The sequence below is a fragment of the Adiantum capillus-veneris genome, chromosome 1 (genome assembly GCF_014529385.1).
Source record: "Adiantum capillus-veneris isolate H3 chromosome 1, ASM1452938v2, whole genome shotgun sequence".
NCBI lineage: Eukaryota > Viridiplantae > Streptophyta > Polypodiopsida > Polypodiales > Pteridaceae > Adiantum > Adiantum capillus-veneris.
The window spans coordinates 147,707,868-147,779,956 of NC_140931.1; the positions used below are offsets into that span (position 1 = coordinate 147,707,868).

General features: G+C 40.3%; 4 pseudogenes; all 4 read right to left on the minus strand.

Moving 5' to 3' along the window:
• Positions 1-33,376: 33,376 nt before the first annotated feature.
• Positions 33,377-34,852, minus strand: LOC147465764 (uncharacterized; annotated as a pseudogene).
• A 58-nt stretch (positions 34,853-34,910) lies between these two features.
• Positions 34,911-36,941, minus strand: LOC147465765 (uncharacterized; annotated as a pseudogene).
• Positions 36,942-44,418: 7,477 nt separating this feature from the next.
• Positions 44,419-45,336, minus strand: LOC147465766 (uncharacterized; annotated as a pseudogene).
• Positions 45,337-45,394: 58 nt separating this feature from the next.
• On the minus strand, positions 45,395-47,426 carry LOC147465767 (uncharacterized; annotated as a pseudogene).
• Between the last annotated feature and the right edge of the window lie 24,663 nt (positions 47,427-72,089).

The window sequence follows — 72,089 nt, forward strand, 5'->3', positions numbered from 1 at the left end:
TATCTCAAGAGGGGGCAACAAAGCAAACATCTCAAATTTTTGCAAACCCAAAAAGTCAAATGACTAGAACATGTTAGCCAAAGGTTTACATAGAAATTGCAGCTACATAGTCACCTATCCTATTTGTGTCTTTGACACAACGTTGACCTTATATAGTGTAGGAAAAAAAGTATTAGTTATCCTGAGTTGAGATCATGGGGAGCACATCTATCATTCACAAATTTTAAAACAAGAGCAAGTTTCACAAGTGTGTAAGCATGGCAAACGTTGTTTTTGGGTTGAATTTTGGGTTGAATTAAAGGGAATAAAGGGAGATTCTTCGTTGGGAATGGAGATAAAAGAGAAAGAAAGGAATGTCCTTGGAAGATGTCGCATGGTGGAAGGAAGGAGTTAAAAAAATCTCTCTCTATTTTGAGCCTACAAGCTGAAGTGCAGCAAATAGCCTACAATAGACTTGTCTCACTTGTTGCAGTGCAAGGTAAATGGGCGCAGAGCAGGAAGGTACCATTGCACAGCACGACAACAACAAAGGGGGATGAAGTGAGGTGGGGTTGACTGTTCCATTGAAGAAGAGGACCGACGAAATGGTTCTCTCTCTCTCTCTCTCTCTCTCTCTCTCTCTCTCTGTGCGCGCAGATGGTGCACCTATTGGTCGTCTGAGGAGGCTTGGCCTCTTCCTGAGCCTTGTCCTCTCGGTGTGCTTATAGTGTGCTGGAGGAGGGAAGAGAGTTTGGCGGAGCGGACAAGGGCCGACTCCAGAGATGCAAGGGAGACGAAAGACAGATCCCATGAGGAACTTGGCGAAGGAGACCAAGTGAGGATATGCGGGTGAATGAGAACTTTGTTGAGACACAGAGGGAAAATCTCATGAGCGTCTTGGTGGAGGAGAGCATGGGGAATGGAGGCAGAGGGAGATGGCAAGGCAGAGGGAGTGCAAAGGTTGCGAGACAATGCACCAGAGAGGAGCCATAATCATTGTAGAGGAGACGCCAAGTGGAGGCGAGCTCACGATAGAGGGGCAGAGTCTCTCTCTTTCTCTCCCCTTTCAGCTTGTTTGCAGCCAACGGGGACATGGTGTGTGTGTGTGTGTGCGTGTGTGTCTCGAAGCCTCTCTCTCGTTTTTCCAAGGGTAGAGTATCCTACGGGTGGTTGTGATAAGGGCAAGAGTAGTGTGGGAGGTTCTTCATCACTGTGTTGTAGGGAAAGGCAGGCAAAGCACGGTAGCTGATGACACGACAGGGCAAGGCAGGCTATGAATGGGGGCAAGGCAGCCCGAAGGTCGCTTTGATGCAAGGGATGTAGCATTAGGAGCTCTCTCTCTCTCTCTCTCTCTCGTCTTTGGATTGTGTGGGCGCCAGCTGGTGGTAGTGTGTGTGTGTGTGAGAGAGAGAGAGAGAGAGAGAGAGAGAGAGTCTTTGGATTGTGTGGGCGCCAGCTTGTGGTTGTGTGTGTGTGTGTGTGTGTGAGAGAGAGAGAGAGAGAGAGAGAGAGAGAGAGACCTCGGAGATATGCCATGTTTGATAGCGAGGGCAAAGAAAAACACAGAGGAGCGTATGGGTGCACGTGCATGAAGCGAGCAGAGCTGAGCTAGAAAAGGGGCTGATGGCGACAAGGGCACTGACTTTGTTTTAGAATTGACAGATTCCATGAAATTTGCATGGAATCTCGAGCATGAATTAGTCAAACATTTTGAAGTAGAGCCACTAGTAGCAATCAATTCTTCCTTGATCTCTACAAGGAATACATCCATATCATTCTTCTCTTATATAATCTTGGTTCTATATCTTCATGCAAGTAAACAATTTTTGCCTCGCTGGAATGTGCATACAAAGAGCTTTTTCTAGATGAATGTGTGGAGTGATGGAACACTTAATAGAGATTGCCAATGAATAATAAGTTTGTGCATCTTTTCCACCAAATGTTCTTACTAAGTAGGGGGAAAACAAGTCTAGCGACAAAATTTCTAGAGTCTACACCATCCTTAGCAAACCTTGCATTCACAAAAGCCAGTCATACATCATGATCTTTTGCAAAATATTTCGTACACCAGTTAAAATGAGAAAATGTTGCATCATATAAGCGCACATTGATAAGAAAACAATAAGGGAAAAATATAATTGATATGAGCCATGGCCAATGACTATGCGTGGTGTGAAATTTGTATGTAGAGTAGAAAATCTACACAAATACAAGGTACAAAGATTATTGATATCCTAGGGCTCTGAGTGAAAAAATCTCCTAGAGAAATACAAACCTGTCATGATGGTCCTAATTGGGTCTCCACAACTTGCTACCATATTATCTATTTAAATAGTGTATGTATGGTCTATCCTACCTATAGAATTATTGATTTCATGTAACTTGATCGAAGTACCATGAGCAATTTGTATGCCTTGAATCCATATCCCACATTGGAATTGTGGAAGATGGCATATGGATTCAAGGCATGCATATAGCTATAGTGAAGAAAAAAACCTTTACTTTTAGATCTCATGTCAATACTAATTTCAACCAACAAAGAGTCTAAGATCAATTGACAATGTAGAAGAAAGTAGATTTAACTACAGATCAAGGACAACAAGTACACGGCTAAGTATTTTTGTAGGAGAGAAAGAATCCCCAAATAAAGATCATCAATACACTTAACCTTACAAGCCATATCATCAGTGAAACAAACAAGATTTTGAACGTGTAAAGTGTGATAGTTGTGTAAGCATTGGGTGTCTTGCTTGGAGGAGAAACACCACCAAGGGGGGATCTTGTTGAGAAGTTGCTTGTTGAGCAAGGTGCTTCTGCTGCCTCTTCTGCCAATTAGTGCTAGTCTAGGGTGTCTTGCTTGGAGGAGAAACACCACCAAGGGGGGATCTTGTTGAGAAGTTGCTTGTTGAGCAAGGTGCTTCTGCTGCCTCTTCTGCCAATTAGTGCTAGAACGTGTAAAGTGTGATAGTTGTGCAAGCATTGTGGTTGATGAGTCATATTTTTGGTTGCTCCAAAATCCATACTAAATGATGCACCATCTTTAACAAAAAGAACTCTAACATAGTTGTGATTAGCCACATTTTCATTTGTTAACCCTCACGGCACACGAACACCCCATCACCTACGACGGACGTGTATTATGTATTTGGTAGAGTCAGGTACCGGGCTTGTCGGTCCAATAAGGAAAGGTAGAGTGATCGTCGATGAGAGGCGCACTTTAACTGGAACATTCAAGGGATTAGTTGGCTAAGCATGGGCGCCCAAGTGTGAATGGGGTGAGCTCCTATAAAAGCCAACTAAACCTAATTTTTACTCATTCTCTCATTTGTGCAATTGAAGAGTGCTCTTGTTCCATCTCCATCTTCTTCTTCTTCACCTCCTTGTGTGTGTGTGTGTGAGAGAGAGAGAGAGAGAGGGAGAGTGTGTGTGCGATCGAGCATTACGAAGGCACGACGGCGGCGAAGCGGTTGAGCGCGGCACGACTGCAGCTTCTTCTTCATCGTGGCGAGGAATCCACCACGAAGGCGAACGTAGAGCGGTGAGTGACACACCCTTTGTTTTCTTGAGCTTGCTAGTTTAGGCTTGTTGTGTGCTTGGAGCCGTTTGTGGCTCGCACACGGTGTATTGGCAAGTCCCTTGCTTCGACAGTGCGGCAAGGAGTGCACATTTTTGGCGCCGTTGCCGGGGATATGCCCTACACTAAGCTCGGTTAGCACTTTACGCTTTCTTCTGGTGCAATTTCTATCATAGGAAAGGCAGGGAAGGAGTGTGTGGAGATTTCTGTTTTTTGCGTTTTCTGCATTTGCTGTCAAGTTTCAATTTCTGATGTTGTCTGCGTTTTTTCAATTTCTGCAATTTTTGCATTTTCAAGTTCGGCGTTTTCAATTTCTGCAATTTTCTGCATTTCTGCGTTTTTTTAATTTTCTGCAATTCTGCGTTTTTCAATTTTTTGCATATCTGCGTTTTCTGCAATTTTTGCATTTTCAAGTTCGGCGTTTTCAATTTCTGCAATTTTCTGCATTTCTGCGTTTTTTTAATTTTCTGCAATTCTGCGTTTTTCAATTTTCTGCATATCTGCGTTTTCTGCAATTTTTGCATTTCTGCGTTTTCAATTTCTGTATTTTCTGCACCAAAAAGAACAAAAATCTATTTTTTTTTTCACAGACGGGTTGGTTTGTATAAAAGATAGATCGGGATCGGCATCATTTTCCCAAGCCCAAGCCCAAGCCCAAGCCCAAGCCCAAGCCCAGGCCTCAGTCCTCAGTCTTATGATATATACTAGACTCACTCTTATATATATACCCTACTCCCTCAAGAGAGAATGAGAGCATGTCGGACAAGTCCTCCACTCTCCTCCTTTCTCTTCCCACTTGCACCCTTAGACTTTCTAGTTTGGGCCTAGTTCCCTACTTGAAATTGATAGTTTTAGGGATTCCGAGGGCATAGAGTGACCAAACGGAGGGTTGTAAAGCACGGCACGACCCTCTGACCGATACGCTCTTTTCGAGCTATCACACGGCCCATTCCACGACACGCTCTAAAAAATCTAGCAAAAAAACAAACAAAAAACACGCTAAAAACTAGTCACAAGGCCTCCTAGAGCAGCTTTTTGACACCTTAGGGTATCAAAAGCACATGCACTTACGCTCTGGGCGGGTGCTAGAACACGAGCATATTGAGGGTGCCTCTGTTCATACGGACACCCATTACCCATCCACGATAAGCTCTAGACCCTCAGCGGGGACACAAGGTAGCACCACCCAAGACCCTAAAATAGCCGCTAGTGATTCCTCCTCCGACTCAGAAATCATGGAAGCATACCCTACCCAAAACACTGAGAGAGAAGGCCATGCACCTCCCGAAGCTCCACAGCCTAGTACTAGTATGTTTAGCCGTTTCATGGAAACATTAGGTAGAGCTACTCGCTCGGAACCTGATGCAAATGAAGCACACGAAGGGGGTGGGGAAGTGGAATCTCCTTTCACATCGCACGTGGACCCCACACCCCCAAAGAGTGTCCATGTGGATATCCTGCCAACTTCTTACCAAGAAGGCCCTGTTGAGCTGCCTCCTTCAGAAGTTCCCTCTAGAGTACCGTTGGTGACAAGTAAAACCACGGGGAGCAACATTGCTTCTACCTCACAAGAAACCGTTAACACGTCGACTCTAGAAGGATTGTTCATTAATGATCATTGGACATACGACCTCCACACTGAGGTGTTGACGGTTCTACACTCTGGCCACGCCTACCATGTAGGATGGATAGAGATTGTACAATCCACCTCTAGTGCCACGAGCATCGAAGATCAACAGAAAATGATCTGTAATGTTATCCATGGCATTATTCAATCAGAAAGGCAAAACCGAGGGGTAAATATACTCTTAACTGGCCCCATGAGATTTCTGGATACGAGCAAGGCTCAACAGCCTACTCTATCACAAATGGAGACTCCTCTAATGAGCCCCATGGACCCATCTTACGTCATTTCACCTGGGGTCTCTATGCAATCTGAGCCTCCGAGCGAAAACTTTAGCTTCCCTAACTTGGCTCAACCCTCTATTAAGGAAAACACAGTGCTCACTCCAGGGATAAGCCTGACAGAGAATGTACCGATGACATCTACGGTTAGCGCAGTGCCACTACCTAGTGTCGTAGTACCTAATATGGGGCCTCGACCATATGTATCTCTAGTCCCTTATGCACACATGGCCCCCACACCTCCAATAGTACCACTTGCTTATGCTCCTCGAGTGCCGCTCCCTAGCCCTTATCCGAGTGGACCTATGCCCGGTTATGTTCCATATCCTGCATCATCTACACATATGCCAAGACCGGTACCCATCCCTCTCCCACATATGATTCCAAGAGTACCTCCACCGGCCCTACCTCCTCACATAGGTGACTTGGCAGCGTTTGCTCAAACCATAGGTCGATCTATCGCGGAAAATATGCAAATGCATCTGATAGAGAGCCTAGAAGTAAGGCAGTACAAATTGCCAAACTCACGCAAAAATTCAATGGGGACGAAGATGCTAGAAAACACATTGAAGTGTTTGAACAAGTATGTGATTCCTTAGGGGAACGCAACGAACTACATAAGTGCAATGCCTTAAACTTGACATTAAGTGGGAAGGCTGGAGATTGGTATAGGACCCTAAGGGTGGACGAGAAAACAATCTACCCTACCCTTCGAAGGTTGTTTCTAAAGGAGTACATACGAGAAGGTGTGCTTTGGGGTGTAGCATCTCAGCTACAGAAGGCCGAACGTAAGGAAGGAGAGTCAGTAAGGGACTTCATTAGTCGTCTAAAGCACTTAAACTCTCGCTGCCCTGTAAATGAGCGCTTCAACAATAACCAACTGCTTGATCGATTCATTCGAGGGTTGAGGAATGAAGGAATCTATAATGGACTAGTGATTAGAGGTATCACAACCTGGGAAGATGTCACTGCCAATGCAATCCAATTAGAGGACAACTTGATGATAGCAGGCATGAGGGTGTCTACTGACACGAGATCCACTAGCTCACAAGCCATTGAGTATGAACCCATGACTGCAAAGCCCATTGCCAATGAGCCAAAGGTATTTGAGACATTCTTGACAGACCTCACCAAGGCAATCCAAGAGTCTCTTAAGGATAATCGACCCCCTCAAAATAGTCACATGTATCCAAGAAGGGAGCAACAATGGTGTTCCATTTGCTTAGGTCCACATAGCACTAGTGAGTGCCCTACGTTTAGAGTAAAATTTAATGGAACTTGCAACGCATGTGGTAGGTATGGTCACCAAGCTAAGGATTGTTTAATGATCAAACGTATGATGGCAAATAGACCACCTGTAGCCTGGACGGATGCACCTCGAGCTCCTGTATTGATGCCTACTCCACCTGTTGAGCAACTACCGCAACACATGGTCCCTAGATCTCAAAATGTTGTACAAGCTACACCGCTACCACCTCCTGTGCTAGGACCGCAGGCCTCGCATCCAAGAGTCGCCCCTATGAACCAAGTGGGTTGCGAGCCATCAAATGCTTATGCAGATGGCTGTGAGGAGGAAATAGACACTAGTATTGCCTACGGTCTTGATACATTGGAAGAATGTCCTATATACTACATGGAAGATTGTTGGGGACAAGTCAAGCCGGTTTATCAAGCTGCTGCTCTCGCATCCAGAGGTCAAAATATCAACACCCAGGCTAGGAGGCCACCTCTTCAATGCTACGAGTGTGGTGGACCACATCGAGCAGCGGAATGCCCTATTAGGCTGCAAAAGAATGCTGCACAGATGCAAATGAATCAAGGGAGCACGTCTGCAATGCCAATACTCACATGTAATCGTTGTGGCATAGATCACTTGATTGCCCAATGCCCCTATAACCCAAATGCGCCTAAAATCACACCCCTAAATTTGGTCGAAATTGCTAGTGTGACATCGCCAATACCACCCGTCGCACTCGCTTATGCGATTACACGGTCCATGCTTCAAGGGCCAGGACATATCCTCGAAGAGAGAGATACCGCGCCAGTTATCCAAGCAAAGAAAAAGAAGACACGAAGGAAGAAGTCGCAGAATACGGAAAATTCAAAGCCAAGTTCCAAAACAAACATAGGAACAGGAGATGACCCCGTGTATATGAATGACCTCGAGGATGATTCAGATTCAGTCGAGACAATGGAGACTAGAACCAATACCACAAAGGGAAAGACCGACAAAGAAAACTGTAACATGGAACCAAATGAAAACCGAATAAGAGAAAACCACAAAGAGCCTCTGAAAACACCACAAGTGTTTCCAAATCCAATCCAAGACCCCCAAGATAAACCGCAGGGGCAAAAAGGAAAGAATCGTAAAAAGAAGATTGGGACGTACCCAAACCCAGTAGACGAGATTGAGCAGGTCAAACATCTAAGAGGTTTAGTGGAGGAGACTCAAAGGAAACTAGAACCAGAACCCATGCAGGTCAAAATTCATGACACAGTGTTTCCCACGCAAGTTCATCCACCCCACATGAACCATAGACCGTTAGCCATATCTAGTATCATCCAAGAAGGGAGTGAGGACAGGACATCAGAAAGTGAGCATACACCCTTCTTGTTGGAAAGGATGTTTAACGAAGGAATACCTGATCCCATTGAGGAATATGAGATTCCATCCTCACCAGTTCCTAGTCAAGGACCTACACCCTGCAAAACGCCAATGAATGTTGCCAAACTAGTGGACTTCATGTCTTCTGAGGTCCGAACCACGATCATCGAACCACGATCATAGCAAAGCTGTATGGAGATCCTGAGTTATTCCTTGCACTTCGAGCATTCCTTAACGGAGAGCTACGAACGGGATTACCGCAGTTTGTGCAACCAAATAGGCCTGACTCGATTATGATTGATGAGGAAAATCATGTGCAATCACTTGACTTAGATGGACACGAGTCTGTGATCGAGGTACCCATTAACGAATTAGGGCAGTATTTTGAAGGCGACGAGTCTAATGCGACCCTACCCATCACTACCAAGGGATTAACTATAAAGGGAATTCTTGATGGTGGTGCGGGAGTTAGCATCGTTACAAAAGATTGTTGGGAATCCATGGGAAAACCCCGCCTCAGTGTTACTAACATTGTGGTAAAGATGGCAAATGGTACCATAGCCAAACCTATGGGGATGCTCAAGGATCTTAAGATCAAAGTTCTAGGACACAAGGTACGACATACGTTCATTGTAATGGATTTCTCTAAACACCTTATGTCATATGAAATGATTTTAGGACGACCATTCATGAGGGAAGCACAAATGGTTCACGATTGGTCTAAAAATCATGTCTATTTGCAATTCCAAGACTCTGTCCTTAGAGTGGATTTGGTGACTGGTAAGGTACACCCCTTAGGGAGTAAAACCATTATTGATCATCGCTCTGACACCACAGTTCACTCGGCCCCACTACAATATTGTTACACTTGTAAGAAGGATACAGACATTGGCCAAGATTCTCCTTACATGGATGTGTTACCGGGTATGACGGAATCAGACAATGTGGATTGGGTCCACCTAGCATCAACCATAGACACTTGGGGAAATAGGGGGACGACCTGGGTAACACCTGAGGGGGATGAAATGCCTATACCCTTAAATATGCTACAAGCAATGCATATCGCTTCCGACAAGACTCATCCTAATGTCACGAAGAAAACATACAAGTGGGTCCCTAAAGCTTCTTTAGTGACCATAGCTAGTGCTAAAAAACAGAAGCCTTGTAAGAAACGTACCACTCGCTCCAAGAAAAGTAAGAAAATGTTGCGATGGATCCCTAAACGACTATTGGAAGCCCAAGGCTACTATCAAGGAAATGATCAAATCTGGGTGCCGAAACGTAGATTGTGCTCTTACCTATCACCTGACCCAAGTGAGCCCAATCTCGTAGCTCTAAAACGAATCAATGATCGTGGAAAGGAAAAAATCATGGAATGTTATACACCCGTTCTAGAGCTAGTTTGGGTACCAAAGAAAGAACGATTTGTTCCACCTAGCTCAGGAAGGGGGGAGTCCCATGAAGCTTCTAGCTCCTCATGTAATACATCCATAGAGGTAAAAGCTTCTACACAGCCTCCATCTATAGTAGTGGACCTCAATGAAGCTACAAAAGAATCCACACCTCCCAGTGTTCAAGAATCACCTAATGAACCACTTCAAGTTCGATCCTGGGAGAGTACCTTACCACCCTTGCAACTTGACGAGGCACCTAGGGTAATAGAAAACTACTGGAAAAAATCCTCACCTATTACCAACTGGAACAATTGGTTTCAAAGGGTGACAAGCTCATTTCAAACGGTATGATCTACCTAAGGAAGGGGGGAGTGTTTGCTGACTGTCATCATTCACTTGCTTCCCTCTCAACCTTTTTCCCTGACCTCTCAATTCCAATCTTAGGGAATGTACATATAAAGCTTTATACTCACAAAAAAAAAAAAAGAGCAAGAGCAATTAGCAAACGAGTATGCACAATAAAAGTCAAAACATTGACTCAGACCTACACATGTCACATCTGGTACAGTGAAACAGAAACCTATGCCATAAAACACCTTTGATCCTCATCACTTGAGTGATGGAGGGTAGGTAAGATTAGTACGATAGGAGTGTTTCTGTTTTAGAGTTGCGTGATTAGCGAAGTTCTCTTTTCCCACTGATGTTCCTCCTAGAGGTATTGTTTGTGTTTCATAGTGTGTACAGGAACCTGTTGCTATTGATAGGATTTGGACCTTCATGGAACCTTTCTCTCGTTCACACTTCAAATCAAGCGCGACCATCGACACAAACAGGTGTTTCTTGTCCATTAGCATTGCCCTTATCTTTTTGCATCTATGTTTGTCCGCTTTGATTGTGATTGGTAGCATAATATTCAGCGCATTGGCTTAGTATCAAACATTTAATTCAATGTAATGTTTTGTCATAATCACTTGTTTAGGTGTAAAAATCAAGCAGTTCGACTAATCTAGTTTGACCAAGTTAGGTGTTAGAGATCTTCTCTTAATACCATGGGGAATGCCTTCCTAATAAGCAATGGTTACTTAGGTTCTTAATCCGATTTAGGCAGCATTGTATGAAATGTACTAGGGCTTTCTAGTGGGCTTAACCCTAGTGACCTTTAGCTTAAGTATTATAAAGGGAGTTTACTAATGTGATGAGCCTGGGGAGGGTAACAGTGTTATATGACCCCCCAAAGTTACAAAATTTAAATGCTGAAAATGAACAAGCAAAAAATCAAAGTGCCACAATGTAAAATTTTAAGCTGGAAGAGAAATCTCAGCTTGATTTGGTACTTCACTCACATGTATCGCCTATGGTACTAGAGCCCTAGAGGTTCCCAGTGTGGGCGCTTTTCCTTGAAAAGCAAAAAATCCAAGGCATAAAAAATAAGCACACACATCATAATTGAATCACTGTGAAAAGACTTTGGGGGGTCAAAGAAAAAGTAATCAGTCAGGCGATGATTTCATGAGAAATTCCTTTTATGGTAGCTTAACTACAAAGTCTTCTAGGTATAGCCTCTAGTCAGCCCTCGAACATGAATACTTGGCTCTCGCGATTAAACAACTTAATTGACCACAGAAAATTAAGAAGCGTACCCATGGTATTAATACTTGATCTCTAGTACCTTTCGACCGTCAAATTAGCGACCCCAGACTTGTTTAATTTTCTACCTTTACATCTGTTTATGCATTTGATTACATTGCAATTTAATGTTCATTGCTATCAAATTGTTTGAAATTCTTTTACCAATCAATGTGTCTACCTAAAACTGCATATGCTTTTTAAGAGAATGCAATTACTGTGCCAATGTTGTTTGATTTTGCAGTGACTGAAGAAGGCTCGGGACATTCATCTCAAATGCTCTTCCACCTCGACGAACCAGCTTCAACTCAATAGCTTCCGAGGACGGAATCTACATCAGGAAGGGGGGCATGTTAACCCTCATGGCACACGGACACCCCATCACCTACGACGGACGTGTATTATGTATTTGGTAGAGTCAGGTACCGGGCTTGTCGGTCCAATAAGGAAAGGTAGAGTGATCGTCGATGAAAGGCGCACTTTAACTGGAACATTCAAGGGATTAGTTGGCTAAGCATGTGCGCCCAAGTGTGAATGGGGTGAGCTCCTATAAAAGCCAACTAAACCTAATTTTTACTCATTCTCTCATTTGTGCAATTGAAGAGTGCTCTTGCTCCATCTCCATCTTCTTCTTCTTCACCTCCTTGTGTGTGTGTGTGTGTGTGAGAGAGAGAGAGAGAGAGAGAGGGAGAGTGTGTGTGCGATCGAGCATTACGAAGGCACGACGGCGGCGAAGCGGTTGAGCGCGGCACGACTGCAGCTTCTTCTTCATCGCGGCGAGGAATCCACCACGAAGGCGAGCGTAGAGCGGTGAGTGACACACCCTTTGTTTTCTTGAGCTTGCTAGTTTAGGCTTGTTGTGTGCTTGGAGCCGTTTGTGGCTCGCACACGGTGTATTGGCAAGTCCCTTGCTTTGACAGTGCGGCAAGGAGCGCACATCATTTTTCAAACGTTGAACAACATAGGTTTGGTTGCACTCGTTGTAACATTGAGAAGAACAATGGATTGTACATCCACAATAGTCACATGGCAGACTACCTTTGAAGATACTTTGTCTAGTAGGAGACACATCATGGTCTTCATTGTATTGTTTTCCCCAACATTTGGTTTGGTGTGAACAAAAGAAACAATTTTTGGATGATCTAAAACACCATTTGAAACATGCATCTCGAGAAAAATGGTCACCACAATTTCCTCTTTGAAAAGGATTCTTTTAATGAGGAAAAGCAACGTTTGAATCTTTTGCTAGATAAGTGAGCAGAGAAATTGTACAAGGTCTATGTGATGATTGTGACCTTGAGAATATACAATAAGCAGCATACATATTACAAACACCATCAAAGTCAAGGACATCCATATTATTAGAGAGAATGATAAAAATGTTGTCCTATTTCTTACCCTAGATAACACAAAAAAACAGCTTTGACTGCAACAAGAGATTATAACAAAAGAGTGTACCAAATTCACGACAAAGTAAGAATGTTTTCTACTATAATCAACAAAAGGAGGATGTTTTGTATGGGTTTTGTATATAATCATCAAAAGGATTATGGATCGTAGTGACCAATCTACAAAAAAATGTAGAACAATCAAAAAGTAAGCTACCAACTTTATCAAAGAAAAGAACACTCTCAACATGCTATAAGAGCTCTCAACATGGTACCAACTTGTTAATGTATGCATTACTAAGTTGAGATTTTCTAGTTAAGTAGCCTTGATTAGCAACTTTGTGAAGTGTGACTAGAATTTAATTGTAGTAGAAGGTTCTTGTGGATGATCCTATGTAGATACAATTTATGTCGATGGATAGATATTGCAATGCTCTTTAATCTTGTCAAAAGCCAATTTTTCAATCAATATTTTTTATCAAAATTTACGCAAAGTCAAAAGTAATGTAAAAATTGCAATGCTCTTTGATCTTGTCTAAACAGTCTTTTAATGAAAATTTCTTATCAAAGTCTAGGCAAAAACAAAAGTAATATTAAAATTTCCAGAGTAACATTACGCAATATGGACACCCACTACATGCTTATACATAATCTGGCGGTGGAAACTTCATAAAATTGTGGAGTAATATAAGGTCTCCCTACATGATTAGGCAATGTGGAAAACTAGGTTAGTAATACAACGTTAGTACCTTCAATCAAATGCCACTTATGTGGCATTTAGCACACCTCCACACACACAAAAGTAATGTAAAAATTGCAATGCTCTTTGATCCTGTTTAAACAGTCTTTTAATGAAAATTTCTTATCAAAGTCTAGGCAAAAACAAAAGTAATATTAAAATTTCCAGAGTAACATTACGCAATATGGACACCCACTACATGCTTATACATAATCTGGCGGTGGAAACTTCATAAAATTGTGGAGTAATATAAGGTCTCCCTACATGATTAGGCAATGTGGAAAACTAGGTTAGTAATACAACGTTAGTACCTTCAATCAAATGCCACTTATGTGGCATTTAGCACACCTCCACACACACAAAAGTAATGTAAAAATTGCAATGCTCTTTGATCTTGTCTAAACAGTCTTTTAATGAAAATTTCTTATCAAAGTCTAGGCAAAAACAAAAGTAATATTAAAATTTCCAGAGTAACATTACGCAATATGGACACCCACTACATGCTTATACATAATCTGGCGGTGGAAACTTCATAATATTGTGGAGTAATATAAGGTCTCCCTACATGATTAGGCAATGTGGAAAACTAGGTTAGTAATACAACGTTAGTACCTTCAATCAAATGCCACTTATGTGGCATTTAGCACACACACACACACACACACACACACACACACACACATAGAGCAATATTATTGAGACTCATAGAGAGATGAAGAGGTGAACATGCCTACACCTATGTGTGTGTGTGTGTGTGTGTGTGTGTGTGTGTGTGTGTGAGAGAGAGAGAGAGAGAGAGAGAGAGAGAGAGAGAGAGTCGTGCTCAACAATTGTAACGTCTAAAAACTAGTGATTCTTTGAAAATCAAAATGTTTTCCTTTATGAACTTAAAATGTTTTCCTTGATGAGTGTAGGTGCTCAAATTAAGGGTGGTTAGTGGATTGAAAATTCCTCTAAAACAAACAACACGCAATGGCGTGCACTATTTTAGAGAGATTTTGGGGGTGCAAAGTGTAGAGAGAAAAGGCAACATAGACACCAAAACTTGAGCCCAATTGAAGTTACCCCCCTTTAGATATCGTGTCTATATGGTTTGCTAATAATGGCATTGCTGATGAGTCTAGGTGCTCAAAATTGAAGGTGGTAAGTGGATTGAAAATCCCTCTAAAATAGTACGCACTGCCTTGGCACTATTTTAGAGAGATTTTTGGGGTGCAAAACGTAGAGAGTGTAGAGAGAAGAGGCAACACAGATACCAAAACTTTCACTCAATTAATGTTACCCTCTCTTTAGATATTGTGCAAAGTAAGTAGTGAGAGAAAAATTGAGCGCGATTTGAAAAATTCAAATTCATGGCAAAATTCAAACAATCTAGTCGACAACGACCCTCTGATGCAGATCCTGTGGTGGTGGAACTCACTTACTTCGGCACGCTACAAGAGATTTCGAGGATTGATTATAGAGGATTTTTTGTGGATTTGTTCGATGTGCAATGGTTCAAGATAAACATGGAGGGTCACAACGCTATTGTGCACAGAAGAGAGTCAGGTTTCCTTGAGGTGGACCCAACCAAAAAATGGACCGACCTTCGTGACACTTTTGTACTACCCGAGCATTGTGAACAAGTAAGTCTGTAAATATTTAACATCCAATTTTAGAGGACTGGTGGTCTGGAAGCACTCATGTAAGCTATGTGGATCTTGCAGGTGGTATTTATCCTACCAAGTCTGCACCAAACTGGTGGTATGTCATAGAGGTAGTCCCTCGTAGTGCACGGACGTATGAGGGCTACAATGTGCCAATCATAGCGGCATCAGCGGAGGTGATGGAAGAGGATGTTGATTCGGAAGCCGCTGAGGTGGTGCTTGACGAGCCTGGAGCTACTACTCTCTATGGGATGCATGCAGAGGACCTACAAAATGAAACAGAGGACGTCTGCCTAAACGGAGAGCTCTATATAGACATAGGGAGTTATGCTCAATTATGCAAGGATGAGAGAGAGACCTCTTAAAGCCATATATATTGCATCTGAGAAATTTTGCTCATTTTAATAGTATATATTGTATTCACGTGGAGTTTTGTCCATTTTTGTCTCTATGCTATACTTGTGAAAATTAAATTGTGATTAGTCAAATTATAACTTGTTCAATTGTCTTTGCCATTCACCATTAAGATTTAATGTTTGTGTTTAATGCAGGTATAGATGATGATCAATTTATTTCTTCCTTGGACCCTGAGCAGAGGAGGTGGTACAAGGACCGCCATGGCTCTAGATCACCGTTGTTGTTCCACTCCTTCACCGTCTCCCTCTACTTCGGAGCGATCAGCACACTCCGAGAGTTTGGGGTCGAGTAGACGATCTACACACTCTTCTACGCACCGATGCTCTATTTGTGGTGGTTGCAGTTGCTGTGGAGGAGCCGTCCTTCTCCTTCTTTGCCCGCCTCCACACCAGCCACAACATTGCCCTCTACTCTAGGTTTTGTGTGACTATCGGCCGTTCCTGGCTACACACCACTCGCTAATCCTTGAGAGTCGCCCGAGTCAACACTCCTCACTTTGGGGCCCAAACTCTAGTGGAGACACCTGTTGTCCATACCCCCATTGAGATGCCACTCGAGACCCCTACCAAGACACCCAAGTTCATGCGTCACAGGCAAGAGGTCTTTTCATACTCGGTCAACATCAGTGGCAACATCATCTTGGATGACAACAGCAAGAAGGCGATGTTGCGCATGCGCGGCCTTTGCTCTCATGTGTTTTGACACTACATACTAAACACCTAGAGTGAAGTGCCAAATGAATTAAAAGAAAGAGTCATGAGCATGTTACATGACAAGTTTCTCGTGTCCAATTGGGATGAGCACTTCAATGAAGACCTGATGAAGGTGCGGATGCACAAATACTGCAAGCAGAAGTACAAAAAGCAACAAAGCATGGGTGGAGAGCCAAATTGGCTGGCCAAAGAAGATTGGAAGAATGCAAAGCAAGTAACATGCGAGAATTCTGACAAGTGGAAGCAACAAAAGGCGGCAGCCAAAATGCGAGTAGAGGCAGCGAGCTCGCACCACTTGGGGAGCAATGGGTGGGTATCATTTGAGGCCGACTTTGTAAGTGTTTTTGCGTTTCCCTTTAGGCTTGGTAGTTATGGGTAGTTTTACTTTTAAATTGTAACATAACGTATTCTTTGTATGTTTTGAATCGTGGTCAATGACATGAGTATGCGGGCAGAAAGGGCTTAAACAACATTCTCAATTCTCACTCCGGCTTGGTTAGTATTTAACTTTACTCTCTTAAATTTGTTGTATTTTAATGATAAGCTAAAAAATAGATTGTTTTGTAATTATATGTTTATACTTATAAAAAGTCGTATTGTTTATTTTTGCAAAATCCGACAAGTACACCGCTTGGACACAATGAGACGTTGGATTAAACGACATCAATCTAGCCGTAGCCAGATAGGACTAGTTTTCTTTTCTCATAGCATGTATAATGAGATGGCATGTGTACATCATTTTTGTAACTATTGGTCAACGGTGTATTTTCTCAATAATGACAATTATGTTATAACTATCACATTTTGGTCAAAGCTTAACAATCTAGTTATTTTGCCTATGATGTGTATAATTTTTTCATTGTATTACTTTTGTCAATTCACTTTCATCAAAATACTTTTGTCAATTTTGCATCTTTATTCTGGAAACTTTATGTTTAATATGGTTGATGGGTGGCAGGGCATTCATTGCCCTGGCTGAATGCCCTGGCACCCAAATTTTTTTATTCTCAGGCGTCACTATTGAATGCCCTGGTACCCAATTTTTTTTATTCTCAGGCGTCACTATAGGCGTCTCTATTTTAGGAACTTGACGGCAGGCGGGTGAGCTACCCTCTTCTTGAATAAGTTGTGAGATGATTCATGGGTAAAATTGTCTCACCTTCCGCAAACCTTGAAGTGTTGGGTCCACTAGGAGCATGCACGTGGGTTGCACTTTGGCTCCAGATAACCTAAATGCCATTTTCCTTGGGTGGATGCACTCATGCTAGCTATGTTTCTTTCTCTTCCCAATCTATTCCCAGAGCTATTTTGGACTCTCTCTCTCTCTCTCTCTCTATCTATCTATCTATATATATATGCCACAACATATGGTTTGGGTTCTCATTTAACATCATTAACACAAGCTTGGGAAAGAGCGTCACTAGCATAGCAAGCAAAAGCAGCATCTTGAGCTCTCAAGTATAGCTCTCAATCACAGCCAACCTTGGATCTTCCCTACTCATGGAACTCTCCCCTCAACCTTACTTGGTCCCCGTGTTCCCCATCAATCAGCTCAATCTCTTGCTCATGATCACGAGGTCCTGAACACATCTTATTGTGGTGTGATGCCTATGCATGGCACTGTGTAGGAGACCTCATGAGTCTACCATCTCCATAATATCTACATTGTACAACCCAGATTGTGCATGGCCCTCTCATCCCTTGAATAGCGGACATTGCCATGGAGCAATAGCTTGCAAGGTTGCGGGTAACTCGAGTTGCGGGTACCTTCCCCCAGCTCTCTACCACCTCAAGCCCAAAGAAGCTTCCTAACCAACCCCGTCCTCTTCCTCTTGGCCCACTGCATGTGCATGCCATTCAAGGCATCAAACATGGCCATGAGGTTGGTTTTCAACTAGCCATATAGCTCAAACGATGTGAAACTCATCATATAGGTATTTGTCATTATATTGTTGCTATAGTCCAATTGATTGTTAAGAAAGATGTAGCTAAATAGATATTTGAGTAGCTTACTTAATGGAGAGAGACAAATTTCACACACGAGAGATTATAGAGTAGAGAGAGAGAGAGAGAGCACACACAATATACGTGGTTCACCCAATGTGGAGTACATCCACGGGAAAGCAGTCACTCAATGGATTTAGTACTTCAAACAAGAAGTAGGTTACAACGGGATTTTACCCTTAATAGAGTTCCCATCTTGCTTCACTCTCACCACCTCACACCCACCTTGTTGCATCAACTTAACACCTCAAAATGTGTGTAGAAATGGCCTCCTTTTATAGGCCAAAAGGGCTACCCTCTCTCATGAGAGGCAGCCATGTGTAGCCGCCCTTGTGTAGACAAGTCCAAACAAACTCTTTAATCCACCCATGTGTGGCCTCCCTTGAGAAGACAAGTCCGCCTTTGAAATCGGCCATCGGTCATTAAATTCGGCCATTGATAACCGGCCATTGACTTCTGACCACCGGCCATTGACTACCAGCCACTAGCCAACCGGCCAAACGACCGATCGTTTTTTGACCACTTTTCGATCTGTCCGGTCATATTATTCGACGAAAAGGAATATTTCGGGAAGCTGCTCGACAGTGGCGGTGAAAATTTTGGTTTTTGGCGAGTGATTTTTCTTCACATACGTTGGATTCTCCTCATAATAGGGGCCTTATAAATATGCATTTTTAATACAAAAAAATTATAATAAGGGGTAAATTAGGCTCCATATTTAACACTGATCATTGCTGCTATATGACCCACCATGTGATTATGTTGTAGCATCCCATTATGAAGCTGATTTGGAGTTGGAGTTGTGTGTCTCTATGTAGCCCATATTTTCTTTGAAGATAAAAATGTGCTTCAGCTTCTCTTCCTCCTCGCCTCCTATAATATAGCTCTTCCGAAGATAGAGGCATGAAGGAGCCATCATGCATGTGCATGAACCCACACAAAGAGAGAGAGAGAGAGAGAGAGAGAGAGAGAGAGAGAGGGGACAAACTTCATCGAGAGCGAGTGTGCCCATGAATCCAAGTCTTTTCAAGGATAAGTCAATAGATCAAGTAGCATTGAGTTGCATCAATGAAATGTCCCTGTTGGTGAGCGTGGTGGTGGTAGCTAGGAAAATGGGGAGCGAGGTGGTTAGGCAGGTACGGTTTTTTTTACAATCAGTGTCGTCTATTGTTGGCCATTGCCTAGGGCCATTATAGAGAGTGAGAGAGAGAATTATGGGGTGGATCAAATGTAACTCTCCCTCATATCACAATACCACTGTAAATGACAACATTGTGCTTTCATATTTTGATGGGTTTTTTTTGCCGTTGGAGGTGGAAGAAATCTCACTCATTAAATGAATAACTAAGCCTATTGCATGGTCACGTGAGGCTTAGTATTCATTCATCCTCCCAATCAAACCTTGAAATTCACAACTTGCCAAAATTGGTATAGTTACAAAGGGTGGGCATAATTATTCATTTAATGCTCCTTTTTTGCGTATGACCAAGAATGAGGCTTAGTTATTTGTTCAAATTTGATAACTAAACCTCGCATGACCATAGCTTAAGCTCCCACAAGTTATCGCAACGTGTCCGATTATGGAGCCAAACTTGTAGAGTACTACATTGTCACTCGCACATATGCCCACCCAACTTGAAAGCTCATGAATACACATTGCACCCAACTTGAAAGCTCATGAATACACATTGCAGCAAGTACAGAAAGGAAGCTTTGAGCTCCATCCTTACATCCACATGGAGGTTACCCTTTGTCTTTTTGATAAGTAGAGTTTTAGGTAGATAGGAAGATAGATAGATGTAGATATCTTCAAGATCTCCTTCTAGAAAGAAATATTTTCATTGCTTTTTCTTAGGATTCTTAACCTATCTAATCAGTGAAATAAATGATCACTATCTTCATCCACCAATCAAAAACTAGTCAATTCCAAAACAGTAATAAAAATTAAAATAGCCTCCTCTTTTTCATTAGCAAAAAGGGGAGGCATCACTAAGGCTTTAGCACTGGCCAAAAAAGCTTGAAAGTTAAAATATTAAAATCTTTGATTCTTTTGAGGCATGGAAGCAACCAATAAACATACAATCTAACTCAAAGAGGGAAGATTACAAGAATCTTGAGTATCCCAAGGTTTATGATTAGCTCTTATCAAAGAAGGGGAAAACAATTGGAGTCCGGAAGGATTCAATTAGCTCTACCACCCTCTCAAATAACTATGACCCCTCCCTCATCTGTGTGAAGGTGGTAGCATCTCAAGAGTTACAAATTATCCCCCCAACATGTGGGGGGTACCTAAAATGAGGTAGCCTTTCATTTTTGCTTTGAGTTTGCATGTTGGGCTAGAAGCTACCATGATGCACTTGGGAACAAACTATGTTGGTGCAACGGTTACATCATTCTTGGAGAAAAGTGATGGTGGGACCAGCACATTGGGCATTGGTGTACTTGAGCCTACCATGGCCAATGAAATGCAATGATAAATGAAGGTGAAATTGGTTGGTGCTTAATGCAAATTGTGCGGCATGCAAGAAACACAAAGTACATCTCAACTTTTGCCTTGCCCGCACGTATGCCTATGCTCAATAGCCAATTTGCCCATGGGCTGATTTGCTAAATTGCTTTAGCCTTTTGCCTCTTTTATTCTAAAACACCAATACTTATCTTTTATTTACAATATCCATTTTTGTAATTATTGTTTGGCCTTTTCATAGTTTCTTATATTGTCTTTGTAATATATTGATAGGTATCATTTCAAAGTATGGTATTATTGCTATATTTTATCAAAAGCATTTCTTAGACTACACACACACACACACACACACACATATATATATATATATATATATATATATATATATATATATATATATATATAGAGATAGAGAGAGAGAGAGAGAGAGAGAGAGAGAGAGAGAGGTACCCATAAATGAAATAAAAAACGTTCCCCTTTTATATGAGGCAAGCATAATACTTCATTATCTCAAAATATTTTTTGCCTAATATAGAATACCTCAAAAATAAAATTTAGCGTATGAACATAAGAAAAGTAGTTATGGTGGCACTAATCACTGATGCTTGCATGAATTTTAAGATGTGAATGAAAAAGAGACATAGAGACTCCGCACCTCTAATTGACATACCATCTCTTCTTAGCAACTTGTTTAAAAATTCTTAAGGTAGGCATAGATTGAAATAACAAAAGTTGAATAAAAATATTCTCTCTTACTTGATGTTCATATGGTCTACACACAATCTCTCTCTCTCTCTCTCTCTCTCTCTTAGTTTACTTGAAGTTGAGATGGTCTACACACACACACATTCAGAGTTGGCAGAAATCAAAAGAAGACATGGGAATCTAGCTACAACATTTTTGGTTCCATTTATTATTATTGACAAGGATCCCCTTTTTGTATTATTTGACATTCTCTCTATGTAAAAGCCCTTGATTTTACTGGTGACTTGCAATTACTAACTTGAATGCAACATGAGGTGCTTTGATGATGAAATATCTTTGCTCAAGTTACTAAAGCTTAGTCCTAGGTGTAATGCCAATTTTTAAAATTTGGATAATCCTTTTGATAATATAGCTTTTGAAGTGAACCTTGACAAATGGGCTATTGCAACCTTGGGGCATCATCAAAACAAAAAAAGCCTATCAGATAGGTTCCACATCAGGGATTATTTTATTCTATATTTTTTCACAGTTTCACATACAAAAGGGTGTTGAAAAAATTCTGAAAAAGGTCTTTTTTATAGTGAAAGATCTACAACTAAGGGGTTTTATAAATAGTCCTTGAACGCACACATATATACAGTGACACCCCCCCAAGATTACAACACTATTTGCACCCATTAGAGATTCCATCATCTTTTGTAGTTATATCATTGGTCATAGAAGGTTCTTTTTCAATCAACATTGTCCTTTCATTTATCTCATAAAAATAAATGTGTTTATTAGCAACTAGAACCGTGACTAACTCTCTTATCCTCGTCCTTCCAAAGTGGATAAGCTGGGTGTGATTTTCCATTATAAATTTTCTTTTTTTAATCATGGATCTAAAAGGAAGTTAATGCATGTGTTGAATATCAAAATGTGAAAACGGCATTTGGTTGCCTGTCTCAAATCGCAATTTGTGTCAATTTTTAGCAGGGATTTCATTGACGTGATCACGATCATGTGATTACATTAATAACTCTAGTAATTACACAAGAAAAACACGTGATCACGTTAATTGTTAACGTGACTTTGACGATGACCTGCAAAAACCCATAGAGCCAGTTAGCTCACCGGGTAAGAGCATATTCCCTAAGGGTCCCGTCGGATTTTTTTATTTTCCCAGCGGGCCCGTCGGGTAAAAGGCATTGCCCGACAGCCCTGTCGAGAAAATAAAAAACATCGGCGGGCGTAATTATATAAAGTAAACCTCGTGCTTATGGTGGTGCTTTGACTAGGCAAATCCTTGGGGAGTGTATCCGAGTGTCGGGTACAATCATCTCCTTGTCAATTGACCTAAGGTTACAGAGTCACATGTCCTTTTTTGGGTCGAACGTGATTCTTAATTTGGAACCACTTCTAAAAATATTTAAATCCTTTACCGAAAATAAAGGTACAAAACCAAAACAATTGAAAATTTGGAGAGTCATGCTCATTGCGAGAAAGCCATTGGTCCAAATGAGAGTTGTAATTGGTTTTAGAAGATGAGCATATGCAAATGACGAGTCGATATTCAAGGGTTGGATGTCGTGTACTAGTGTATTGGGCATATAAAAATCGTTGAAGTCTTGCATTTTTCACCATCATAGATTTGAGTTGATATACATTTCACTGCACAATATAAGAGCTATAATCCTTAATTGGGTGAAAATATCTTTTATATATTAAATTGGTTGCATAAGGGGGCTACAATCCTTGATTGGGTACAAGTAGCCCTCATTTGTATGATAATATTGAACATTTCTTTGCGTTATTTCATGCATTGGTTTATACAGAGAGTGCATTATTATTATGAAAGATTATTAGTGATGACATGACCAATCCTAGATATTATTGCCATCGTATGTTTTTTGCAACTGAACTTCTTGGCTTAGACGCTGAATACTTTTCTCCATTCGGACCTATGAGGGTTGGGGTATTTGGGTGGCTATAGAAAGCCATATTAATTTTTCATCTTTATCTGCCAACTGTGTCGTGTAAATATCTTTCTCTCTCTTTAATTGTAGGTTGGTACCTTCAACTATCAATACCAGCTCATCTCGAGTGAAAGTGACACAACTCTCTCTGCTATCATGGACGGCAACAGTTGTCTCCTTCGATGAAAAGTCTACTCGTCGCTGTTGCACAAAATGAACATATAACATTTTTTGCAAAATATAATGCACAATCTACATTGTGCAGTGGATGCCCATAAACTTCCAAGTAGATCCTCTCAGATTTTTCTTTGATCACTTTGTGGAGGCAGTTCGATACCTTCCACCATCCTTTCTTTATCTCCACATCCTCACATAGCCATTTTGTTTTGATCATGTCCTTGGTCACTTCTTTATTGATTTCTGACCATTGCATGTGGTTTGAATTTTCCCATTTTGAAAGTCGTCGAGCAGTATGCATCGCTTGTTGTGTCGACATACCGTGCGCTAGAGATTTCATGCACTAAAATGCATTATCATCAAGCACTTACTGGGTACCACAGCCTTGTTCTTCATCGTCCATTTTATCTTAGAGCTGCAATGGACAAATAGACAAATGTTCAATATCGTTGACAAAAATATATTCTCACGAATCTCACAGATACACGAAGTAGATCCGTCATGTCCACTACTTAAGACGTCGTAGGCCGACTAAATCAAATCACAATTGATGCGTCTAAACAATCACAATGACCAATTGTACCAGAAGACAAATTTGAAATACCCCGGACAACAAGACAAATTTGAAATACCTAAAGATAATTGATTCAATTAAAATACAAAACAATTGATCCAATTGAAATACATGACATGACTCAATGAGATGAACCACCCCAAACCAGATAATACATTTCAATACAAATGAAATACCCCGGACAACAAGACAAATGCATATCACAAAAATGTTTAGGCCGGGTAAAAAGATGGCTCAAGTTCAACAAGCAGTCATTGAATACGATTAGGGTCTGTCTTTAAATGTTCTTTGAAACATATCAAAATATCAGATGTATTTCTTCTATTTTTTTGCTCTCTTAACTTCATCCAATAGTCTACTTTTATCTGAATGGACCTCATAACATCTTGATCGGGGTGGTGAAATACTTCTTCTAGGAAATAAACTTTCGTGGTTGCACTCCAAAAATCTATCAACATGTCAAATAGATAACATAATGCATAAATGTTACTTGATCTTGTGTACTCATCTGCGCACCCTGGATCGTATAGTTCTGGAGCAACCCATGGTTGATTTGCAATCTCTTCTTCCCTGCTTTTTGTGCCTTCAAAACTGCAGGGTCCGACTGTCCGCTTGGATGCAGATAATTATTTGATACACACTTAGCTAGCCTTCTAAGCATCATTCCTCAATCAATGATGCCAATATGGGGTTTATTTGTGCAAGTAAAGTCCAACATTATGTTGAAAGGGTGCAAGTCATTGTGCACTATGCCAATCGAGTGACCAGTCGCAACGCCATCAATTAAGGAGTGACAGATTGCTGACATCTGCTCAATCACTACTTTGATCCATGCTATCTCTATCTCTATCTTTTGTAAGCACTAATTTGTTGGCAACAATGACCTCCAACCGTGTTGTAGCCTATGTATGTGGTGTTTGAATGCTGCGTGGGCAAATGACAAGCGACACATCATGTCTCCCAAGGTGCCCCCATTGTAGTATGGAAATATTGTGATCTAGGGAGCTTTGGTGGTAAAGACAATGCGTCTTACAATGGAGGGGTGAAGTGTTTGCATTCCTTGCTTTGTCTGGAAGCTATCAAATTTTTCCTCACTCCTTCCCTTGTAGCATTTTCCCACATATGTAATGTGCTCTGGAAAGAAAGAGATGCCTTGATGGTGTATAATGTGCACATACAAAAGGAGCCTGCTCCAACCCTTATACCTTCTACTGAGGCCTCCTGGGGAATGCCAATTAGATGCGCACAATTGGCATTCAATGCCATGTGCATCATTGTGCCGATTCCACTGGCATTTGATCGGCCACCACAGCTTCTTGCACATCTTGGGCCATCTTCAATATCTTGGGTAAGGAAGCTTAGTCCTGAACTTTCACCCACTTCATCTTGACCTTCTATTCCTCCTATAATTTGCCCCAGAGCTCCAATTTTGTCATATCGCAAGGCAGGAGGGATATCTTCCTTTAAGTCAACAGACTTTTATATTGCCCAACATTGTCCTTGTGGTGGAGGTCAAATTCTCGAATCCCTGTTGGAATCAGCAACTCATTTTGGCCTTCACCTCACAGCATGTGCTCTTAATTCTCCCATATAGCGCTAGTGAGGTCTTTAATGAAGACGTCCCTTTCATTAATGTGTTGTATACGACCATCTGTACATGATGATATTGCCAAAATAAATTCTTTTTGAATGGCACGCATAATAATTTTCTTTTGATCTGGCGTCATTTTAGCACTGGACAATAAAAAACAACATATCAAATACAAATTCATGACTGCACACTGCACTAACACTCTCATACTAGTTCAAACAAACCATAACCATGACTTGAAGGCTTTAAAGAAATGTGCACTAACATATTGATAAACATTGGAAACAATTTTCACTTTAAAATGTAATGTTTACTCGAGTAAAATACAGAGCAAACAAGTAGTTTATAAGAACTTCATCCAGATCAAACAATACATGTTAAAAAATTTGAAACATTTCAACATATTGTGAACTTATAACTTATATTTTTTACCGTGCACTCTCACACTAGTTCAAACAAAGCATACACTGACTTAAAGACTTCAAAAAATTGTGCAAGATTATATTTATTCGGGTTGATAATCATTTTGACTTTAAAATGGTATGATTACTCGTGTAAAATGCAATAAAAATAAGTCACTTCTAATAAAATTGTCTATATCTAATAGAACATGTTAAAAACCCAAAACAATTCAAATTTTTTTTATAGAACAAAATACCTGAATTTACATTTTGCACGTTATCACGATTCACTTCAAAAATAATGCCTCTTGGAAGATACATGCATCATGATGTACATATTGCCAATTTTATTTTAGCTCATTTAAAACATTGAAAGTATACAAACCGGGCTAGGAAATTGCAAACAACGTCTTGCTCTTGGAAAAGGTAAAAATGAATATTTAACATGCAAATTGTGTGCATATAATTATATACATAGAATTTATGTAAATGTAGCATTTAAAATAGCAACAATGATTGATGAATAAAGCATTCTTTTGAATATGATTAGCTAGTACACACAACACATACCCAGGTCATGTGGTCAGGTACTCCGCTATTGCCGTGCATTGCGACGTAGAGCACACAACCCCTTCTCTCCTCTCGACGTACGTGCAAAGTCTATCGTCGATCGTCTCTCTCTCTCTCTATCTCTCTCTCTCTCTCTCTCTCTCTCTCTCTCTCTCTCTCTCTCTCTCAAGATGGCTCAAGGATAACGCCCAGCGGGCCCGATCGGGGCCATATATATACTATTTTGTGACCCCATTGGGCTTCTTAATATTCCCGACGGGCCCGCAGGGAAAATTGAAATTCTCGGCGGGCTTCTTGTGGGTTTCCAAGTTGCTCTTAACCAGCTTCTTTGTGATCATGTTAAGTGTGATTATGTATATGTGTCAATAAGACCTTGTGATCACAAAAAATTTGTGGTAACTACGTAAATATTAAATCCCTGGTTTTTAGATTGAGTGGCATATGTCTCATGGAGTGCTTATGACATGTTGCTTCATTCAAGGTTTATTTTGTCAAGGTTTGGTTCACATGTCTACCTAGCACACAAGGTAGTTAGATTCTTGTATTTTGCGTATGCTTTGTGCATTGTGGTTGGGTTGAGGATTATGCACAATACTTCCACACAATCCTAGAAGACATTCATGTCCTACAAGCACTAGGCATGTCACCACCCTCTCTAGATTGGCATACTTTGTTTGTTTGTGAGCTAGCTATGATGTATTGTCTGCTGCAATGTAGTTGGTAACATTTGCACCATTCTTGGGGATCGATTCTAGATCTAAACTAGATTTGAAGTACATACTTGCTTCAAAAAAGGACCCTCTAGAGTTTGGTTTAAAGATACCTAAATGATAACTTCATAGGATAGAAAGATACCTTTTATCTAAAAGACCCTCTAGAGGTTGATTTTTCATATCTTTGGAAGTTATCATTTAGGTATGGATGGCAAAACCATCACAAAACAAGCCATAAGAAAGAAAGACAAAAAAAACACCAAAAACTGCCACTCTTGATAATGTCTCTTGGTCTTTCAAGTAAAGTTTGGTTTTTTTTTTTGGATTGAAGGAGTAAACGTTATTAGACAGCATCTTGGGATACTCACAATTCCATTGCAAAAATCTAATTTAATAAAGTGCTTCAAGCACTTAAAACCATAATATAAATGACTTGATTCATTATGCATTCTAGGGTTCTTTTTCAAACCAGCACACCAACTAGGGTCTACAAGACATTAGGGAACAATTTTATGCTAGTTTCATCATAAGCAATCAAACAAGGTAGAAATCATAATTTGCGCCATGAAAAATATTGCAATTTGGGCAACACACATTGCACCCCCATCTAAGTACATCATCCTCACTCAGCACATTGCATGGTACCAATTCCACCCCCATTTGGGCCTCATTTTGCATGTGTAAAGGCCACTTCACTTGCCTATGTCAATGCAAAGGAAAATAACTTTCTTTGGAAAAATTTCTCACCATTTGGCTAAAACAAGATATGGTAAACCTTAGGGATGAGGGGAACTCAAAATTAATAAGCTAAGTCACCAAGACCCTCATGGCTCAAATTGCAATTGGAGACACCCTTCACACTAGCATATGTGACATCACAGGAGCATCCATCAGCTTGAATACAACTTGCACATGATGTTTCATCTCATTTGGATAATCAAAGCTGACCATAAGCATAATCCGGTGTTTCAAAGCCCTCACAGTGCAACATCAAGAAAAGAACATGCATTTGTCATCCATTCTACATAAAAGTATGCTTAAGCAATTCCAAGATCATAATTAACCATCTCCTCTAGTATGAATCACCAAAAACCTCTAGCCCAAATTGCAATCTAAGCTATAGTGGTATCTTGCATAATTGACCATACCCACATGACACCAATTGTCTATGGATCACAACCATACCGATATCTTGGACTTTAAGATTCAAAATCCTAATCAAAGTGCATTATAAGGGTTTACACTACTATTCAAAGATACGTTTGAATATTCAAATTTATGCAAAGCTCTAAGAGGCAAAAATTGCAATTTGTGCCACATTAACATCTGTCACCACGAGGGGAAGCATAGTAGCAGCTAGCATTTAACTTGGTAGTCCTATCCATGTATTTTTTGTGAAACTTGGAGATCATCACCCCCATTTTTGTGGGAAGATTGGGCAAAAACAAGGATGAGCATGCATCACATTTTTACCAATATTGGTAGTTGTTAGCATTTAAGTGATAGTCAATATACATAGACTAAACATACTTGAGTGTAGGATATGGCATTGGCTTCTAGTATGCAATTTGAATACCACTTGGACATTATAAACTGGTTCTTTAGATTTGGGAGTTTGCATCAAACCAAAGCAAATTTGCAGCCATAAGGTGATCCATAAGAAGTAGGAGAGTTTGCAAGAGGATTTAACTTGATGGAATACTAGAAGCTAGTTGTGTGTGTGGGAAATGCTAGAGGATTCAATTGAGGATATACACTCTTAAATACTTGATGAGACTATAGTTGGAAGCATTTGAATTGTCAAGCACCAACTTTTTCAAGTAAGGGGTTAGGATTCATATTCAGGCTTTAAACTTGTGTTTGTTAGGGAATATATATCAATTCGATTTCCATAGAAGAGAGTTTCAACTAGTTTAAGGTAAATCATTTGACCACATATTCTAGAGAACAGATCTTGAACATGACCTTAGACACATCATCCTTAATGGCAAGTAGTAGAACCAGTAGTGTGGACATAGGAGGAGGGAGCCACCAAGTTGAATCCATTAGATCTGACCCCCTTGGTGACTTCCTTACGACTCTAAAGCTCCACCTACCATGGAGCAAATATCTATATAGATGTGATAAATATAAACTTTAGCTATGTATACGCCCATTTGATAGATCATAGGCTTGAGGTTTTTATCAATTACAAACAAAATAATTTTTTTTAATCAAAGATGAAATAATGCATTGATATCAATCCTTAACACTAGTTTGGTACCAAAACAGGACACTTTAAGTGTCCTTTTTTAACAAATCTAAATTAAATGCTACTTGCATTAAACGGTTTATTTAAGAAAACCCTCTTGATATGCTTAAATATGCTAGCTAGAGGGTCTTTTAAATATATAACCTTGCATTTTAGAATCTATCTTGATCAAGAACTATACTCATCAAGTTGACCCTCATAAGACTGCGATTGACGCTTTGAAGAAATCGCCTCCATAAGCTCAAGAAACAATGAAGCGACCTTGTAGAAAATTTTAGGTGACTCTTCCATAGTTTTGCTATAGATAATTGAAAGTTTCATGTGCAAAAAAAATGCCTTTGAAGTATATAAAATGATGGAAAGTTCCATGTGTTTGATATGGTCATTTCAAGCATATCTTTGTATACCAAAAAATAAAATAAAAAATTTGATGTATTTGTGAGTTTTAGGAAGTGATAAATTGCTTGCCCTTTCCATTGAGCACTCAAGGTGGCAAGTAGAAGGGCTTTGGTATGCAACAAGTATTGGATCATTTTAATATTCAAAATTGCATAAGAGAAAACTTTCATATTCTCATTCTTGAGACATAAGCATTCAAAACCTCGAATGAAATCAAACTTTCCATGTAGATCAACTAAATGTATCAAAGTACGCGGTACATACACAATTGGGGTGCCTAAAACCTTGGTTTCATTGTTATTATTGAGAACTCAAGATTTTGAAGAGTTTTTGCACGATAATAAATTCAAGATAGAGTTCAAGCAACGAGATTTACTTGAGTTAGGGAGCCCAAAAAATATGTAGTTTCTTGGTTTAAACATATAAAGTCATTTGTAGTTGTCAAATTGCACTAGAATAGTATCAATTTCATGAGGGGACCTTTGGAAGACCAAAATTATGCTCTTATTCAACACGTGCTCAAGTATGAAATTATGTCTATAGCTTACATGTGACTCGAAAACTTATCTTTGAAGTGCATTCCATTGCTTTGTAACACTAAATGCTAACACTTGGATTTTATAAACATAAAAAATGCCATCTCTACAAAAAGATATAATAATTTTATGATTTTTCTAGCAAAACAGCTTGAAATTTTACAAAAATTTATGTCTTAGAACTTACAAGAATTCTCTCCATATAGATTGTATTTTGATATGGAGAAAAATCCAGTGTTTTCTTTCCCTCATAACCAGCCTATGATAGAAGCAAGGTGTATAAAACTTCTTTCTTGCTTGACAAATAAGTTGCCAAAACATGGTAGAAAAACAGGACACTTTAGTGTCTCAGGACACTTAAGTGTCCAATTACAGAACTAGTGTTAAGCACTTAATCTTCTTGTTTGGCTGATTTTGGACAAATGAGATCCATCTCTATTTATGCTTTGATGAATGTTCCCAAACCTTATGAGTTGCATCATTTATAAAAGTGATAAAATACAAAGCATCACCTAGTGAATTGACCACTTTTATTTGAATGCACTAGATCTAACTCATCAAGCTTCTTCTTGTTTGATAGACTAGATCTAGGCTGATTTGGCATGCTTACCATACATACAATACTCCCACAATTCAAAGTCTAAAAATTTGAATATAGATAAGTAATCCAAATGAGAAAGGTCTTTTGGCATCTTGACTATATGGTTTTGTCTATTGAGGTATGGTTATGCATTTAAGTAACCATTTTCATGTCGTGCTCAATGCAAAATAATGATCTTTATGTGCAAGAGTGCAAGAAGACATTTTCTTACATTCAAGGATTGATGCTCTCATGTCAAGGATTGATGCCCTCATGACAAAAATTTCATAATCCATAGCTACCATCTTATTACATTTTTATGGAAATTGTGCTTGCTAATGTGTAGTTGACTACTTGCTTTTGGCCATGAATTTTTCTCTTTATGTTGAGTTGGATATGGTCATTGATTATGGACAACTTATGACAATGTGAGTCTACAAGAGACTTTACTCACGATTTTATGATGTTAGATTTGTGCATCAGATGCCGTCTTTTTCTTTCTTGCTGATGAGTGGCCATTTATGGTGATAGTTTCTAGTTTATGGTTGCCATATGTATATGGAAACCAAAAACTAGCTATCAACATGTGATAGTTGCTAGTTTATGGTTGCCATATGCATATAGTATGTTGAGTATACAACAAATCTCATGCACTTTCGGGTAGTATGTGGATGCCTCTCATGCGAGATTGAGGCAATTGCAGTTGTGGTGGGAGATTGGTAGCTTTTAAATTGCTTGCTATATTTGGCCCTTGTTTATGTGCATATCTCTCAACGTGGAAGATTTGGTCTATTTTCAACAATTTATTTACAAAGTTTGGGGATACTAATTAGAATGCTTGTGTGGAGTCAATTTTGGTAATTACAATAGTCATCTTGAGTCTTAATTTTGCATAAGATTTTGGAGGGCCCTCTGGGAGCTTTCTTTGATTTAGAGGCTTCTTGAATGTTAAGAGCCTTTTGGTGATGCAAGTCATTGGAGATCCCCTATTGTAGCCTCGTTATGGGACATGTGTAGATGGGACTAGCTAGGTGCTCAATAGCCGAGTTGACTCAATACAGTTGGTTTAGTTTTTGTGCAATGTTTGTACAATGGTTTATGGTTTATGCGATTCAATATTTATGCAAAAATACTGTCAAATGTGTGGCAGAGTTTGGTCATACTATTTGTCATAGTTTTGATTCAATTTATGCATCTTTTGTTCACAATTTTTGGCTCACATTTTATCCGTCTTGTGTCGAAACTTTGCCAATAAGTTTTATTTTCTTCCACTGCCAACTATGATAAAGAAAACTTCTATAGCAAAGTCCATTTTGTAAAGAGAAAATTTAGTAGAATGAAGTAGACATGTTTCACATTGATAGCTCATTAGTGGTGCTTACAAAGGCATTTTGTAAGCACCAATGATGAGCTATATCAATGCATAACATGTTTGGTGTTTACACTTGTGCCTATCATTCCCCCCCCACCAGCCCCCCCTCCCTCCCTCTCTCTCACGTTTAATTCTCCACATTTTCTCTTTTCAAAATGGTCTTTGCCATAGACTTTTTAAGGTTGTCCTTATCATAGTTGGCAATGGAAGAAATTTTTATCTTGCCTCTCTCCTTTTCCTTATAGAGTAACTCACAGATGCAATTTATAAGCATGCTTGTTGATTATTGATGTTTGGATGATGATAACTCTCTTTTCATTTCATTGCACTACATCCTCCGCTTCTTTCTAATTTGCATCTTTGGCATGGAGTATGTAGGATGCTTGGAGGCTACGTAGCTTTGTTGTGACCCTTTCTTCCGCTCCAGAAAGAGACGAAGTTTGATTTGCTAAGAAGCTCCTTCATGCAAGCCTCATGAATAAATAACACATAGCATTAAAGAGGGGGGGGGGGGGGGGGGGGGATCGAGGGCAGAGAAGTGCGCGCACAAAAATAGGGGAGATCGCAGCCGTAGATGGACACTTAAAAACTAAACCCGGCCACAGACTAAACCCAAGCAGTGCCTATGTTTTAATAATAAAACCCAAAAAAAAACGAGCCATGGTAACAGCATGTGCGTGCGGGTGGGATGGTTACCCCATGCATCTCAATCTGGGCGACGAGGCCCTGGGTTCAAATCGAGTCGCCGAACATCCACTTTTTCGCGTTGACTTGCCACGCGTCCGGGTTTAATCTGCCTCGGGCTTCCCGCGTCCACTTCCGGGCCGTCGATCCCATCACCCCCCTCTCTTTAATGTTATGTGTTACTTAGTGTCGTGGCCATGCAAGCGTTGCATCTTCGCATCTAGGGGCTGGCTTCCTTGCTTGCGGCCCTACCAACTGCCGCAACCTCGCTCACCAGCAGCTTTTTCTCGCATCCACTAAAGCTTGGCATCCAAGAGCTCTATGCTATCGACTCCAAATAGCTGAACTACCTGTAGCAACCGACCACGCCTCTCAAGCTGTATCCCGACGCATGCTGCTCTATCGGATCCTTCAAATGGCCACCTTGGCCTCGTCATCTAGGGCCTCCTCTGCTGGAGACTTGCCCTCATCCTCCTCAATCATCCTTCCACGTTCTGTATCAACACTCTCACTCCTCCCTTTGTCACCACTGTCAAAGTCCAAGATCAGGGGGCTGAGCATCTTGGCCCTCCATCTAGTGTCTATTAAAACCCATAATTGACACTAAATGGAGGGTAAAGATGCTGGATTACACTTGATCTTGCCAGCTACAGCACAATCAACTATTACAGTGAAAACCTGCACACAGATTGTCATCAACTACACACAAATTGTCACCAAGTGCACATACCTGTTGACACATCAGCATCCAGAACATCAACCTGGGGCAGACGAATCAGCAAACAAAATTTCAATATAGTGTTGACACATCAGCAAGCAGAATTTCAACCTATTGCCCTTGTAGTTGGCTAATTGTTGAAGTCAGAAAGATGATTCCTATAACTAGTGCTATACATTCCCTTTGTAGCAATATTATTACAGCAAGAGAGAAAAAACTTGAAAATATAACATCGAGTTCCATTAGCAAAATCAAACCAACAAAACAACCTTGGTCATAGTTCTCAACAACACAACTACTAGTTGTCGTAAGCTACAAACTTCCCAGCATTCCAACTGCTTCTTCTCCAAAGGTACAAAGGGCATATTTTCCTTCTCGACATACACATTAACAATGCAATTTTACATGTTGCACACTGGAAACACTGACACGGGAGGATTCCGACCACCGATACCTAGAGCTCTAGTCGACTCAGGTGGAAGCTCATACAGAAGGCTCTCATCAAAAGGAATACCTTCCCCTATTTTGTAGGGAATAAAAGGCACAGTTGGCTTCAAACAACCACCATCTGAACCAGCAATACCAGTTGAGCATCCTTTACCAGCAACAGTAACTTCCTCACTGCCACCTGAACCAATAGTACCAATTGAACATCCTTTACCAGCTGAACCAGTATCACCAATTGAAGCACAACAACCACAACCAGAACTACCAACATCAACTGACATATTAACACTAGAAGCGGTGCAACCACCAGCAAACCCTGTTGATAACTCTCTAGTAGAACCAACACAAACTTAAGAAACGTGTCCACCACCAACAGTAATAACTTGTCCACCAACAACAACAAGTTCTTGCTTCTTTCCATGAGAACCATCTCCTAAACCACATAACAAAAACCAGCAAGACTACCAACACCAACAATCGTCAACTTACAATAACACACCAAAGGCACAACCTTCAATATTCTAACAGAAGTTTGAGAACTTTTTCTCCAAAACCTGCGGGTAGGTCTTTAGTCTTCCACACCCATCAAAAGTCTGAGACAAAATATCCTACACAACAGCCATGCGAACCTCACTTGACACGTCATACTTCTCATATGACGTAGGACGCTTATGTCCTGTCACCATCATTCCAACCTCACGAGGCACCTGCCCAAGAATCATTTGAGTCACACAAGTGCTTCGTAAGCTCTTAATACTGAAATTTCCGCCAACCCCTGTCCTATTGCCAATTGACTTCACAATATTGGGCAACACCTTCGCTGCAACACTCTGTTACGACTATATTAAACCTGCAAGAAATCTAGTAGTTGACAATTGACTCAAAAAAATGTAAAAATTGCACACCACAAAATGCGACGAAAAAACTTATTACAACCTGTATGTGAGTTAATTTGCTGCAAAAACAAAAACAACACATTCTTATCACCCTCAACAGTGTATGGCATGTGACGCATTAGCTGATCAAACATCAATACAACATCATCATTACGAAAAGTAACAGTAGGTTGAAAGTGCTCCGGCTGAAAATGCATCAAGTCAACGTTATAATTTTTGCTAGCATGCTCACAAATCTTGCAAGCACAAAAAAAACTCAATACCACTAAGTGCCAACTATAGAACTTATCCCTATAAGCCTAAAACTGACAAACCAACCTAGCATATTCTCCAAACTCATCTTTAGCACGCGAGAACAACATCCTCTCAAGATTATAGAGCTCTAAACCACCCCTAATTGAGAAATGCAGCATGCAAAAATAAGCAAATCTCATTTGAGAACCGCTGCAAACTAACACCAATCACTGAAGCTTTTTTTCTCTCCTTGCAGACTCTAGCACAGCAACCCACCTTTGCATCACAATCAAAAGAGCATTCTGAGTCGATTGAAAGATAGGATTTTGTACAATATCAAACGGCACCTCAACAATACCAGTAGCAGCAACTCTCAAATCCTGCTCCTTTTTTATCATTTTACCAAAGCAACGCAACATTCCCATCAATGTGTCTAATGGAAATAAGCCACCATCCTGTTTATACACCACAACAAAAAACCTAGCAAGCATTTCATTCACCTGACAAAGATCCAACTTCTCAAGAGCAGTATCACAATCCACACTAGACATTTTCTTCCATTCGTCAAACTTCTTACATGCCCAATTATCCTTGTGTTTTGTGGCCCCACTATCCCCAACAGTCAAAAACTCCTCCTCAAGGTCGCTATTACCAACAAGAAAACCTGGCACAGTTATGCTGTCATCTTCCACATCCAACATAGGTAGACCACCAGCATCACAACTTTCAACAATACTATAAAGCACAACACCTACACAAAGCAGAGAACACAAATTACAACGAAAACAACATGTAGACATTGTAACCATCAAAGAACCAGTAAAACACTCCAGATCTACATAATCCTAAGCAAACCTACTTAGATTCATATTCTACAATCACTAACAATAGCATGTATGCACAAAGAAATGTTAAGAAATATCTGCAGGTCTTGCAGCACAACCAAAACCTTCATCTGCTCTGCAGAAGGACAAATTTCTTCATCACCTGATACAAATTGGAGATCTGTACAAGAACCCCCAAATTTGTTGATATTTTTTGCTACAAAAGCCCCAAATTCGAGATCTATTGAAGAACCCCTAATTTCTTCAACACGTATTGCAGAAACACCACTCTCTGTATGTATTGCAAAAGCCCCAATTCCTTCATCTGCTCCAAGTTCTACAATTGCTTCAAAACCTCCTCCATTTGCAGCAGCCTCATTAGGTGGACAAGAATCACTACCCCCATGAAATGCACCACCCCCAAGCTGCCCTCCAACTTCACGACACCCAGATGCACCTCCTCGAACACCCTCATCAACATCAAGCAGAAGGCAGAAGCTTGGTTGCGAACTCATTCCAAGCCCTCCCTTCAAACAAAAAGACACTATACTCTCTAAAATAACATTGAGTTTCACCCCACAAAAAACCTTCCAAAAAGTTCCACGCTCGTTTTCCAAAATGGCTTCCAGCAAACAAACTTCCTGCAGAACTCGACCCCTCGGAACACTACCTCTCAAAACCCTAAAATACATGCCTACCCTAGGCAAAGCCACAACACTCTTCCTATATGCACAGAAAACCCTAACCAACACATAGAACCTGCACAAACCCTAGGAGACGAATGCAGCACAGAAAACCTTAGGCAAAGAACCTGCACGAACCCTAGGAGAAAGGAGAAGAATGCAGCTTGCGACCATGCATCTCAAACATCACCATCGTGAACTCTAATGCCCACATTCCCCTAGACCTGTGACGGATGACAAAGGACCTCAAGTGTCCTTTCCCATAAAATAATTTCTCCCACGTGGCTCTCGGCTATCGACAATCGCCACATGGTCACAATTATTTTTGGGAAAGGACACTTGAGGTCCTTTCCCTGCACCTTCTACACCTCACCTTAATGACGCTATATCAGATGAGGTCTTCTGTGGAGGAATTCCTAGCTCTTATAATGCTTAGCTCACCAAATCCAAGTCTTTCTTATTGCACCTCAAGGCACTTTGCGAGCGAGAAGAGGCCTCCTATTAGCCTTCGCATGAAACCTGCTTGCCTTGCTATCCAGGATTAGGAAGCACAAGCTTGTCTTAGTGCTAAGCTTGTTGCCCTCAAAATCCAATAACAAGTAGACTCCACCAAAGTTTATATTGAAGCTCAATTGATTGTAGTGAACACGCTCCATCAAACCATTGATTCCTATTGTGACTTGGTCTCTTTAACCGTATAGTAAGATCCAATCCATCTTCACTCACTTGGAGGTCACACTTGGAGTCTTGGAAGGAATAAACTTTTTGAACTATGCACAAATTCAAGTAGTGATGCTCAAAGCACACCTTTATGGATCCATCCTAGAAGAAGATCATCTCGCTAGAGAGAGGAATCAAGTTTCCCTTATTGAGGAGGTTGATGCCCTTCCCAAGGAAGAAACCATTGCCCAACTTGTGCACAACAAGGTCTCCTAGCACTTTGCAAAGCATTATTTGGGGTTGCTCTTCTACAAGTGAAGCTCCCCCTTTGTTACCCCCAAAGAAGGCATATACCCTAACAAGAGAGCCAAACTCAACCTTCCCCCTCAACCCCGCCCAACCCAAAAACCCCAACACCCTCTTCAATCTACCCCACCCTTCCTTACCTCTCCCTCCCCAACCCGTTCTAGCTCTTGGCGCTCGCCCAATAATAAGTCGACCTTTTTGTCAACCCTTCTCTCTTCTCAAGCGATAAGTCCAGAACCCCCAAGATCAACCTTAACTCAAAAAATCAAAACTACCAATGCAATCTCCAAGCCCCGACCTTCCAATAAATTTTGATTTCAAAAAACCTCCAATGAGAGCACTCCCTCGGAATCCACTTGCTCTTCTCCACACCCCCCTCCTCCCACACCTTTGGGTTCCATTTTCACCCTCCATCTCTCATTCCATAGGCCCAAGCAGAAGTATTGGCTTTCTCTCACTAATACCTCTCTCTTTAAAATCTTGCAAGTCGGAAAGCAAACCCCCTTCACCCTAGACAATAAAATCTCTACCCCTAGGTAGCATAATCTCTCTACTTAAATTCTAACTCGACGTGAAAAAAATCTCTTAGGGATAGGCGTTAAGCATATTCTACCCCCGCCAACTTCCTCGCTTGATTCCGTCCATCATGCTTATGCTAATTTGAAGAGCTTATACCGGCTAAATCTCTTATTGAAAGATGTCCATGTTAGGGAATAAAGTGTAGCTAAATAGATATTTGAGTAGCTACTTAATGGAGAGAGACAAATTTTCACACAGAAGAGATTATAGAGTAGAGAGAGAGAGAGAGGGAGATAGTACACACGATATACGTGGTTCACCCAATGTGGGCTACATCCACGGGAAAGCAGCCACTCAATGGCTTTAGTACTTCAAACAAGAAGTAGGTTACAAAGGGATTATACCCTTAATAGAGCTCCCTCTTTGCTTCACTCTCACCACCTCACACCCACCTTGTTGTATCAACTTCACACTCCAAAATCTGTGTAGAAAAGGCCTCCTTTTATAGGCCAAAAGGGCTTTCCTCTCTTATGACAGGCAGCCGTGTGTAATCGCCCTTGTGTAGACAGGTCCGATTTGAATTCTCCCATGTGCCCATGTGTCACCACCCTTGAGAAGACAAGTACAATTTGAATTTGGCCACCGGCCATTGACTTTTGGTCACCGACCATTGACTACCAGCCATCGGCCACGGCCAACTAATGGACCTATTTTCGACCACTTTTCGATCGTCATCCGGCCATAATGTTCCGACAAGTGATTTTTTTTCACACACGATTGCTTCTCCTCATAACGGGGGCCTTACAAATATATTTTTTTAACACAAAAAATACAAAAGAGGTAAATAAAGCTATATACTTAACAACCCCCCACTTGGAGACTGACCTCCAAACCAAACCTGTGAGTGCTTTCCATCCTGGTTTCTTTTCTTTGAATGCCAATTGAAGATGAGCAAAAGCTCAACTTCTCCTTATTGACCACCTTTGTAAACATGTCTGCAAGATTTTCAATTGTATGCACCTTTCTTAGCTTTAGCTGTCTCTCTTTCAAAAGAGTGCGTATGAAGTGATATCTCACCTCAATGTTCTTTGGTCTTGAATGAAAGGTTGAATTCTTCATAGGATGAATGGCGCTTTGATTGTCATCACTGTACAAGACACAATTTCCTTGCTTATATCAAAGCTCCTCAAAGAATCTGTGAAGCCAAAGAATCTCTTTGCTTGCCTCCATTTTTGCTACATATTCTACTTCTGTGGTAGAAAGTGAGACCACTTTCTGCATCTTTGAAGCCCAACTTACTGGTGTGCCTGCAATTGTGAAGATGTAGCCAATAGTATGCCTTTGAGTGCTTTGTCACTGCCATATCTGCATCAACATACCCTTGCAAGAAAATGTCAGTGCCTCCAAAATACAAAGCATTCACGGTTGTCCCCTTTAGATACCTAAGTATCCACTTCACAGTTTGTCAATGCTCTTTACCTGGATTATCCATGAATCTACTCACAACTCCCATTGCATGTAAAATATGGCCGCTGCAACATATGGAACTTTAGATATATAGGCTATCTCCTTTGTCTTTGGACACATATCCTTGGTTAGTTTAAAGTGATTAGCCAAAGTGTAAAACCTATTTTGCATCTTGCATTGCAAACCTTTTTAATACCTTCTTGATGTAATCCTCTTGAGATAGCTTTACTGTCTTCTTCATCCTGTCCCTTGATATCTTTATACCAAGTATCCATTTGCAGCACCTAAATCTTTCATTGAAAAAGATTTAGACAATTATTCTTTTAGGTCTTTGATGAGCTGCATGTTAGTACTTGCAATCATTATGTCTTCAACATACAACATTAGGATGATGAACTTCCTATCTCCCAAATTCTTTGTGTAAACGCAGTGATCTGAGCTGCATCCATCGATCGAACTTCAAGTACCATTGTCTTTATGCTTGCTTTAAACCATACAAGCTCTTCTTTAGTCTTCAAACCATTTTCTCCTTACCTTTTACTTCTTATCCCTTTGGTTGAAGCATGTAAATTTCCTCCTCTAAGTCATCGTGAGGGAATATCGTATAAATATCCATTTGCTCAGGATTTAAATCATGAGCATCCATAAGGCTTAAGACAAGCCTAATTGAGTTCATTTTTACAACATGAGAAAATATTTCATTGAACTCAATACCTTTCTTTTGAGAAAACCCTTTTACCACAAGCGTGGATTTGTAGCTTTTCTTCTCACCTTCTTCTTCCTTCAACTTATAAATCCATTTGTTTTATAATTCCTGCTTACTTTTAGGAAAATCAACCAACTCCCATGTTTGGTTGTGATGTAATGAGTCCATCTCCACTTGCATGCTCTTCATCCATTCTTCTTTGGATTTGTGATGCATAGCTTCTTCGTACGATTTTGGCTCTCCAAAAATTGAGATCAAGAGATGTTTGAAGGGAGGAACAAACCTTTTTGGAGGTCTACTTGCTCTTGTAGATATTTGGGGAATAGGTTGAGGCTCCTCATTCGGTTGACATTGTTGCACATTGTCACCGTTGGCACTCCTTTAGTCTTTACTGTCCTCAAGCTCCATGTATTCATCACCTGTATCTCTTGTTTGTTTTCTTTCCAAGTAATCTTTGTACATATTTTGTTCTTTGAAAATAAATCCCTACTCCTAAACATTTTACCATCTTCAGGATTCCATAGGTGATACCCAAAGTCACCTTCTCCATAGCCAATGAAGAAACACTTTTTGGACTTTGCATCTAGCTTTGACCTTAGGCTTCTATCTATGTGCATGAAAGCCTCACACCCAATCACTTTGAGAAATGCATAATTCACCGGTTTACCTCTCCATGCCTCATTTAGAACTCCCCCATCCAATGTTGTCGGGGGTGACTAGTTGATCAACTACACAGACATACATACTCCTTCCGTCCAAATCTCAAGTGATAAGCCTGCATATAGCTGCATGCTTCATGTTCGCTCCATGGTTGTTTTGTTCATCCTTTTGGAAATTCCATTTTATTGAGGTGTCCTTGGGGTTTTCTTTTGCCTCTGAATGTCATTGCTAGCACAAAATCTTTCAAAAACTTAGCTACAATACTCTCCTCCATTGTCGGATCTAAGGAATTTAACCTTGGTACCTATTTCGTTCTCCACAAAGGCTTTCCACCTTTGAAATATGGAAAACACATCAGATTTCTTCTTTATTACATAAACCCATGTTTTCCTAGTTGCATCGTCTATGAATGTTACATAGTATAATGAGCCACTAAGGGATGGTGTACTTACAAGACCCCAAACATTAGAATGAACCAATTCGAGTTTGTTATTTTTCTTTCATTTCTTGATTTTTGATATTTTACTCTCTTTTGTTTACCGTAAACACAATCTTCATAGAACTCTAAGTCCACTTCTTTCAAACATAGTAGAAGCTTCTTTGATTGGAGGATTTTGCATTCCTTTGGCACTCATATGCCCAAGCCGGTAGTGCCACACCGCATTGTTGACTTTTGTAGCTATTGCACAAGTTGGATTGTGTGCTGACAATACACAAGTAAAGTGTACCAACCTTTTCTCCTTTGGCAACCACCAAAGATCCCTTTGAGATCTTCCAACGTTTGTTTTTGAATGCATTGTTGTGACCTTCATCATCCAATTGTCTTGTAGAGATTAAATTCCTGCAAAGAGAAGGAACATGCCTAACATCTTTAAACTTGCATTCATTTGTGTTAGTAGTTTTGACACAAATTGTACCTTTATCGACAATTTCACAAACTTCATCATCTCCCAAGTATACATACCCTAAATTACCTTTGGTGTAATCTTGGTAATGCTTCTTGTGTGGTGTCAAACATGGAATGAAGCCCCGAATTCTACTATCTAGGAATTAGACACATTTTCTAATGAGAGAATTAGAGAATATTGCTCTACTTTACTTGCCAGATTGGCCTCGAATGTTGGCTTGTTGTTTTGAGACTTTGAATCCTTCTTCTTCTTAAACCAGTAATCCTTCTTGATGTGGTCCTTCTTGCCGCAGTTCCAACATTCAAGAACTGACTTTGTGTGTGACTTGCTCTGCTTTGAGCAATCACGACCCTTTTGGTTTTTGAACCCCTCCTAAGCCCTTCCTCTTGTTTCCACTAACAGTGCAGCACTTGATGATTCACATGTGCTTCTCCTTCGCTTTTCCTCGCTTAGGAGAACACCCACAATATCATCAAACTTAATAGTATATAAACTTAAGAGTATTTGTGCTAGAGATAGAGTTACTTACAGCCTTCACAAGGTTGTCCCAACTATCTGATAGAGACGATAGTATAGGGAGAGCTCGCACTTTGTCATCGAAATTGATTTTCACCAATCAAATTTGACTTATGTTGGTGTTAAAGTCATTTAGGTGTTCTACAGCTGAACCATTCTCTACCATCTTTAGATTGAACAAGCGCTTCATAAGAAATACCTTATTGGATGCCGATGGTTTCTCGTAGAGGCCGTCAAGTGACTTCATCAAGTCCTCCGTGGTATTCATCTCCGAAACTTTAAAGGCCATCATTGATGCCATTCTTAGCCGGATTGTTCCTAATGTCTTTTGGTCAAGCACAATCCATGCTTCATCTGTCATTGTTGCGGGCTTCTTTGGAGGACCGCCTAGTGGCATATAAAGGTCCTTCTGGTAGAGATAGTCTTCAATCTGCATCTTCCAGTGTTGGTAGTTCTTGTTGTTGAACTTCTCGATCTTGAGCTTCCCTTCCTTCTCCATTACTCCCACTCAATTCAGGAAATCCTTTCCTTGAGATACTTTAGCTACGAGCACACCTTGCTCTGATACCAGTTGTTAGGGAATAAGATGTAGCTAAATAGATATTTGAGTAGGTTACTTAATGGAGAGAGACAAATTTTCACACACGAGAGATATAGAGTAGTAGAGAGAGAGAGAGAGAGAGAGAGAGCACACAATATATGCGGTTCACCCAATGTGGACTACATCCTCAAAAAAGCATCCACTCAATGGCTTTAGTACTTCAAACAAGACGTAGGTTACAAAGGGATTATACCCTTAATAGAGCTCCCACCTTGCTTCACTCTCACCACCTCACACACACCTTGTTGCATCAACTTCACACTCCAAAATGTGCATAGAAAAGACCTCTTTTTATAGGCCAAAAGGGATTCCCTCTCTCATGAGAGGTAGTCGTGTGTAGCTGCCCTTATGTAGACAAGTTCGCCCTTGAATTCTCCCATGCGCCCATGTGTGGCCACCCTTGAGAAGACAAGTCTGATTTGAATTTGGCCACCATCCATTGACTTCCGTGCATCCGCCAACCGGCCAACCGATTGGTTGATGTCGGACCACTTTCGACTAATGTTTGGTCATAATATTCCGACGAGACTAGTAGTGAAAATTTTTGTTTTCGACGGGGGCCTTACAAATGTGCGTTTTTAACCTAAAAAATTACAAGGGGTAAATCAGGCTCCATACTTAACAGCCCTCACTAGCCCCTCTTCTCCTTATTGCTCTTAGGGCTAGGCCTTAAGCATATTCCACCCCTACCAACTCCCTTGCTTGATTCTATCCATCATGCTTGTGCTAATTTGAAGAGGCTATACCAACTAAATCTCTTCTTCAAAGATGCTCCCACTAGCCCCTCTTCTCCTTATCGCTCTCCAAGTTCTTTATGGAAACCTCCAATCTCATCCCTTGCACTAAAGGAAACCTTTGCCTCTATTTTTCCCTTTCTCCATTTCATGCTAGCCTCACCAACCAAACTACTTAACGGAAATGCACACTTACTGTACAAAGCCATTGCTTCTCTCAAATCCCACCCCACCATCACCATCAAGCTGTCATTAAAAAATTTGGGTCTTGTGCTTCTCTCCAAATCTTGGTACACAAAATAAGTGATTTGGAAACTCTCAGACTCCTCTACTTATAAACGCGGGCCTCTCTCAAACACTCCAACCTCTAGTGTTGACACATCAGCAAGCAGAATTTCAATCTAATATTGACACATGAGCAAGCAGAATTTCAACCTATTGCCCTTGTAGTTGGCTACTGTTGAAGTCAGAAAGATGATGCCTATAACTAGTGCTATACATTCCCTTTGTAGCAATATTATTACAACAAGAGAGAAAAAAATTGAAAATATAACATCGAGTTCCATTAACAAAATCAAACCAACAAAACAACCTTGGTCATAGTTCTCAACAACACAACTACTAGTTGTCGTAAGCTACAAACTTCCCAACATTCCAACTGCTTCTTATCCAAAGGTACAAAGGGCATATTTTACTTCCCGACATACACATTAACAATGCAATTTTACATGTTGCACACTGGAAACACTGACACGGGAGGCTTCCGACCACCGATACCTAGAGCTCTAGTCGACTCAGGTGGAAGCTCATACAGAAGGCTCTCATCAAAAGGAATACCTTCCCCTATTTTGTAGGGAATAAAAGGCACAGTTGGCTTCAAACAACCACCACCTGAACCAACAATACCAGTTGAGCATCCTTTACCAGCAACAGTAACTTCCTCACTGCCACCTGAACCAATAGTACCAATTGAACATCCTTTACCAGCTGAACCAGTATCACCAATTGAAGCACAACAACCACAACCAGAACTACCAACATCAACTGACATATTAACACTAGAAGTGGTGCAACCACCAACAAACCCTGTTGATAACTCTCTAGTAGAACCAACACAAACTTAAGAAACGTGTCCACCACCAACAGTAATAACTTGTCCACCAACAACAGCAAGTTATTGCTTCTTTCCATGAGAACCATCTCCTAAACCACATAACAAAAACCAGCATGACTACCAACACCAACAATCGTCAACTTACAATAACACACCAAAGGCACAACCTTCAATATTCTGACAGAAGTTTGAGAACTTTTTCTCCAAAACCTGCGGGTAGGTCTTTAGTCTTCCACACCCATCAAAAGTCTGAGACAAAATATCCTACACAACAGCCATGCGAACCTCACTTGACACGTCATACTTCTCATATGATGTAGGACGCTTATGTCTTGTCACCATCATTCCAACCTCACGAGGCACCTGCCCAAGACTCATTTGAGTCACACAAGTGCTTCGTAAGCTCTTAATACTGAAATTTTCGCCAACCCCTGTCCTATTGCCAATTGACTTCACAATATTGGGCAACACCTTCACCGCAACACTCTGTTACGACTATATTAAACCTACAAGAAATCTAGTAGTTGACAATTGACTCAAAAAAATGTAAAAATTGCACACTACAAATTGTGATGAAAAAACTTATTACAACCTGTATGCGAGTTAATTGGCTGCAAAAACAAAAACAACACATTCTTATCACCCTCAACAGTGTATGGCATGTGACGCATTAGCTGATCAAACATGAATACAACATCATCATTACAAAAAGTAACAGTAGGTTGAAAGTGCTCCGGCTGAAAATGCATCAAGTCAACCTTATAATTTTTGCTAGCATGCTCACAAATCCTGCAAGCACAAAAAAAACTCAATACCACTAAGTGCCAACTATAGAACTTATCCCTATAAGCCTAAAACTGACAAACCAACCTAGCATATTCTCCAAACTCATCTTTAGCACGCGAGAACAACATCCTCTCAAGATTATAGAGCTCTAAACCACCCCTAATTGAGAAATGCAGCATGCAAAAGTAAGCAAATCTCATTTGAGAGCCGCTGCAAACTAACACCAATCACTGAAGCTTTTTTTCTCTCCTTGCAGACTCTAGCACAGCAACCGACCTTTGCATCACAGCCAAAAGAGCATTCTGAGTCGATTGAAAGATAGGATTTTGTACAATATCAAACGGCACATCAACAATACCAGTAGCAGCAACTCTCAAATCCTGCTCCTTTTTTATCATTTTACCAAAGCACCGCAACATTCCCATCAATGTGTCTAATGGAAATAAGACACCATCCTGTTTATACACCACAACAAAAAACCTAGCAAGCATTTCATTCACCTGACAAAGATCCAACTTCTCAAGAGGAGTATCACAATCCACACTAGACAATTTTTTGCATTCATCAAACTTCTTACATGCCCAATTATCCTTGTGTTTTGTGGCCCCACTATCCCCAGCAGTGAACAACTCCTCCTCAAGGTCGCTGTTACCAACAAGAAAACCTGGCACAGTTATGCTGTCAGCTTCCACATCCAACATAGGTAGACCACCAGCATCACAACTTTCAACAATAATATAAAGCACAACACCTACACAAAGCAGAGAACACAAATTACAACGAAAACAACATGCAGACATTGTAACCAACAAAGAACTAGTAAAACACTCCACATCTACATAATCCTAAGCAAACCTACTTAGATGCATATTCTACAATCACTAACAATAACATGTATGCACAAAGAAATGTTAAGAAATATCTGCAGGTCTTGCAGCACAACCAAAACCTTCATCTGCTCTACAGAAGGACAAATTTCTTCATCACCTGATACAAATTGGAGATCTGTACAAGAACCCCCAAATCTGCTGATATTTGTTCCTACAAAAGCCCCAAATTCAAGATCTATTGAAGAACCCCTAATTTCTTCAACACGTATTGCAGAAACACCACTCTCTGTATGTATTACAAAAGCCCCAATTCCTTCATCTGCTCCAAGTTCTACAATTGCTTCAAAACCTCCTCCATTTGTAGCAGCCTCATTAGGTGGACAAGAATCACTACCCCCATGAAATGCACCACCCCCAAGCTTCCCTCCAACTTCACGACACCCAGATGCACCTCCTCCAACACCCTCATCAACATCAGGCAAAAGGCAGAAGCTTGGCTGCGAACTCATTCCAAGCCCTCCCTTCAAACATAAAGACACTATACTCTCTAAAATAACATTGAGTTTCACCCCACAAAAAACCTTCCAAAAAGTTCCACGCTCGTTTTCCAAAATGGCTTCCAGCAAACAAACTTCCCGCAGAACTCGACCCCTCGGAACACTACCTCTCAAAACCCTAAAATCCATGCCTACCCTAGGCAAAGCCACAACACTCTTCCCTATATGCACAGAAAACCCTAAGCAACACATAGAACCTGCACAAACCCTAGGAGAGGAATGCAGCACAGAAAACCTTAGGCAAAGAACCTGCACAAACCCTAGGAGAAAGGAGAAGAATGCAGCTTGCGACCATGCATCTCAAACATCACCATCGTGAACTCTAATTCCCACCTTCCCCTAGACCTGTGACGGATGACAAAGGACCTTAAGTGTCCTTTCCCATAAAATAATTTCTCCCACGTGGCTCTCGGCTATCGCCAGTCGCCACATGGTCACAATTATTTTCGGGAAAGGACACTTGAGGTCCTTTCCCTGCACCTTCTACACCTCACCTTAATGACACTATATCAGATGAGGTCTTCTGTGGAGGAATTCCTAGATCTTCTAATGCTTAGCTCACCAAATCCAAGTCTTTCTAATTGCACCTCAAGGCACTTTGCGAGCGAGAAGAGGCCTCCTATTAGCCTTCGCATGAAACCTGCTTGCCTTGCTATCCAAGATTAGGAAGCACAAGACATTCTTAGTGCTAAGCTTGTTGCCCTCAAAATCCAATAACAAGTAGACTCCACCAAATTTTATATTGAAGCTCAATTGATTGTAGTGAACACGCTCCATCAAACCATTGATTCCTATTGTGACTTGGTCTCTTTAACCGTATAGTAAGCTCCAATCCATCTTCACTCACTTGGAGGTCACACTTGGAGTCTTGGAAGGAATAAACTTTTTGAACTATGCACAAATTCAAGTAGTGATTCTCAAAGCACACCTTTACGGATCCATCCTAGAAGAAGATCATCTCGCTAGAAAGAGGAATCAAGTTTCCCTTATTGAGGAGGTTGATGCCCTTCCCAAAGAAGAAACCATTTCCCAACTTGTGCACAACAAGGTCTCCTAGCACTTTGCAAAGCATTATTTGGGGTTTCTCTTCTACAAGAGAATCTCCCCCTTTGTTACCCCCAAAGAAGGCATATACCCTAACAAGAGAGCCAAACTCAAGCTTCCCCCTCAACCCCGCCCAACCCAAAAACCCCAACACCCTCTTCAATCTACCCCACCCCTCCTTACCTCTCCCTCCCTAACCCGTTCTAGCTCTTGGCGCTCGCCCAATAATAAGTGGACCTTTTTGTCAACCCTTCTCTCTTCTCAAGCGATAAGTCCAGAACCCCCAAGATCAACCTTAACCCAAAAAATCAAAACTACCAATGCAATCTCCAAGCCCCGACCTTCCAATAAATTTTGCTTTCAAAAAACCTCCAATGAGAGCACTCCCTCGGAATCCACTTGCTCTTCTCCACGCCCCCCTCCTCCCACACCTTTGGGTTCCATTTTCACCCTCCATCTCTCATTACATAGGCCCAAGCAGAAGTATTGGCTTTCTCTCACTAATCCCTCTCTCTTTAAAATCTTGCAAGTCGGAAAGAAAACCCCCTTCACCCTAGACAATAAACTCTCTACCCCTAGCTAGCATAATCTCTCTACCTAAATTCTAACTCGACGTGAAAAAAATCACTTAGGGATAGGCCTTAAGCATATTCTACCCCCGCCAACTTCCTCGCTTGATTCCGTCCATCATGCTTATGCTAATTTGAAGAGGTTATACCGGCTAAATCTCTTATTGAAAGATGTCCATGCTAGGGAATAAAGTGTAGCTAAATAGATATTTGAGTAGCTACTTAATGGAGAGAGATAAATTTTCACACACAAGAGATTATAGAGTAGAGAGAGAGAGAGAGAGAGAGAGAGAGAGAGAGAGAGAGAGAGATAGCACACACGATATACGTGGTTCACCCAATGTGGGCTACATCCACGAGAAAGCAGCGACTCAATAGCTTTAGTACTTCAAACAAGAAGTAGGTTACAAAGGGATTATACCCTTAATAGAGCTCCCTCTTTGCTTCACTCTCGCCACCTCACACCCACCTTGTTGTATCAACTTCACACTCCAAAATCTGTGTAGAAAGGCCTCCTTTTATAGGCCAAAAAGGCTTTCCTCTGTTATGAGAGGCAGCCGTGTGTAATCTCCCTTGTGTAGATAGGTCCGATTTGAATTCTCCCATGTGCCCATGTGTCACCACCCTTGAGAAGACAAGTACAATTTGAATTTGGCCACCGGCCATTGACTTTTGGTCACCGACCATTGACTACCAGCCATCGGCCACGACCAACTGATGGACCTATTTTCGACCACTTTTCGATCGTCATCCGGCCATAATGTTCCGACAAGTGATTTTTCTTCACACACGATTGCTTCTCCTCATAACGGGGGCCTTACAAATGTATGTTTTTAACACAAAAAAATACAAAAGAGGTAAATAAAGCTATATACTTAACAACCCCCCACTTGGAGACTGACCTCCAAACCAAACCTGTGAGTGCTTTCCATCCTAGCTTCTTATCTTTGAATTCCAATTGAAGATCAGCAAAAGCTCAACTTCTCCTTATTGACCACCTTTGTAAACATGTTTGCAAGATTTTCAATTGTATGCACCTTTCTTAGCTTTAGCTGTCTCTCTTTCAAAAGAGTGCGTATGAAGTGATATCTCACCTCAATGTTCTTTGGTCTTGAATGAAAGGTTGAATTCTTCATAGGATGAATGGCGCTTTGATTGTCATCACTGTACAAGACACAATTGCCTTGCTTATATCAAAGCTCCTCAAAGAATCTGTGAAGCCAAAGAATCTCTTTGCTTGCCTCCATTTTTGCTACATATTATACTTCTATGGTAGAAAGTGAGACCACTTTCTGCAGCTTTGAAGCCCAACTTACTGGTGTGCCTGCAATTGTGAAGATGTAGCCAATAGTACGCCTTTGAGTGTCTTTGTCACCTGCCATATCTGCATCAACATACCCTTGCAAGAAAATGTCAGTGCCTCCAAAATACAAAGCATTCGTGGTTGTCCCCTTTAGATACCTAAGTGTCCACTTCACAGTTTTTCAATGCTCTTTACCTGGATTATCCATGAATCTACTCACAACTCCCATTGCATGTAAAATATGGCTGCTGCAACATATGGAACTTTAGATATATAGGCTATCTCCTCTGTCTTTGGACACATATCCTTGGTTAGTTTAAAGTGATTAGCCAAAGTGTAAAACCTATTTTGCATCTTGCATTGCAAACCTTTTTACTACCTTCTTGATGTAATCCTCTTGAGATAGCTTTACTGTCTTCTTCATCCTGTCCCTTGATATCTTTATACCAAGTATCCATTTGCAACACCTAAATCTTTCATTGAAAAAGATTTAGACAATTATTCTTTTAGTTCTTTGATGAGCTGCATGTTAGTACTTGCAATCATTATGTCATCAACATACAACATTAGGATGATGAACTTCCTATCTCCCAAATTCTTTGTGTAAACGCAGTGATCTGAGCTGCATCCATCGATCGAACTTCAAGTACCATTGTCTTTATGCTTGCTTTAAACCATACAAGCTCTTCTTTAGTCTTTAAACCATTTTCTCCTTACCTTTTACTTCTTATCCCTTTGGTTGAAGCATATAAATTTCCTCCTCTAAGTCATCGTGAGGGAATATCGTATAAATATCCATTTGCTCAGGATTTAAATCATGAGCATCCATAAGGCTTAAGACAAGCCTAATTGAGTTCATTTTTACAACATGAGAAAATATTTCATTGAACTCAATACCTTCTTTTGATAAAACCCTTTTACCACAAGCCTGGATTTGTAGCTTGTCTTCTCACCTTCTTCTTCCTTCAACTTATAAATCCATTTGTTTTATAATTCCTGCTTACTTTTAGGAAAATCAACCAACTCCCATGTTTGGTTGTGATGTAATGAGTCCATCTCCACTTGCATGCTCTTCATCCATTCTTCTTTGGATTTGTGATGCATAGCTTCTTCGTACGATTTTGGCTCTCCAAAAATTGAGATCAAGAGATGTTTGAAGGGAGGAACAAACCTTTCTGGAGGTCTACTTGCTCTTGTAGATATTTGGGGAATAGGTTGAGGCTCCTCATTCGGTTGACATTGTTGCACATTGTCACCGTTGGCACTCCTTTAGTCTTCACTGTCCTCAAGCTCCATGTATTCATCACCTGTATCTCTTGTTTGTTTTCTTTCCAAGTAATCTTTGTACATATTTTGTTCTTTGAAAATAAATCCCTACTCCTAAACATTTTACCATCTTCAGGATTCCATAGGTGATACCCAAAGTCACCTTCTCCATAGCCAATGAAGAAACACTTTTTGGACTTTGCATCTAGCTTTGACCTTAGGCTTCTATCTATGTGCATGAAAGCCTCACACCCAATCACTTTGAGAAATGCATAATTCACCGGTTTACCTCTCCATGCCTCATTTAGAACTCCCCCATCCAATGTTGTCGGGGGTGACTAGTTGATCAACTACACAGACATACATACTCCTTCCGTCCAAATCTCAAGTGATAAGCCTGCATATAGCTGCATGCTTCATGTTCGCTCCATGGTTGTTTTGTTCATCCTTTTGGAAATTCCATTTTATTGAGGTGTCCTTGGGGTTTTCTTTTGCCTCTGAATGTCATTGCTAGCACAAAATCTTTCAAAAACTTAGCTACAATACTCTCCTCCATTGTCGGATCTAAGGAATTTAACCTTGGTACCTATTTCGTTCTCCACAAAGGCTCTCCACCTTTGAAATATGGAAAACACATCAGATTTATTCTTTATTACATAAACCCATGTTTTCCTAGTTGCATCGTCTATGAATGTTACATAGTATAATGAGCCACTAAGGGATGGTGTACTTACAAGACCCCAAACATTAGAATGAACCAATTCGAGTTTGTTATTTTTCTTTCATTTCTTGATTTTTGATATTTTACTCTCCTTTGTTTACCGTAAACATAATCTTCACAAAACTCTAAGTCCACTTCTTTCAAACATAGTAGAAGCTTCCTTGATTGGAGGATTTTGCATTCCTTTGGCACTCATATGCCCAAGCCGGTAGTGCCACACCGCATTGTTGACTTTTGTAGCTATTGTACAAGTTGGATTGTGTGCTGACAATACACAAGTAAAGTGTACCAACCTTTTCTCCTTTGGCAACCACCAAAGATCCCTTTGAGATCTTCCAACGTTTGTTTTTGAATGCATTGTTGTGACCTTCATCATCCAATTGTCTTGTAGAGATTAAATTCTTGCAAAGAGAAGGAAGATGCCTAACATCTTTAAACTTGCATTCATTTGTGTTAGTAGTTTTGACACAAATTGTACCTTTATCGACAATTTCACAAACTTCATCATCTCCCAAGTATACATACCCAAAATTACCTTTGGTGTAATCTTGGTAATGCTGCTTGTGTGGTGTCAAACATGGAATGAAGCCCCGAAATCTAATATCCAGGAATTAGACACGTTGTCTAGTGAGAGAATTAGAGCATATTGCTCTACTTTACCTGCCAGATTGGCCTCCGATGTTGGCTTGTTGTTTTGAGACTTTGAATCCTTCTTCTTCTTAAACCAGTAATCCTTCTTGATGTGGTCCTTCTTGCCGCAGTTCCAACATTCAAGAACTGACTTTGTGTGTGACTTGCTCTGCTTTGAGCAATCACGACCCTTTTGGTTTTTGAACCCCTACTAAACCCTTCCTCTTGTTTCCACTGACAGTGCAGCACTTGATGATTCACATGTGCTTCTCCTTCGCATTTCCTCGCTTAGGAGAACACCCACAATATCATCAAACTTAATAGTATATAAACTTAAGAGTATTTGTGCCAGAGATAGAGTTACTTACAGCCTTCACAAGGTTGTCTCAACTATCTGATAGAGACGATAGTATAGGGAGAGCTCGCACTTTGTCATCGAAATTGATTTTCACCAATCAAATTTGACTTATGTTGGTGTTAAAGTCATTTAGGTGTTCTACAACTGAACCATTCTCTACCATCTTTAGATTGAACAAGCGCTTCATAAGAAATACCTTATTGGATGCCGATGGTTTCTCGTAGAGGCCGTCAAGTGACTTCATCAACTCCTCCGTGGTTTTCATCTCCAAATCTTTAAAGGCCATCATTGATGTCATTCTTAGCCGGATTGTTCCTAATGTCTTTCGGTCAAGCACAATCCATGCTTCATGTGTCATTGTTGCGGGCTTCTTTGGAAGACCCCCTACTGGCATATAAAGGTCGTTCTGGTAGAGATAGTCTTCAATTTGCATCTTCCAGTGTTGGTAGTTCTTGTTGTTGAACTTCTCGATCTTGAGCTTCCCTTCCTTCTCCATTACTCCCACTCAATTCAAGGAATCCTTTCCTTGAGATACTTTAGCTACGAGCACACCTTGCTCTGATACCAGTTGTTAGGGAATAAGACGTAGCTAAATAGATATTTGAGTAGCTTACTTAATGGAGAGAGACAAATTTTCACACACGAGAGATATAGAGTAGTAGAGAGAGAGAGAGAGCACACGATATATGCGGTTCACCCAATGTAGACTACATCCTCAAAAAAGCATCCACTCAATGGCTTTAGTACTTCAAACAAGAAGTAGGTTACAAAGGGATTATACCCTTAATAGAGCTCCCACCTTGCTTCACTCTCACCACCTCACACACACCTTGTTGCATCAACTTCACACTCCAAAATGTGCGTAGAAAAGACCTCTTTTTATAGGCCAAAAGGGATGCCCTCTCTCATGAGAGGTAGTCATGTGTAGCCGCCCTTATATAGACAAGTTCGCCCTTGAATTCCCCCATGCGCCCATGTGTGGCCACCCTTGAGAAGACAAGTCTGATTTGAATTTGGCCACCAGCCATTGACTTCCGTGCATCCGCCAACCGGCCAACCGATTGGTTGATTTTGGACCACTTTCGACTGTTGTTTGGTCATAATATTCCGACGAGACTAGCAGTGAAAATTTTTGTTTTCGACAGGGCCTTACAAAGGTGCGTTTCTAACCTAAAAAATTACAAGGGGTAAATCAGGCTCCATACTTAACATCCGTCACTAGCCCCTCTTCTCCTTATTGCTCTTAGGGCTAGGCCTTAAGCATATTCCACCCCTACCAACTCCCTTGCTTGATTCTATCCATCATGCTTGTGCTAATTTGAAGAGGCTATACCAACTAAATCTCTTCTTCAAAGATGCTCCCACTAGCCCTTCTTCTCCTTATCGCTCTCCAAGTTCTTTATGGAATCCTCCAATCTCATCCCTTGCACTAAAGGAAACCTTTGCCTCTATTTTTCCCTTTCTCCATTTCATGCTAGCCTCACCAACCAAACTACTTAACGGAAATGCACACTTAATGTACAAAGCCATTGCTTCTCTCAAATCCCACCCCACCATCACCATCAAGCTGTCATTAAAAAATTTGGGTCTTGTGCTTCTCTCCAAATCTTGGTACACAAAATAAGTGATTTGGAAACTCTCAGACTCCTCTACTTATAAACGCGGGCCTCTCTCAAACACTCCAACCTCTTGTAATTTCATCTCTTGAAACCATTCTCTCCTCCTAAATGCTTCTACCTCAAGAACAAAGAAAATTTATCTTGGCCTCTTCTAAGAAGCCACTAAAATATTGTCCAATTTTTTTCCTGCAGAAACTACAAACTTTCATTAGTAGCTAGACCTATTTGTTCTTACAAAGGCTACCTTCTAAAAAACACATTAAAGTTGCTACACCTCCAATTATTTCCTATACTTTTTAAAAAAAGGCAACATTTAGTAGGTTCTGCCTCCTTGATATGTGACCTCTTCAAAATTTCCCTGCCCCCTAATATCTCCTCTTACCTTTGACATAGAGTCTCTATATCCTAGCATTCCCATGGACTTGGGTGTTATGGCCTTATCCTACTCTATTATGGGCCACTTTGATAATCTCAAAGTTGATTTTATTATCTCCCTAGCTTCTATAGTCCTTAATTAAGGGCACAACCATGGGTTCGAATTTTGGAGTGGCTATGCATGCCTTTTTCTATGCTATTTGGAGAAGTCTCTAGTTTCATTCTTCAAGGCTTCTCTTCTCTAATACAAGTGTTACATTGATGATTCCTTTGGGCTTTGGGTTGGCAATTTGATTTTTCTTACCAATCAGCTTAATACTTATGGTACTTCAGTATGCAACACCACGTTAAGAGCTCCTCCCAAAATTCCTCCATCCTAGATATCACTTTCTACAAATGACCATTGTTTGGCTCCTCTCACCTCCTTAACTCACATTGCTTTCAAAAATCCCTCAATACATATCATTACATCCCTTGGAGCTCTTGGAATCCAACCCACAAGAAGACTTCATTCATCCTAGTGGAGCTTAGAAGGTATATCATTCATGAAAGCACCCTCAATGGTTACCTTCATCTTCAAGCTGTGTTTGAAAAATCTATCTTTTCGAACAGCTTCAAGCTATCCCTACCATTTTCTCTTTTATTGCTTTAATTTTATTTCTTATAAAGAACGCCTAAACTCCCACAAACCTTTGTTAAAACCCCTTTCAACCTATTGCATTAATAAGCCTCTAAGCTTAGCCTTTTCTAAACATCCCCAACTTTAATCCCTCTCTCCACCTACCATTTGTTGGAGAAATGAGCCTAAAATTGGCTCACAAGTATTATTTTCCTCTTCATAATTCATGACCATAACGTATTTACATTTTGTAAGGCTAGAGGTACTTGTGAAATTATTGGCCTTCCTCAATTTGTACACTCTTGGACACCATCCCTATCATCAATCACCCACATTAAGAAAACCTTGAAGCCTCCACCCATTAGGTGTCAACATCTACAATTGAATTTTGTAAGAATGTTCTTGAACCAACTTCTTCCCTTTGAAACCTATATATATAAACCCTCTACGCAAGGCATTTTTGTAACCAACAATGATGATCTATATCATTGTGAAACATGTTTGGTGTTTACACTTGTGCCTATACACTCTCTCTCTCTCTCTCTCTCTCTCTATTACACTCTCTCTCTCTCTCTCTCTCTCTCTCTCTCTCTCTCTCTCTCTCTCTCTCTCACACACACACACACACACACACACACACACACACACACATGTTTTATTTTACTTCATTCTTCCAAATTTTCTCTTTTCAAAATGGTCTTTGTCATATAGTTTCGGAAGTTCTCTTTACCATAGTTGGCAATGGAACAAAATTTTCTCTTATCTCTCATTTTTCCTATAAAGTAACTCACACATGCAATATAGTATATAAGAAACTCCTCTTTATGAAAAGAGGAAATTTAAGATGTTATTTTCCAAGAGAAGAAAATAAATCCAATATTTGGCGTTGAATCTAAGCATGTTAGTAATGGAGTAAGTTAGATCCATTGGCTAAGTCTACGTTTGAGCACACTTGCCATATTCTTTTTACTTTACTACAATCAATGAGAAGACCACTATATATTTTTGCACAAAGTTTTGTAGCACTTAGAAGAAGGAAACTGAGCTACAAATGAAGACTATCTTCTATTGGAATGAGGGTTGCAAGAACGCACACACAGCTTGGAGAAGATGAAAAAGCTTAAGGCACACAACCGAAGTAATTTTCTTAGTGTGCAAATAGAAAGATAAGATAGCCCTAGAGTGATAGATTATATGCAATGCACGGGAAAAAAACCTCCAAGTGAGGGAAAAAGTACCCAGGAAGTCCTAAGTGTGTTCACGTATATCACTACCAAAAATATGGTGACAAATCTCCCTGGAATTGATCCAGTGAACAAGAGCTGGCACATATTGTATAGGAAATTTTTTATGGCATAAGGACATCATCAATCCACAAAAGGAAGCAAGCCCAAAGCTTACCAAAAAGCTTCAAACTTCTCATGAGGCAATATCTTTGTGAACAGAGGTGCACTATTTTCTTGTGTCATCAAATAAGCCAATTTGATCGCTCTTGTTGATACTCTTTCCCTGACATAGTGATAATGCACCTCAATGTGCTTTGCGAGCAAGCACAAAAAATTGGGTTCCTTGCAACTACTAATGTGCTCAACCATAGCTATAAAGACTACCCTATACGCAGTCTCAAAATTGGAAGTGGCCTGTAACATTTAATGGCCTATAATCTTATGTGTAGCGGAAATTAGCATGAACATAGTGGGCATTTCATTAGAATAGATTCCTAATGAGAATTACAAGAGTGCTTGGGTGGAGAGAGCAACAAAAAGCATAACACCTAGTTAGATAGCATCGACAATACTTTCAAAAGAGAGAGAAATTAAGCTATTGACAACAGTTGAGGACCGGATTTGCATGGAGCCGGTCCCCCCTCCAAAAGGCTTTGTATTATGGTTTCTCCCATCAAGAGAGACATTGTACAATACAATTCTTTGTGTTCCTTCAAGACTAGCTAGTGCAATGAAGATGGAAGCTTCATACACCAAGCAAAACACTTAATCAAACACAACTTGAATTATCCCCGTTCTCAGACCCAAGACCTCACACACCTTCGAAGATGGTGAGAGCTAGCAGGGTATGAGAGTAGATTGAGAAGAAAAAGAAGTATCTTACGAGAAAGATGTACATCTCCTCACATAATCACTCATATTAGCATAGCTTAGCTTAGTAATTAGCTTGGTAGAGAAGATGAGCATGCATTGAAGCTTGGCTCTTGGTTGGATTTGCATCCACATGCCAAGAGAGTGTTGATGTAGGCTTCTATCTCACAAGCTTGGAGTAGGTGATGAGATCTCCATTAAAGCTTGGGAGGAGATAGAGTATTTTCCCTTCACACCTGGTCAAGTGTGAGAGTGTGTGTGTCAATGCCAAGCAAAAATCAGCCCCCCCCCCCTCTCTCTTGGGCGAGCCCTAGCTGCTAATTAGGTCTGGCTTTTGCCTCATTGGACCTCCCCAGCTCAAGCCAATAGGAATTAAGCAGCATAAGTGATAGCCTTCTGACATGTGTCCCCCTTTCCCCTTTTGTGAGAGCTTTAGGTAATTAAATAATTAAACTAAACTCTCATTGGACCCCTTTGCCTCCTGGCCAATAGGAATCAGGCAAGCCATGGGGCTCCTGAATGCTCATTGGACCCCTTGGGAGACTGCCCAATAGTCTTCTAGGAGACTTAATTCTCATTGGTTTCTTTTATTAAATGTTTTTAAATTAATTAAACTAGATTTACTTTAGCTTAATTCTCATTGGTCCACTTCAAGGGTCTTCCAATAGGAACTGGGCACACCTTGTGGGCATCTGGCCTAGGGAGCTGACATGTGTCCCTCATTCCCTTTGTGTAAAGGGAGCCTGTGTGTGTGTGTGTGGCTTTCTCTCTCATCCCCTAGCTTTGGGGCTCGCCCCCTCCCATGTAGGGATGTGCAAAGACTTTTAGGGCACACACAAAGCATCCAATTTTTCCTAGGGTTGACCTTTGGACACAACCTTTGAATTTTGGAACCTTAGCATTTTGGAAGTCTTAATGGGCTGAACCTTAGGGTCTTTTTGGCCCATTGTTTCACATGGCTCTTTTGCAGATGGCCCCCCCTTTGGATCCCTATTTTCCCTCCTTTGGATCCCTACTGTGGCCGGTCTGCTAGCTTAACCAATATTCTAGCTTTTTCTCCCTTGGCACTTCCCCACATTAAATGATCAGTTTAATATGAGAAAATCATTTAGGAGAATTAGATATTGATTATTATGACATTACCTCTCTCTTGAAATCATAGTCGTCCTCGACTATGGTGTAGAGAAGATAAAGCATATGCATGAGTCCTTTTCTTAGCGGGTAGAGGATCCCTATGTTACCCTACGACATCATTCCATAATGGATGACTAGTCCATTTGGCGCTTGAGAGCCTGAGGCTGCCGCAAGCATGTCTGCACATTAGTCCTATCAGTCTTCCATAGTAGAGTGACAAGCTCTACTTGGTGTTTGGGAGACGTCGTCTTCGCAAACTTGATCTAAGCATGCATACTACTTCATTTTTGTGCACAAATAAAGAAAAAGAGAGTCTTATAAGACAAAAATTTTGTTCATTTTTAACATTTTGTACATTTGCTTACTCTTGGGAAGCATTGTAAGCATTGACAAGGTTTAGGTTATCCTTTAATTGTATGCCTTGCATCCATCTAGCATCTTCAAAAGGATAATTCTTAAACTTAATAAGATATCGTCGGATAGTCTTACCGCCTCTTAATACCTTGTCTTCATGTCGGAGAATGGACTCGGGCTGCAGCACCTCCTCGTGGTCCTCGATCTCCGGTGGGTCTTCAATAGTTGGTTCTTGAGGTGGCTCTCCTTTGTAAGGCTTTAATAGGCTCACATGAAAAGCATTGTGTATGAGCCAATGATTGGGCAACTTAAGTTGATAGGCCATCTCATTGATTGGCCTAAGAATCTGGAAGGGACCATAATACCTTTTTGCTAGTTTAGCATAGTACTTTTGGTGGCCCGTAGGATTCTTGCCTGTCGTGTGCCTTAATCGAGCCTTGGGAAACTTTAACAAGACCCAATCGTTTTCTTTAAAGGCTTGGGCTCTTCTGTGCTTATCAGCAGCAGCCTTTTGCCTTTGCTGTGAGATAGAGATAGCATCCTTAATCTTTTGTAAAGATTCTTGAAGGTCTCGGCTATACTCATCTGCAGCGAAGATCTTCCCATGTACCTTAAGTAGCAAGGGACTTTTTGATCTTCCCTCAATTACCTTGAAAGGTGCTTTTCCTGTGGAAGTATGTACAGTGTTATTGTAAGCATACTCTAATAAGGGTAAGTACTTCTCCCATTGGGATCTTTGATCTACTTCCGTTACATAGGCTTTTAGTAGATCAAGAATGGTTAGGTTAGCTATTTCACTTTGGCCATCAGTTTGTGGATGATAGGCCGAAGAGAAGTTTAGCCTTGTTCCTAAATTCTCAAAGAGACCCTTCCAGAAATTACTGGTCATTCCAGGATCTCTATCCGACACTATGGACATTGGCAAGCCATGGTACTTGAAAATTTGTGAAATGAAGAGGGTTGCCATTTGATGGGCTTTGATAGTCTTTTTGACAGGTATAAAATGAGCTTGTTTACTGAACCTGTCTAGTATCGTCCATATTCCCATATTCCCATGGATAGACTTAGGCAATCCAAAGATAAAATCCATGGATATGCTCTCCCAAGGTGAATTAGGGATTGGCAATGGTTGAAGCAATCCAAGTTGCTTCCCTCTATCAAATTTTGTCTTTTGACATACCACACATTTGGAAACATACTCGTGTATGTTCACTTTCATGGTAGGCCAATAGAAGTATGTTTCAATTCCCTTTAGGGTAGACTGAATCCCTCTATGCCCCGCATATGGGGGAGCATGAGATTCATACATTACTTTCTCACGTAGTGAGTTAGTAACGCATAGTCTATTGCCATAGAGAAGATAACCATCTTGGAAAGTAAATGGTTCTTCTTTCTTCCCTAATGCAAGGGCTGAAATGACATCTCTAAAATCGGGATCAATAGCATACTCATCTATCATTGAAGATAGATCATTGTGAGTTGCTATGGAAACCGCATTCACTCTCGGTCGTCTTGAGAGTGCATCGGCTACTTGATTATGCTTGCCAGCAATGTGAGCAATATGAAAATGAAATTGCGAAAGAAAATTTGCCCACCTCATTTGTTTGTTGGAGAGCTTGGTCTGCGTCATGAAGTACTTAAGACTTTGGTGATCCGTTCGCAGAATGAAAGGAGTCCCCAATAAATAGTGCTTCCATGAGTCTAAGGCATGTAGAACTGCAAGGAGTTCTTTTTCGTATATGCCTAGAGCTTGCTCAACAGGGTCGAGCCTTCGACTCTCATAGCCTATGGCGTGCCCTTCTTGGAGTAGAACAGCCCCAAGGCAATCACCACAAGCATCACATTGGACCTCAAATGGTTTTGAGAGATCCGGTAGTGTAAGCACAGGTTGAGAGATAAGCTTTTCTTTAAGCTTTTCGAAAGCATTGTTCTCCTTAGCAGACCACGTATACCTAATATTTTTCTTTGTTAGGTCATGTAATGGTCCTGCAATTCGTGAGAACTTTTCTATGAAGCGTCTATAGTATGCACACATACCTATAAAGCTTCTTAGTTCATGAAGATTCCTTGGTTTAGGCCATCCTTTTATTACCTCTAACTTGGATGGATCCATTTGGATTCCATCTTGAGAGATAATGTGACCTAAATATTGAATCTCTTGCAAGAAAAATTCACTTTTCTTTCGATTAACATAAAGTTTATTCTCTCTTAAAACTTGAAATATTACCTGGAGGTGTTGCTTGTGTTCCTCCAATGAATTAGAGTAGATGATAATATCATCAAAGAACACTCCAGTGAAGGTTCGATGAGGTCTGAACAGCTTCTCCATCAAGCGGTTGAATGTGGCTGGTGCATTGGTCAAGCCAAAAGGCATGACAATGTATTCGTAAAGACCAAATGTAGTACGAAATGCGGTCTTTACAATGTCTTGATCAACTATCCTTATTTGATGATAGCCACTTTTTAGGTCAATCCTACTGAAGTAGGTCGATCCTTGTAGCTTATCAATGTTTCAATTGTCTATCCAGCATAGCTTTTTCATTGGTATCAGAGCGTGTATGGGGATTAATACCTCTTAATCACTCATCCACAATCCTTCTCCCTCTAATGAGCACCGCTAATCAATTTCAATTATCCATGACACACTCTTGGATTTGCTCCTTGAGCCACTACTCTTCAGATTAATTTGAAATTATTTAGCATGTGTGTAGATTTCATTTGCACTTAAGTTGTGTTGCATCAAAGCTACTCCATTGAAGGCCGCAAATGCACGTTTTGGATCCATTCAATTGAAAGCTACACCAATAAATTGAAGAAACACACTTATGTGTGTACATAGCCATCAACATTGGGTTTTAATCAAATCCACCTACATAAATTTTCAACTAAGCCACGCTAGTTAACGCCTTGATTGAATTCTAAGGTTTTAAGCTCAATCTCTAGTTTTTTTGTAGGGAAGACTTAGAAGTTTTGTGTGTGTGCAATTGAAAGCGTTTTAATGCCGAAAGTATTTTTAGGTGGAAGTCAAGCTTTACATTTTTTCAAGGGAATCCAAAAACGTGTGAAGGCAACTTTTTTTTTAAAAAGGGCTTGTTTGACTTTGAAAAAGAGCACAACTTACAAGATTTAGGAGCCCCACCACAAAAGCCTTGAGCTGTTATTATAAAGAGTCTTTTTCATGTGCTAAAATGATCTTATTCATTACCTGCTATCGACTAAACCAGAGCCTTTAAACTATTTTTGGGCTTATTTGCATCATTTGCAAGTGCATTTCTTTTTCAAGCTTGTATTCCCACAAGGCTCACACCAGTAGGCCATCAATTGAGTATATCAAGCATCAGTGACTCAAAGTATATCAGCTTAACTTTATTCTATTAACCATTTGGGTCCACACCATCTTCCCATGAAGCTCAAATTCCCACAACCATCCCAAATAGCACCAAATGCTCACCCGGTTAAGGGCACTCTCTCATGCAGTTTATTGAGCATTTTTCCAAGTTTAACACTTACTCTCAAGGTTTTTTCCATGAACCTCGAGCTTCAAGATCTTCAACCACTGTGAAGAGGTGCTTCACAAAAGTGGAGAGTGACTTCACACTTGGTCAAAACTCCTGTAAGTTCCCGTGAGAATTTATTTGCATAAATCTCTCCCCTTGTAGCACCAACCCATGCATTTGCACAAGTAGTTCTACATTTTGAACAAATCTATTGCATCCATATTTATACGTATACAAGCACTATATCCACCAATAAGAGGGGATGCACCCAACTGGTGTTTCTTCAAAGATAATGCTAGGAACCAAGAGAATCTTAGAGATTCCAAAGGTAAAGTACACATTGTGAAAGAAGAAGAAGAAAAATAAGTGAATGTCAACAGTATGAGGATGTATTATAATGGGTTTTGGATATTGTCCCAAACCCAAAGTTTGGAGGTAATACCTATCCCTCTCTATTGCATCACATGCCATCTTTATGAGCCCCATGTAGTTACCCGATGTAACGCACGTTAGACTCCTTTATTAGAATCCATGCACTTCATGTAAGCTTTAGCTTACGAGGGTGTCTGTTGGGATAAGCCTTTAGCTTACACTCAACACGTGACCAACCCCTAAAAGCTAAGCATACTAAGCATGCACTCTTATGTGCATGCATGCATCCCACTACATAGATTTTCCTAAACATATGCTTCTTTATAGTCACACGCTACTCGGTATAGCCACATGCTAGTCAATATAGCCACATGCCATTTGACCTTTCTTCCACATGTTATCCAAATCACTTTCTAGCATTAGATACCACCTTCTCTTCTTTCAACCTATAAATGGCCACTATACAAAGCGTATAATCCTCAGTCTAAGTCTAATATAATCATTATGTTCATTTGAATATGAATGATTTGCTTGTCTATCCACCATAGCTTTTTAAAATCCTCAACTGCATTTGTAAAATTCTTCCCGCACTTTTCATAGAAGGTGAACTTATACAATCCATGGCATTAAATGCTAGATGATGCAACAATGTCATCACCAAAATTGAGATCATGAGTTGTACATCTATCATCTACAAATTTGACAACAAGACAAAGTCTTGCAAGTGTAAATATAGAAAAATAGGTTCTTTTCTATCCTTGGTACATAAAATACATCAACAAGTGTGAAAGAAGTATCATTTACAGTAGTTAGCAGAATCTTTCCAACTCCCTTGACCGGATAGAAGGCATTCAATGACACAAGTGACCATATTTCCATGAAGGACAGCATCAAGAGAGGTAAATAAAACACGATACAAAGTAATGTGCTTTGTAGCACCACTATTAGAGTACCAAACATGTGACTCGACAATAAATTACATACATGCATCACGAACACATAGATTATAAGTACACTCTACACTAAATGCCCATTTTGCATCTACATCATCATCACAATTTTTAGTTATAGAAAACTTTGCAATAATTTCACTGATAGAAGATCCAACCTCTTTCTTCTTGGCTTCTTTTGCCTTCAATTTAGGACATTGCTTTATCAAGTGATTAGCCTTGCAATAATGGAAATGCATCTTCTTCTTGCCGTCTTCACCAAAATTCCTAGACGAATTGCTACTAATAGAAGCACTAGACATAGGTGATATGCTACTCAGAAAAGAACCACAAGAAGTGGCTGCATTTCTATTACCTCCTCCCATTTGAGCAACAATAAGACCCTATTTAAATGTATATTTTTTACCCTTGTTCTTTCTTGAAAGTGACTCTTATAACAATGATATGCATAGTGCATCAAATTTGATAGTTTGAGGGTCTCCTTGGTAAGTCTCCAAGTACTAGAAAAGTTTTGATAAGAGTCTAGATGTGCATATAGAATAGTTTATACAAGTGAACTATCAAAAATGACTCTACTTGTAGAAGTGAGTTGCTCATTGATGTCCTTGATATTGGCAAAAAAATGTCTATGCCATCTTCCTCTTGCATAATCTTAGACTCCATCTCTTTACAAATCAATGCAATTTTTGTCTCATTGTGACTTGCATAAAGACCTGCTAGAGTATCCCAAGCTTGTTTTGTTGATTTTGATGAGAAAATGTGAGGATTAATAGTGCACTTCATAGATAATTCAATTAATGCATGATCCTTCTCTGTAACATCCCAACGAGATTGCAAGATTGTAGACAAAACAAGTCTAGCAGCACAACAGATGTGCTAGAACCTACAACATCCTCAACAAGGCTTGTATCCACAGAAGGTGGACGTACGTCAATGCCCTGTACGACATTCTAGATGCCCTCTAAAAGGAGAACATGATCATCATGGAATCCAACATTGCGTAATTATCCCCATCCAATTTATCCACAATAGCGAACATTTTGAAAACATTTGTGTTGTTGTCAGCCATAGTGAGTGACTACACCTGATGTAAAAGCTATCCCAAAAGAGGAAAAAATAAGTAGGACTAAGATGTGCTATAGAGCACAACTAGAAGAGAAGTCTAAAAAACATTTTTTGCAAAAAAATACAACGATAGACATTTTGCACAAAAGGACAAAATTACATGTGTAGTACCACCTATAGTGGAAACGGAGGCCGAAATGAGCCTAAATGAAAAATATGAGCACACCTAGCTCTACGAGCTATCCCAATATTAGTCAAACTGTTGACCCTCTCCAAAGCTTGCAAAAATCTAAGAATGTGGACGAAGGGATATTAGCGATAGTACCAGGAGTATGTAACTTGGTCTGATACCAATTGGTGGAACTAGCGTTGTAGGGATGTACATACAGCTTGGAGAAGATCAAGAAACTCAAGGCACACAAGTAAGAGTATTCTTCTTAGTGGACAATTAGAAAGATAAGATAGTCCTAGGGTGATGGACATATATGCAATGCACGGGGGGAAGGGGGGGGGGGGGGGGGGGGGGGACTTATGAGTGAGAGAAAAAGTACCTCGATGGTCCGTAGTGTGTTCACACACATCACTATCACATACATAATAAATAACTCTTTAAATTGAGGGTGAACGAAGGTACTTCTATTGCCTCACATTTGAATGTGTTTAATGTCATTTTTATATAGTTACAAGCTCTAAAAATGAATATGAGGATGTAAAATCCATATGTCTTTTGTTGCGTTCATCATGAAACATGTATGTAACTACTTTTAGCAATTCTATTTTGACTACTAGTTCTCTAAAGTTTGAAGATGTAGTCGTCAGCTTGCTTTTGGAGGCGGTAAGACAGAATTCTATGGATCAAGGTAAGCAAAATGCCGCCCTTAGCATTAATAGAGAGAGAAAGAAGTTTAAGGGAAAGTATCGTGAACGCAATAGTTGTGGACATTGTTGAGGTTTAAGCAATCTGGGAGAGGAACGGAAAGGCACTAGGCCTCTGGCTGTAAGAGTGATTGGGATGAATCAAAGCACAAGGAACATGACACAAATTGCAAATTAGAAATTTCCAATCAAGATTAGAAAATGGTTACAAGAAATTGCCACAAACAAGGCCATGTGTATACTCAGTACACAGGTGGCAAACACCAAGGTTAACTCACCCTCTATGCAGCTCGCAAACACCAGGGTTAACTCACCCTCTATGCAGCTCACAACCGATGGTCTATACTAGAGGAGAGGAGCGAGCCCCGATACCAATACTTGAAGCTAATAGCTAGTTTTTTTCACCTTTGTCGTCTTCTTCTTCACCTTTCTTGTCTAAGAGTGTTGTGGGAGCGAATCACAACACCTATAAAGTACATGCAGCACGACCTAGATCAACATAATGTCAATCAAGGACATAGATGACACGATAGGCACATGGAGGCAATCTCTTTAGCTTGTCAGCACGCTGAGACCACCCCATGCATACAACACTCTGAAAGGCTAACTAAACCACAATCTAGAATCTCACTGCTTTCAACTACACCACCAACCCACATGCACACAAACGGAAGGAAACTCACTAAATCATACCAGAATCGTATGAAACTTAAGAAACACCATTCCCTCACTAGGATACACTTGTCCCAAAGCCTCTACATTCAAAACCCTCACTCTACATCGATCTGCAAAAAATGCATATGAAAACATAGCAATATTTTGGAAGTGCCCAAAACTGAAATCTATGAGTACCTATGTGTAGCTTATGTTGCCACAATTCTAATGACTACTTGCAAGCAGAAATAAGACATCATTTGATACACTTATGACCACAAATTGTTCGTAGATGCATCAACACGCGTGCTCCGTCTCGTGTGGAATGCTTGGTGTTGTCATGTAGCTCTCACGGAGCCTAGCACAATGGTGTTGTCAGTTCTCCAATACGATGAGCGAGCGGGGAGTAGCGCCAGGATGAAGCTCGCGCTCTCTCTCTTCCTCTCTCACACACAGTTGACGGCAGCTTAAAACTTAGATTATAATAAAGTTCTCTTTACAAAATGACCTAAGTCCCTTATATACTAAAACTACCATAGGTTAAACCTAAAACAGAGTTCCAAGGGTAAAATGGCTTTGTATGTACAATTTGGAAGTGCCATTGTACCTCGGCTTCTGCAACTAGACTAACTACTCATTACAAATAATGTTTTTAACCATAATCTGTAACATTTCATAACTCTCATAAAATAAGGCTTTGTTGAGTTATGACCTGTTGTTGACCCACGAGTCAACACCCCCCCTCCGAATTCATGTCGTCCCTGACATGCCCTGGTTGTCAATGTCGATTCGGTCTTTGTTGTCGTTTTTACTTTCTTGTGCTCCACTTTTTGTACTTTTGTCAGACCACAACAAGAACTATTATCCATGAAAATCATAATTGATGGCGAACTTTATGTCCTTCATTGCTAAGCCCCGAGCTACAACATCCGCTGCTATCATTATAGGGCTATTGCCAGATCTAAATTTAGAAATAACCCAATCTCGTTCAGCTTGACTCTTATCATCATGGATAGAGAAAACTCCATCCACCACTTGCTCCAACAAATCTATCAATTCTGAGTATTTGTGATCCACAAAAACAACTTCTACAATCTTCAACTTCTTTAGGCCGAGTTGCACTCCAATACAAGGTCTGCCTATCAGGTTGAATCTGGGAGATAATTTTTTTGATTTGAGGTTCAAAATCCATGTCCAGCATTGGATTCGCTTTATCAAGGACAAGATATGTAGCTTTGCGAAGGTTGGTATATCTCTACCACTTGTGTTTACTCTTCTATGTTGGTGACTCCTTTGCTCCTACATCAAGGTGATCAAAGTCGCATTTGCCAATGTTAGCTTTTGTGTTATGTGTAAATCATTATACTACTTCTACTTGATACATAACTTAATTAAAGCCCGACAAACCCCAGTTAATTTTCCAAGTTAGTAACTTGCTTCAAAAGGGCTTTATCCGTCACCATTCATCATCGATGAGCTATCATTGTCCATTTGTCTCCAAAACTCATATACATTATGTACAGGGTATGTAGATGGCTATCATGGCTTTAGATTTGAAAAAATTGCAGCTTTGGCTAGGGGTTATACTTTTTTTTCTCTTTTTTTTAATAAACCCTTAGCTTGTGTTCTCTATTCATAGCCTTCTGACAAAGTTTGGCTTGATTTGGACTTGTATTTGGCACTTTTCTGGATGTCAGTCTTGAGAATGACAGATCGGCATCATTGGCACCTTCTGACTAGCAAACACATGTAGAATCAAGGATGATGACGAAAATTTGTCTTAATCTCTAGTTGCTCTTGCAGATATTTATTGCAAAAGATGAATGATTTGTCATTTCTTCCCCTTTTGTTCTTGTCAGTACTATTTGTCCATGTTACTTGTTAGGCTTCATTAAGTCACATACAAGATAGAAGATTTACAGTATAAAGATCAACTTCCTGTATACGGACTTGTAGTCGCATGAAGTGTCTGGTAGGCAACTTTACACTTGATGGGTGCTTTCGTTTAGTTGCATCACCGACTTTCTGAAGGCCATCTCGGATTTTTATGACCATTCTCAATCATTTTTGGCCTCGTGTTGTTGTTGAAGACAGATTAGCATTCTTTTCTTGCCTCTGGTATTACCCATTGTGCACATGGATTTTGAGACATGAGGTGTTGTCATCTTTTTGTACCTCGTTCGCTTTATATGCCACGACATCTCTTCAGTCTTTTCTTCATCTGCATTATGGATTTTTTTCTTTTTTTGGTTTTTTTAATAGAAAATCTCAAAAATAACAAAATAAAATAAAAAATCAACTCAATCAAAAAGAAAAAATTATTTGAACAAAATTATAAATGCTATATACATTGTACATATATGGCTTTTGTCCCCGTAATCCTCTTGTAACGCTATTATGAGGGCATATACTCTGAATTTGGTCAAAAAAATCATCACAATCAAACGCAAAAATTCAATGCAGCTCACAATACATTGCCCTCTAATATTCATAAGATTAGGTACGCATTTCGAATGTCTCCCCCCCCCCCCCCCCCCCCCCCCCCCCCTTATTTGGAGTCCTCCTTGATGACAAGGTATCGCCAAGGGTATGTGCTTTGCTTGGCAATCAAAAAATGTGCCTATGGAGGCCTTGTAATGTAGCCCTATTATGCATACACGGTCAATGCATGGAAAAGATTTATGTTGTGCAAGATGTGGATATGAGCAATTTTCTTATTGGCATTTGCTGGCGAGGCTTCCTATTCTAAGCAATGTTCTTTGAAGTCTTGTGCCATTTTTTGCTTGATTGAAGGTTGTAGAGAATTTTTGAAGGCTTACTAATCTGTTTGATGCTTCTTTGGAAGCCAGTTTAACCTTGTGGTTGGTTTTTCTATTTGGCATTGTTCCTTAGAGTGGGTTTTGGCTTGAAGTGAACTCTCTTCTAACTGTACTGTAACCGAAGGAGAAATTGAAAGAATTCAAGCGGCGATGCAGTGACAATAGTTATTGGTTTCCTTTGGGATCCACTTCTTCATGATTACTGGATCTTTTGGTGATGGTGTTTGTTTGGGAACCCATACTTGTCCCTGCTTCGTTTGTGTTTGAAGAGACTTCCTTGGGATCGACCTTGTCTTTGTGTGAGTCTACAACGGTCTTTGCTTCAGCCCTTGTACTCTTGGTTGAGGACAGGATTCAGATAATCATTTCGGAATCCAAATAAACTCCTCATTTCTTTGTGCTTAAATCAACTTCTTTGAGACCCAAATCTGAGTTGCGAAAGCTTGCTACTTTGTGATTTTCTTATATGTTTTTACAAGCTTCGACTGTTTTCCTTTTGGTGTTGGATCTTGTGATTTTTTATCAGAGATCTTTGTCTTCTTGATCCGTATCTATTTTTTTCCAAGCTGGCTCCTTTGTATCCAGATTTGTCAAACTTTTTGGCTCTGACTTGTTGTACTTTGTACTAGGCCTTCATTGTTCAGTGATGACCTGAGTTTCTGGTAGGGGATGTCATAAGAATCATCACTGTCATTGCTATCCTCCGCAAGGTTGCATTCTAACACTTTTCCTTTGTGGTTTAGCTTGTTATGGAAAGTTATTTTTTATTTGCTCTTGGATTATTGTTTCTCGGAAGACTTTTCTAGCCAATTAATTAGATCGTTGTTAGCTCATTGACATGACTGTCTTCTTGTTGACTGAGGCTTTTCTTCCTGCATAGGAGCCACGTATGAGGATGCTTGTTGCAGTTGTGTTTTCACCGAATATTTTGGAATCCACTTTTGATGTACTTTATGCTTGTAGCGGCGACATTAGTTCCTGGTCTTTTTTATCTAGACAATCATAAAACTGTGCATTAGTTAAAGTGTTGTTCATGTCACCTGCTGGGTTATTTGGATTTTCGTTGTCAGCATCTTCTTGAAGCTCCAAGTGTTCTACAAAATCGTAGAACTCATCTTCTTTCTTGTCTTCGTCTTCCTTTTCCTGGATCACACTCACTGCAAAATAAGGAATGACATCATAGCCATCTTCATCACAAAATTTTGTTGTTGGACAGTGCACACATCCAGAGTAGCCAAGATGTGTTCCCATTCGAGTGGCTCTAATGCTCCCTCAGGAAAGGGTTCTGGGATATAATCGTTATCTTCGATTTCCCTTTCTAAGATACACTCCTCTCGCTTTAAACTTCAGCATTGTGAAGCTCTACACATCCACAGTTCTTTAGGCTTATCCAACCATGCTGGAAGTTCCGATCATGCTAGAGTAGCGAAATCAAATTCTTCTACAAGGGTTCTCATCACATCCTTATAGCTATGGTCCTTCATATTTATTCCTGTCGTGGTTTCTATATGTCTCAGGTAGATATGGTCATAACCCCAATCCTGGACCATTTTCAATTGTCTTATGAATGGTCTTCTTAAGATGGATATCATAGTTGTTCTTCTTGCCAAAGTCAACAATACAAAGGTTTGCTCACATTCAATTCCACAAGAAGTAACATCTACTTTTTCTAGCATTCCTATGGGCCTTTATGTGTGTCCGTCGTCTGCAAGCTATAGTTTCAACTTGGTAGCCCTTACTGCTGTTTTTTCTCATTTTTTCTAAATCTCTTTTGTTGCGATTGAAATGCCAGCTCCGTTGTCAAGGATTGCCATGGTTTTTACACCTTGTAATTTTACAAGAAGAGTGGCGTTCCCATATTCTCCCTTATAGTAATCGCCTACCTTGTTTAATGATACTGGCCTAGTGTTTAGCTGAGGCACTTCCAACTCTTTGATCCCTTCCTGGATTTCAATCATTGGTTTTTTGACGCCAAATGTCTCTAGACATTTTCCCACAATAGCCCACATGCTTGATCGTATTCTTAGCAACTCAGCTAACGTTATCGTACAGGTGACTGGTGTTGACAAAACGTCTATCAGTCCTTTCGAATCAATGATCTTGGTGGGAAGAGACAGTCTCTGTGATGGAGTGGAATAACATCTGACTTGGCCTCATGCTCTCCCATGTAGGACGGTAGTGTTCTTAGCGAATAAGGTTGACTGTCCATAGATTGTACATATCATTTCTCTCCCCAATACAATTCCACTTCTAGATTCGTTTGAGATCCAGCTTCAATTTCCTCTATTCATGGAAGAGACTCCTCTTCCATCACTCGTTTGGTTTACTCGTCTCCTTATCTCACTTGCTTCATTGGCCTCTCTAACTTGTTTCCACAACTCGTCAAAACTGTCTATTTCTCAAGTATAGCTTGGTGAAATCCCTCTAAAGAGTTATCTGTGGTATTCAACAATATCCTTGGTTCTAATGGTGGGTCTTTGAGCTTTGGTCCGTGCTTGTGACTAGAATCTGGCTCTTTTCGTTCTTGGTCTGTGGGATTACTTGTGCACATGGGACAAGGATAACATTCTCAAGTTTTTTAACTAGTGGTGCTAGTAAATCTTGGCCGTTTGAATTATTTTCTTGCACGTTTCAAGC